General features: G+C 46.4%; 1 protein-coding gene across 1 annotated transcript; it reads left to right on the forward strand.

Annotated features, from left to right (window-relative positions):
- The first annotated feature begins 19021 nt into the window (after window positions 1-19021).
- Window positions 19022-60119, forward strand: LOC146075894 (uncharacterized). Its single transcript, XM_083185572.1, has 2 exons — window positions 19022-22321; window positions 57102-60119. The coding sequence occupies exon 2, from the start codon at window positions 57271-57273 to the stop codon at window positions 58402-58404; it is 1134 nt and encodes a 377-aa protein (XP_083041698.1). The 5' UTR covers window positions 19022-22321; window positions 57102-57270; the 3' UTR covers window positions 58405-60119.
- Window positions 60120-63411: the final 3292 nt, after the last annotated feature.

The raw sequence follows: 63411 nt of genomic DNA on the forward strand, positions 1-63411 counted from the left end.
AGTTTCCCAGACTCTTTTTTGGTTCATAGATAATGTTTGGTCGATGGGCATGAGCGCTGCATGTATTTGTTTGAATGTTATGAGTGTAAGAAGTTGAAGAATAACTGAGATGAAGATTTGTCACGTTATAGTGTACAATTTACTCAATAAATCGTGAAATAAATATGTGTACATAGAAGTACAATCAAGAAATGAAAGTAGGATTAAAAAATAAATTCTGATTCAAACTGATAATTGTTTGGATGGGGGTTGGTTGCAAAACAAATCTATAGGTGGAGGGGGTATGGATATTGTGGGCATAATTGGTGTTTGGTACACCTACAGGGGGTTCCCAGTTGATGAGAAATTTTCACTACAGTGTCACCGTAGGGGGATTTCCAATTGGGGTTCAGGTGGTCTTTTAGGGACCCCTTTACAATCCCGTTGGTCTCTTCTCCTGGAGCCTACGGTCTCCCTCAGTGATTGACTATCATTAAGGGAGACCATAGGCTCAAGGAGAAGAGACCTACGGGATTGTAAGGAGTCCCTTAAAGACCACCTGGACCCCAATTGCGAATCCCACTACGGTGACACTGTAGTGAAAATTCCCATCAATTGAGAACCCCCTGTAGGTGTACCAAACACCAATTATGCCCACAATATCCATACCCCCCACCCATAGATTTGTTTTGCAACCCACCCCCATCCAACCAATCCGTTTGAATCAGAACTTAATTTTGAATCCTACTTTCATTTTTTGATTGTACTTCTATGTACACTTATATTTTTTTTCACGATTTATTGAGTAAATTGTACACTTTAACATGGCAAATCTTTATCTCAGTCTTATTCTTCAACTTCTTACACTCCAAACCTTATCAATGCACCCATTTATGATTACGATGGGTGGATTGGCCCGGCGGGTGTAGGGAAGAATTTGGCCCATTGCACTCGTACCCTAGTGGTGCATTGCAGTGGTGCAGGTAGCGTGCGTCGCATGATGATGTCATGTGGCCAGGCCCACGGACTTGCTCCCACACTCAGGGGCTGCCCCACTATTTGGTAGAGACGCCCGGTGCATGTGCTTTACAGATCTCCAGACCTCAGAGACTGCTGCAGGCAGGATCGGTGAGGGGAGCGGCAGTGGCAGGGAGCGTTGAATTTTTAATTGATTAAGGCGCGATAAGTAACGCCCACCCTGGTCTCCACGCACTCAGCGCCTGTAATTACACACCCTAGAAACTTTACCATTGAAAGTATAGAAATGGAGGTGTGTCCACATGCCTTTCTGATTTTGTACCAATTTCTGACCCTCAGATGTTGGAGGGTATGTCATAGGTGCTAAATCTCAGGATTGGATGTGGAATTCATCAACACATACAAGTGATCAACTCAGGAGCGTTGTGCTTTAAACAACACCACAGCTGATTTCATTGCCGTCATTGAGTATCAATGCAAACACATTATAACATTATGGTAGAATCTTTAACAAGTTACAATCTTAGGTCTTTGGCACAGCATACGGTAAGATGACATTTTTCAGCAATTTTGGAAATAAAAAACCCCAAGGTTATCCCGGGCAATGCCGAGCGGATCAGCTAGTATACAATATAACTGTCATGAATCAGCATACAGCACTGTTATCTCTCTCACACTGGAACACTCCAGTTCACCTGCTTCCTAGTGTCCCGGCTGCTTAGGTGCTGTTCAATCCTGAGCAAGGCCAGACCTCCCCATGTACGCTCCACCAATGTTTTCAAAACCTTTGATACAAAGATCAGCTATTCCAAGCTAACCTTGCCTTGGACTACAAGTCACTACCAGCTACAAGTATCCTGGCTCTGTCTCAGTTCAGTTCCCTAGTTCTAACACAGTTATGTGTTTCTGCTCGTCTCCCAGTGTGATTCCTCCAGTCAGTAATGTCCTGCTGGCTATTCCTCGTCTTCCTTTCCAAGTCCCTGAGTCTCCAATTACCCTCTGAGGAACTACTGCTCCCAGTGACCAGACTCCAGTTTTCAAGTTTCAGTACAAGTTACCACTACTAAGTGCAGCAGAGATTTCCAGCAGGTGCAATCACCAGCAAGCACCTGAGCAACAGCCTGTTAACCCATCTGGTTCTGAGGATTATCAGTGTATGGCCAGTTTCACACACTCCGGCTCCTGCCGGACGGTGAAATCCCGCACGGCCAGGGAGCCGTGCAGCACACATTAGTTGTGAATGGACACTATTGTGTCCATTCACACGGGACGGCCACGGCCCGGCCGCACGGCTGCAGCCGGATCCCGCCACTGGAAGGGACGGCTGCCAGGCTGTGGCCATCCCCTCCATGATAAAGTACTCTGTGCGGCACGTCTCCCTGGCCGTGCGGGATTTCACCGTCCGGCAGGAGCCGGAGTGTGTGAAACCGGCCTAAGTCTCCCGTCAAGCAAACCTGATAGCTTTTATATTTCTGCAGCACTACTAACATTCCCTGTATTATTTACTGGACTTTTACTACTCCCTTTACTGCTCGGACTTGCCACGCTGATTATTTCCATTTGCTCGTACTATGTTCATTGCATTTGTTTCAATTGCCTATTTGCACCTTTAATAGTAAATACCAGCACACATGCACAGAAGCTTTATCTCGCCTCTGCGACTAATCCTTCTACCACTGACCCACAAGCACCAACATTGGGAACATCACTAAACTCAGACCTGACAGTTGGTTCAAGGCCCATGGATCCGGATGGCAGTCAGAATGTGGGTACAGGGGCCTTCCAGAGCCTGTCTTCGTGGTTGGACAGTCAGGAGGCTGCTCAATGACAAATTATCGAGTTTCTGCAAGGAATGTCCTCTCGTCTGGAACTTCTTCAACAATCACTTCCTACTGCTTCTGCTCCTCCAGTTTCTCCTTCAGTGCCAGCTTCCAGTTCCTCCGAGTCTGTTCCTCCAGTAGTTCCAACTCCATTTTCTCATCTGCACCTTCCAGTACCCGCCAAGTATGATGGCAATCCCAAGTTGTTTTGAGGGTTCATTAACCAGTGCAAAATACAATTTGAATTGCTACCACACAACTTTCGACGCAACGGAATAAGATCGCCTATATAATTTCCCTGCTAACTGGTCCTGCTCTGGCTTGGGTTTCTCCTTTGTGGGAGTGTGCAGACACTTTGCTTAGTAATTACCCAGAGTTCCTATCAATTTTCAAGCGAATCTTTGAGCCTGAGTGCTCAACTTTGGCCTCTTCAGATTTTATTCAACTCAGACAAGGCACCCAGAGTATTTGTCAATACATTATCCAATTCCAGACTTTGGCATCAGAGGTTGAGTTAAATAACCAGGCACTGGTGACTGCCTTCTGGCATGGTCTCTCATATCGCATTAAGGATGAGCTTGCCACTCAAGATATTCTTCCGCAGTTAAATGATTTGATTTCCTTGTGTACTAAAATTGATTCCCCCAGACCCATGTCTAGTATTAGAATGATCTCCGCAGATCGATGCGGCCTAGGCCTCTGGCACAGTCCCAGTCTTCACCTTCGGATGAGCCCATGCAGATAAATAGGTCTCATCTCACTCCTGAAGAGCGGTCGAGAAGACTACGAGAAAAACTGTGTCAATATTGTGCAGCTGCTGGTCATCAGTTGAATTCGTGCCCTGTACGTTCAGGAAACGCCCGGTCCTAACTGGTAATGGGGGAGTCAAGTTAGGGTCAATCTCCTCTAGATCTTGTTTTACCAGATATTATTGAGACCCATTCTGTACTTTACTCTGTGTCGGCCTTAGTCAACTGTGGTGTTGCCGGCATCTTCATCACAGTCTACAGTAGACCGTCTCCGTCTTCTGGTTTCTAAGCTTTCCCAACCAGTTTATTTACTGTGGTAGATGGGAGTAGCATCCAAGAGGGCTCAATTACTCAGCAAACACAATCTGTCATACTGGGTACACAGTACATATGTCCCCCCTCAGCACAGGGCCCCATAGCAGCTACACCCATTGCACCTATCTTAAGGCCCCCATACACTATGCGATTTTGGGACGATTTCATCCGATTTCGGCACTTTGTGATGATAATCGGGTGAAATCGGCCCAAAATCGCAGGTGTGTGATATCTGATCCGATCCGATGCGCGGTCCTGTGCGCATCGGACCGGATCAGGGAGGTCGGACGGTCAGTACATACGATCACGTCCGACCTCCCTGTATGCATATGCCTGCCCACCTGACAGGCATATGCATGCAGACACCGGGGGAGCAGTGGGGCGGGCAGCGGGTCCCTGAGTGCTAAGCTGGCGGCGCCGGGGAGTGCTGACCTGGCCGGGCGGTGATGATCATAGATATCAGCGCTGCGGGACGGGACGCGCAGTGGCGGGTATTAGATTTTAAAATTCCTTTCAAATGACTGTCCGTTTTCTGATTGGCTGAGCTCTCATATATAGATATATAGCGCAGCAGTTTCCTTTGCGCTTTACAATAGTAGACAGTGATAAAACAAACTGGGTAACAACAGACAGACTTGGAGGTAAGAGGGCCCTGCTACAAGCTTACAATCTATAGGGATATAGGAGGGAAACACAAGGACACGTTCCTCAAAGGCAGTTATAAGAGATAGCCAGAGTCCAAACAGGGTGTATTTCCAAGGAGCCTCCTCTCATTGGCCCTTATTCTGATCTGTGCGGCCAGATCAGAATATGCGGCCAGGACCGTGCAGGCGAATCCCCGCCTTCCATACGGATCGCCACCTCCGTCCGTACGCGGATATGTGGCGGTCCGCATGAAAGTGGACGGGGATACGCCTCCTCCATCTTGGGAGCAGCCCCTGCATTCGATGGTCGCCGAACATCGAATGCAGGGCCGCACGCTCCACCAGCGCCCGCCACCCTAGACCACAAGGACACTTGTCCGTATGAAATCATGTATGGGGGCGGGCAGCTGACATCCGGCGATGTCAGATGCCCGCCCCCTACACATGCGTCACGGCTTCATTACCATGCATACGCCCTGCGTTTGCATGGGAACGCCCATGAAACGCGGGGCGTATGCATAGGGTAATGAGGCTAAGTAGCCCTTCACGCCCCTCTCCGCCCCCTGTGCGGCGTCTAAAGAATAGGTACGGCGAAACCGCCTGCACATGCGCAGAGTGACCTCTGCACATGCGCAGTCGGAAACCATCGGCGGTCCGACCGCATGCGGAAAAATCTGCACCGATCAGAATAAGGGCCATTGTGTAGTCCTGGATCTGAAAAAGATCCAACAGATGCGAAACACGTTGGACGAAGGAGAGGGACCCGTGGAGGAGATACTACTGTCCACCAAAGCACCGAAGCAGAAGCTGGAGTTTGCGGTGACGTCACCCAAAGCCGCCGTTACAAGCCAGAGCTGCTGACCTGCACACACGCCGCAGTGAGCTGCCTGTTGTTTACAGTCATATGAACTCAGGTAGATTCTTGGGCTAGCTAGTCAGTCCCCACCTGGAACCTCTCAATATCTCTAAAAAGAGCTGAAACATATTTGCTGCACATTTTATTTGCACTTTATTTATTTATTGGTACTTGTGTAGTTTCACGGTGCCCGATATATCTGATATGATATCATCCGATATATCGGATGTGATATCAGCCGATATATATCGATGCGATCCAAAGCGATTTTTGACCTGTTCATAACCCCACTATCCACTACGCATGGAGATGATTTTATATAGTGTGGCGAGCCTAGCGAGCCACCGAGCCCGAAGCGTGGCGAGCGGACGTGGATTACTGCGCTCGCCACACTATATACAATCAACTCCATGCGTAGTGGATAGTGGGGTTATGAACAGGTCAAAATCGCTTCGGATTGCTTCGATATATCGGCCGATATCACATCCGATATATTGGCCAATATCGCATCAATATATCGTGCGCCGTGAAACTACACAAGTACCTATTTATTTTTATTGTTATTTTTAAATTGTTTTCTTTATAATTATTTTTGTTTTCATTTTTTTTTATTTTATTTTATTTTTCATTATTATTTTTATTATTATTATTTTGACTTCCTATTCTGTCTCCTTAACCCTATACTATTACTCCAAGGTTTTCTCAAACCTTCATCTTCATTCCCTACCCCCAAATCTCGCATTATCTTTTTCATATAAACAAGTGCCGAGTATCCATCTTTTGTTTATAGCAAATATCCTCCTTAGTCCTGGATCTGCGGTCAGTCACAAGCACCCTGTCCTCAATCTTAGGTCCAATAGAAGCTCCAATCAGTCTGCAGTGACCCTGTATTTAAACTAGAATTCCGGGCAGTGGTCAAGGGATCATATCCACTTATACATTCATTTGGAGACCTTGATTAATGAGTGCATATTGGCAAACCCATTGTTGCATAGAATTCTAATGTAGGTCAAATATTCCTTCATGGCAGTATGGACGGTGTAATGGTTAGCATTACTGCCTCACAGCACTGAGGTCCTGGGTTCGATTCCCACCATGGCCCTAACTGTGCGGAGTTTTTATATTCTGCATCGTACTTGTGTGGGTTTCCTCCGGGTACTCCGGTTTCCTCCCACAATCCAAAAATATACTGGTAGGTCACTTGTCTTCTAACAAAATTAACCCTAGTATGACTGTGTCTGTGTGCATGTACATGTGGTAGGGAATATAGATTGTAAGCTCCACTGGGGCAGGGACTTATGTGAATGGTCAAATATTCTCTGTAAAGCGCTGCGGAATATGTGTGCGCTATATAAGAAACTGTTAATAATAAATGTTAATAAACGTCTGTGTCAGTGGCGTAACTATGCCTCCGCAGCCCCCGCCGTGGCAGGGAGGCTGTGGTGCTATAGTTACCCGTTGCGCTGCTGCCCGGCCGCATCTGCGGTCACTGTCCCGTCACTCGCTCCCGGCGCCGGCTCCTGCTGATAATGAAAACTGACACTTAGAAAATGGCTGCCCCCGTATTGCAGACAGTTTTGGCAGCCATTTTCTAAGAGTCACTTTTCATTATCAGCAGGACCCGGCGCCTGGAGACTGGACGGGACAGTGACCACAGATGCGGCTCTGTCAGGTATGGGCATGGGGAGGGGCGCCGAGGGGAGGGAGAGAGAGAGGGGGAGGGGGGTGCCGAAAAAGTTTGGCGGGGGGGGGCGCAAAATATATAGTTACGCCACTGGTCTGTGGTGAATCTTGTCAAATGCTTTAGTATATTTGGATTTTACACTATTTTTTCCTCTACAACCATGTTTGGATAACTTACATTATATTCTCATACTTACCAGCATGTTTCAATGAAATCACAAAGCAGGTAGTGCAGAACTTGCTGGGGGTGGCTGGACAATGTAGCAAAAACAGTGCTTTTTTTATTACTGTACACAATGTCATGGTCATATGCCTTTGCCTTAACCCCAAATTCCCTGTGAAATGCTGCCGTATGATCTCTCCCCGAATCACATTCCCCCTCCGCGTACTCCTAACTACCTCATGTTGTGTAGCTTCAGCTTCCTGCACGACTGCTGCATTGCCATCATCAACATAATTTGGTTGGTCCAGAGTAATGTTATGTAGGATGCAGCAAGCCTGGACAATCAATACTGCTTTGGCAGGGTGGTAAAGGAGTGCACCTACTGATCTGTCCAAACACCTGAATCAGGTTTTCAGCACCACAAAGGTGCGTTTCAGAACACTGCGGGTGGCAATGTGTTCAGCGTTGTAGCGGTGCTGTGCAGGGCCTTGTGGGTTACACAGAGGTGTCGTGAGCCAAGGATGACACCCATATCCTGAGTCACCTACAAATTAGTAAGAAACGTATTTTGAAGGTCAGATATCATGTGGGTATTTTGCAAGTACTAACAGCACTGCACACACCTCAATTTATATTTTGGTGCGGATCAGTTGGTCACCAGCAAGTTGTTAGACAGTCATTAAGTCAACATTAGGTCAACATGCATTTTGGTCGACGTGGGGTTTTGGCATTTTATTTGTTCCAAATCTCGACACATACTGGCACAAAAAAAATTGCACCACCCCATGTTGACCTTTAGACGGTCAACCTAACCCACGTACACCTAATGACCCTGTACACATAACCCATGTCAACCGAAATGCATGTGTAGGTAATGGTGTGGAGCTAATGACTGCCTAACAAGTTGCTGGTGGCCCTATGACCGTATCCCTATTGGTTTGGTCAAATTCAGCCCGTACCCAGAAATACCATTAGGAGTATGTTTTACATTACCATTTCAAATTTTGAAACACACACTAACTGGGTACAGTCAATATTAATCACAATGGTGAGTTCAGACATGCAACACATGCCAATTAATGTGGCAGATGGAGGTTGCACATTATGCCATTCACATTCTTTGGTGTAATGTGTATTCAGTAACCTAACAAGTTACCATTTAACAATATGGTGCACCAACAATACCATGGTTCTTATCACTGCATGAACATGTTTGTTTGGCTTGTAAAGGGCAACACATAATGGCAAACAAAAAAATAAAAAGGATAAGTGACTTACCAAGTAGCCAGCCCTCCGGCATGGTGTGGCCCTGGAAGTGGTCCCAGAGAGTACGAGTAATGCAGGATATAGGCATCATGGCAGTTCCCGGGGTAGCCTGCAACCACACTGAGAATTTTCAGGTTGGCACACATACCACCTGAACATTGAGGGAGTGGCACCCACGCCGATTGATGTAGACATGCTCCCTCACGTGCAGGCCCCCGAATCCCAATATGGGTGCAGTCTATGACTCCCAGGACATTTGGAAATGATGAGATCCAATAGAATGCCACCTTCAGGTCCTGCCACTTGGACTCACAACGTGGGGATCTGATGTATGTGCACCACAACTTCTTGAAAGCAAGTAACACTTGATTGAAATGCTTTGAGAAAGTGGCTTGTGAGACCCCCAATGACCATGAGGTCACAGACTGGGATGAGCCTGTGGCCAAGATGTAGAGGGCACACATTAATTTTTGCAGCCCAGACACTGCATAGTTGGCAGCCCAAATGGGTCCAAATCATCTCTCACCTGGTCATATAAGTTCAACATGTTATTGTGGTTCAGTCGAAACATCCCCACAACCTGTTGATCAGAGAGGGAGTCCAGGTACACCCTAGCACAGTACCTACGAGAAGCACGAAGTGGCCGAAGTACCTGGATCTTGTGGGCAGCAGCCTCCCTCCTCCTGCGCAGCTCCTCCAAACGTCCCAGCTCACAAACTACCAGCTCTGCTTGGCGAGATGTAAGACGAGCCTTTCTTGCAAGCTTCTGACTTTAACCCCTTCACGACATTTGACGTATATATACGTCATGGTCGGGAAGTACTTCCCGACCGTTGACGTATATATACGTCATGACTTCTAACTGTCACTGCGTCTAGAGACGCAGTGACAGTTAGGTGATGTCTGCTGTCCCTGACAGCAGACATCCCCCCTCGTCGCCCAGGGGGGGCAGGGGTGCCCCCCCCGGTCGGCGATCGATGTGATTGGCTGTTCAAATCTGAACAGTCAATCACAGCGTTTCCTGTGTTACCGGCGGCTAAGCCGCTCGGTAACACAGAAAACGGTGGTGATCGGTGCAGCACCGATCACCACCGATGTGCAGCCCCCCCCTCCCACCCGCCGGGCACTCACCCGGCAGCAGCAGCAGCAGCTCCCCCGGCTCCCCCGGTGCGCACGCAGCGCTGCCCTCCTCCCCCCTCCCTCCCGCAGCAGCAGCAGCAGCAGCATCATGCTGCTAGAAAAGTTAAAATAAAATAAAAAATAAGTATTGCAAATGTATATGTATATATATATATATATATATATATATATGTGTGTGTATATATATATGTATATATACAGATGGGGCCGGGCTCATCTTTGCAGGGGATGGCGATGGCGTCGCCATCGCCATTCCCTGCTCCCGCGCCATCTGTGTGTCGGAAGGGGACGCGCGTGCACGAGGTGCGCGCGCGTCCCCTTCCGACGGTGCTGCCCTCGGTCGCCCGGTGCCCACACCGGGCGCCCGCACCCCCCCACAGCCTCCTCGGGTCCCCCCAGCCCCCCTCGAGCGGGAGGCGGACAGTATTGTGTCCGCCTCGCCGCCCGGCCGCCCGGATACTGAGACGCGCGTGCGTGGGGGACGCACGCGCGTCTCAGTCAGATGGCGCGCCGTGTTGCTGGCGGATCGCCAGCAGCATGCTGCTGGCGATTCGCCAGCAAGCATAAGGCCTGCGCTATCTGTATATATATATATATATATATACACACATATATATATATATATATATATATATATATATATGTGTGTGTGTGTGTGTGTGTGTGTGTGTATACCGCACCGATCACCAACGATCGCCAGCCCCCCCCCCCTCCCACCCGGCAGCCCCCCTCCCTCCCACCCACCCGGCTGCCGCAGCGCCAGCACCCCTCCCACCCCCCCGCCAGCCGCAGCGCCAGCCCCCCTCCCAAAGCTGGTGACCAAAATGGGGTCACTTGTGGGGGGGTTCCACTGTATTGGTGCTTCGGGGGTCTTGCTAATGCGACATAGCACCCACCATTCATTCCACCACCAAAAATCACTCCTTCCCTTCTGAGTCCTGCCATGCACCCAACTGGTAATTTTTGGTCACATGTGAGGCATTGCCGTACTCGGGAGTAATTGGGGCACAGATTTTGGGGTGCTTTGTCTCCTTCATTCCTTGTGAAAATTAAAAATTTTGAGCCAGAACTGCATTTTTGTGTAAAAAATTAAATTTTTTTACACAAAAATGCAGATCTGGCTCAAAATTTTTCATTTTCACAAGGAATGAAGGAGACAAAGCACCCCAAAATCTGTGCCCCAATTTCTCCCGGGTACGGCAATGCCTCACATGTGACCAAAAAATACCAGTTGGGTGCATGGCAGGACTCAGAAGGGAAGGAGTGATTTTTGGATTTTGCAGCACAGATTCTGGTTGAATGACCCCCGAAACACCCATACAGTGGAACCCCCCCACAAGTGACCCCATTTTGCAAACTACACCCCTCAGGGAATTCATCTAGGGGTATAGAGTACATTTCAAACCCCCCGAGGTTTCACCAATTTTGATACAACTGAGCTGTGAAAATGAAAAATTAATTTTTTTCATTTTCACTGCCTAGTTGTACCACAATTGGTGAAACCCCTGGGGGTTTGAAATGTACTTTATACCCCTAGATGAATTCCCTGAGGGGTGTAGTTTGCAAAATGGGGTCACTTGTGGGGGGGTTCCTAACTTTTAGCATCTTATGGTGCCTAGAAACCTACATGGTGCCTAAAAAATAATCTCATAAAAAGGAGGCTCCAAAATCAAGTAGGTGCTCCTTCTATTATGAAGCCTGTGGTTTGGTCACCGTGCACACTAGGGCCACATATAGGATATTTATGAAAACCAAAGAATTGGGGGAATCAATTTTTAGTCACATTTCTCTAGTAAAATGTACTGTGTTCCTTAGAAAAATGTATTAAAATTGCAAATCTGCAAAAAAAAAGAAATTTTGAAATTTCACCTACACTTTGTTTTAATTCCTGTGAAACACCTAAAGGGTTAACAAACTTCCAAAATGCTGTTTTGAATACTGTGAGGGGTGCAGTTTTTGAAATGGCATCATTTATGGGGGTGTCTCACATACAAGTCCCTCAAAGTCACATCAAAACTGACCTGGTCCCTAAAAAAATCAGAGTTTGAAATTTTCTTGAAAATTTGAGAATTTGCTATTCATATTTTAAGCCTCCTAGTGTCCAAAAAAATGAAAAGGAGGTTGAAATAATGATGGCAACATAAAGTATACATATGGTCTATGTTAGTTATTAACTATTTTGAGTGGTTAGATTATTTGTCTCACAAGCAGAAAATTTAACATTTTGAAAATTGCTAAATTTTCCATTTTTTTACGATATTTTGGTATTTTTCAAAAAAAAACACAGACTGTATCGACCAAAATTTACCACTAACTTGAAGTACAATGTGTCACGAGAAAACAATCTCAAAATCACTGGGATAAGTAAAAGCAAAAAAAAGTTATCCCCACTTAAGTGAGACATGTCAGATTTGAAAAAAAGGGCTCTGTCATGAAGGCACAAACTGGCTCTGTCATGAAGGGGTTAAACAAAACAATTTGTGTTACAGACGGATGCCTCTGGGACAGGATTGGGAGCAGTCCTTCCCCAAGACGTATATGGAGAGGAGAAGCCCATCACCTACCTTAGCCATAACTTACTGCCCAGAGAGCGCAAGTACTCAACTGTAGAGCAGGAGTGTTTTGTAATTAAGTGGGCAGTCGAATCCTTGTGATATTATTTGTTGGGGCGAGAGTTTTTATTGGTCACAGACCATGCACAGTTGCAATGGATGCATACAAACAGAGGCGAATTCTCATGTGACCCATTGCTTTTGGCCTTACAGCCAATTAACACAAGAAAGCCGGAACATCATTTCCTGTATGAGTGGGTGGAACGCATATTTGGAACGCGTAAGTAGAGCACAAGACAGTTCCGCCAACGCCGTTTGAAGAAAAGCATTGGTCCTACTGAGAGGATCTCAAAGCTGTTTTTGTTTCAACTTCATGTGAGTGCATTTAAAGGAACAAAGAGAATATAATTCTACAATACTTTGCACCATGTTGTTGTATTTCTGAGTTTCAGATAATATTTACAACCATCTATCAAGTATTGCACCAAAACAGGAAAGTACTGTTTTTGAGGTGGTGGGATAACTACTGGCAGCGCAATTGTGACGCACGATTTTTGTGTTTTGGATTGTATTTATTGAGTTGTATGGTATTAAACCCTAGTGTGTCACAGGCAGCAGCGGGAAGGTGTGTGCAAAATTCTATCACACAACACAAAAAAGAACGTTACAGCCAATTAAGTTTGAGGTGAGGCATCGTCCGGGGGAATAGCACCTCAATGCCGATGCCCTTTTCAGGAGGTTTGTAGGTCCTGATCCTCCAAGCAACTCTACGGTGAAGCTAGGGGAGGAGAAAGAAGGTGAGGTGGGAGATGTCTGGAAAGTGGTGGAGGGCTCTGTACATGGTTAGATGACACAAGTAGGTTTGGGTGAGGCAGAGAGCTCACTTGAAAGTTTTGTAGCTTCACCAAGGTGATTGATGTCATCTCTCCACATGAAAGCAATGTGGAGAAACCAGACAAGATTTTGGAGCAGCAAAATGAAAAGAGAACAAGTTATCTTTGAGGAGCACTTGTAGAGTGGTGAGCTGTCTGACCCGAGCAGCAGCAGGTAGTTGGGGGTGTTAGTCCCTTAAGAATACATAAACAGAAAAAAGAAGGGGTATGCTGCACTCATAGATGTACAATATCATTAAATAATAAAATAAAACAAATTTGAATACACATTAATTACGCATAATAAAATAATTGCATGCTATGATATAAATTAAATGTCATGAATAAAAAGGTGCATTTAAAAATGTGCAATATAGTCACCTGTCACTTTTTGGTTAGATAATGCCCAATTCTGAGCCAGTATGTCTGAAAGGATGTAAAGTCCCTCTGAGATGATGAAATGGAGGGATCCAGGTACCCCAGAAATATGCTGATGGCAAGGTGGCCTTCCTCTTGTGAGACAGTATAAGGCTGTATGGTGTCAGCAGGCTGGATGGAATCGGTACATCCGTTAGAAGAGACTTAGGTCTACAGTCATTAGGCTGACCCCGGAAGGTCGACTGGCCCCAAGGTCGACAGGGTTAAAGGTCGACATGGGTCAAGGTCGACATGACTTAAGGTCGACATGGGCCAAGGTCGACATGGTTCTAGGTCAACAGTCATTATGTCGACATGAGTTTTTCACTGGTTTTTACCTGAATGTCGACACAGTCGACATGGACACAGTTGGAGTTGAACCGCATCGCTCGCTTCGCTCGCAATGCTTCGGGCACCACGCCCTAGTGGATGGTAGGGCATGAAATACCGCCTGTCGGCACATGTCGGCTCAAAAAACAGGGAAAAACTCATGTCGACCTAATGACTGTCGACCTAGAACCACGTCGACCTTGGCCCATGTCGACCTTAAGTCATGTCGACCTTGACCCATGTCGACCTTTAACTCTGTCGACCTTGGGGCCAGTCGACCTTCCGGGGTCGACCTAATGACAGTCGACCTAAGTCTCTTCTGACAGATGACCGTTTCCCGGCTGGATATACCTGCCTCGCTGGGACTGGTATGTAATCCCGGCGGTCGGAATCCCGGCGGTCAAAATCCTGATGCTTAAATCCCAACAAGGGGGTGATGTGGATCGCTCACCACGCATCGGGCCCCGTGCCCCGCTACGCTGGGCACACTAATTTATTCTCCCTCTATGGGTGTCATGGACACCCACAGAGGGACAAAGTGCCGGGTTTTCGGCGGTCGGCATTCCGGCATCGGGATTCCGACCGCCGGGATTGTGACTGCATCCCGTCTCCCTTGGTGCCAATGATTTAATAGAGTTAACTCCTGGATGGAATTTTCTGCAGTGGTACCACAATGGCAAAGTATAGCGGGACAGTTGGTGACTGGTTAGAGTGAATGGGTGAAGTTGAGGGATATAAGGTGCGTACACACGGGGGCGATTTTGTCCAAAATCGCGGGAAATATGGTCGCTGAGCGACCATATTGCCCACAATGGGAGTGTGCACCGGCGATATATCGTCGGGTGCGTGCTCCCGTTTTTGCCCCTGTGGTGATCGCTGGTCGCAGGAACATGCTCCTGCGACCAGCTGATTACCACTGCCGGGCTCCCCCCGGCAGTTTCTTTTTCATCAGCGACCATCTCTGGTCGCTGATGAACAGGAGAAACTGAGCAATATATTGCTCAGCCATATATTGCTCAGCCATATATGGCTGAGCAATATATCTCCCCTGTGTGTACACAGCATTAGATAGCACCTCTCAACTGACATGTTTCTCTGTCATATATACAGCTTTTTCCAGGTTTTTCACCTTTTATGAATCATGGCACCCTAGAGTATTGGAACTGTCTTACCTCCTAGTCAAATGTTTCTGTTTGAGAAATTTTGAAAAAAAAACCCATTAAATTAAGTACATTTTGTTGAAAGGTCATTGTTAGGTCAGTTATGTGGTGAGGAACAGGATTCACTTCTGTGTGTCCATATGATTGGCAGCTACCTGCACTGGTTTTGCCTATTACATTGACCATAAATAATATGAATTGGTCCTGGATCCCCAATCTAGGGCACCCCTGCAAGTGTCCCGAGGCACCCCAGGGTCCCATGGCACACAGTTTGGGAACCAATGCTCTAGAGGGCTTACCGAAAAAATAGCTTGGAATATCTCAGGGTTGCCTACTTTTGAAAAATCATTTCAGGGAGAAAAGTAAAAGCCAGGGGGCGGGCCTTGCATCGACAGGGGGCGGGCCTTGCGTCGCCAGGGGGCGGGCCTTGCAATATTTTGATAAGCATGTTATGCCCATTGCATCACATTGTGTCCCATACAGTAATGCCCATTGGAGCACATTACATTCCACACAGTAAGGCCCACTGCACAGTATACCCCATAGAGTAATGCCCACCAGTCCTAGCTGGTGGGGGAATGTGGGTGGGGATGCATACAACTGCCATACAAGAAGTGTGAACAGGGCCTGTCTTCAATTTTTTTTTAAAAAGTCACTAGATGTGGCAGTGATAGTAGGAAGCAGGTTTACTGCAGCCTGACTGGGTACAGGAGAGCGATAGGCCCACAGATATGGTAAAGCCTGTGGGGTAGAGAGATTTTTATCATGCTTTACCATCTCGGTCCCACCGCTGCTCACTGTTAAGATGAGCTGGCCCTACGATTGGAATATATATCCCTACGCATTTTGTTAGTGTCCACTGAGGCACTGACTGAGGTAGGTGTAGGGGGAGGAGGGGGGACTTTGCATTAAAATATCCGGGCAGAGATCAGGTCACAGATACTTACCACTCGACGGCCAGTAAGCTTTCTCCTGCAGCCACCGCTCCTCTGTCCTCTCTCACTGTCGCGTCTCTTCCGGGATGGCTACTGTGCCTGCGCAACATAATGGCGAGGATGCCGCCAACGTGATGATGCTGCATCATCGTGTTATTGCATTTGCGGCGTCATAGTGGTTATCTCGCGCATATGCAGTAGCCATTGTGGCAGGGGGAAGCGCCGCTCCGGGAGAAAGGGGGGCTCTTCCCGGGAGTCCGTGAGATTACCCACAATTCCGGGAGTCTCATGGACATTCCGGGAGAGTCGGCAACGCTGGAATATCTTTTTGTAATGTCTTCTTTATAACGGTATTTTTAAGCTCTGATCCAGAGTTATATTAAAAACAGGATATTTGTAACTATAAAGGTTCAAGATTTACATTGCGGCTCATTATACACTCCAGCCTACCTGACCCTCTCGGGACTATGTAAAAACCGGACCCGGACAAGACTCCGGACCACCGGACAGGACATCAAAATCTGCAGTCCGGAGCTTGTAGGGTTCGGTCCGGGGGGTGTCCTGTTCGGGGGGGGGGGTGTCTTGTCGGGGGGGTCCCTGTGATAGCTATCACCAGGGACATGGGGGAGGGGAGATTACAGCCTCCCCGTGTGGTCCGGACCATACAGGGAGACTTTATTCTACCCGTCCTCCTCTACCTGGTGACAGGTGTGACAGGCAGCCCCCCCGGACAGGACACCCCCGGACAGGACACCCCCCGGACCGGACGCTACAAGCTCCAAAACGCAGAGTTTGATGTCTGGTCCGGCAGTCCGGGGGTTTTGTCCTGGTCCGGGTTTTACCCATACCCGACCCTCTCCATGCGGCAGAAAATGCTCTGTTCCTGGATTTCCCTGGTAATGTATGATTGCCATCACCTGTGGTGAAATATTTTTACCTAGCTCCCCACAGGTGATGGCAATCCTACATTACCAGGGAAGTCCAGGAACAGAGCATTTTCTCCCGCATGGAGGGTCAGGTATGCTAATACATGTTCATAATTTAACAGTAATTAATATTTTATTTATTGAAATCGCCTTGTGTCTGTAAATGTATTATGTGACACATTGCACTAGTAAGAATACTTTAGCTGTCCTGTATGTAATGCTGCTACACTGGTTTGGTTTATGGCTTGCTGTGCTCTGTCATGTTATTACAGGTTTGGAACATCTGGGCACCCGTAGTTGTAGTACAGAGATGACTACAGGATGACGTCAGAGAGGCGGTGTCACGTGACCAGGAAGTCCCCCTGGCGTCTGCAGACAGTGCAGAGGGAGCTGGCCGGACTCCATTCCGAATACACACATCACAGGCTGAGGTATATAATCTGTGTATTACTGTATTTCCTGTGTGACCTCTGCACCCTGCACTCACCAAGCACATTGCACTGTATGGGAACTGCCTTAGGTCCTGAGGGAAATGGCTGCTGCCCTGGTAACGTGACGCTGACCACTCATGGAATATATTACTAACCAATGTATAGGGAAGCAGTGACTGATAACATCTCCTGACAGCAGTGGGTATGGGGATAATGCAGGAACACCCTGGGAATGTGGGTGGTAACACTGCAGTACAGGGCACATAAGTGGCAGCCTGGTGCAAACAAGGTGTGCTGGCCATTGTAGTGCGCTTGGTGCAGAATGTCTGTAGAGTTTGTGCACTTACTGTGATTGGCAGTGGGGCGCACACACACCTAAAGCTGGGTGCACATCAGTCAGTGCGTACCAAGTGTGGGACCTGGCATCAGCAAGGACATATACACTCACCTAGCGGCCAATCAGGAGCCAAGAAAGTCGGCTCCTGATTTTCCAGAATTCATTCTGAGTAGAGGCGCAGAGGAGGAAGGATCTCTGCGCCTCTGACAGTCCGCAGCGGGGAGCTTGCCGGAGTCGCCGTCAACTTGAAGAAGATGCAAGAAAAACTGGACTACATCGGATTAAGCCTGAAGAACTTCCATGGAGGACCTGGGTGAGTTGGATTTCCTTCCACAGGTCCACCATGGATTTCTTCGGACCCCGGACCGGACGCTGACATGGAAATCGACATCCTGAAGAATGGCGACACGGATCCGGAACCAGGACAAGGCACCGGATCAAGACTCTGGGACCTACCTACGGGATCAAGATAGGTAAGTATCAGTATGTGTGTAATGTATGTATTAAACTTTTATTTTTCATGTGTCAGTGTGTGTTTATTGAACTACTTTTTTTACTGTGGAACTACAAGACCCAGCGGGCCCTTTAATGCCCCGCAGGCTGGGACTTGTGGTTCTCCAAGTCCCAGCTTGCAGATGAGGCTTGCTGGGACTCATAGTTCCACAGTTTAAAACAATAGTTTATTCATCTATTTTTTTACACCAGTATCAGCCCAGTGGCCACCACACAGGGCTACTGGGGACAGCACCAGGCTTCAGCCTGGTCAGGTAAGTCCTGGAGGGGGGGGACCCCTTTATTGGGGGGGTCCCAACTCCCCCAGGGCCCCTGGCCAGGCTGACCGGTCAGAGGGTTAATGCTTTGGCCGGGGGGACTTGTATAAAAAGTCTCCACCCGACTGTGGCATTACCCTGCTGGCTGGTTTGGCCTGGGGCTGGTTTTTAAAATACTGGGGACCCCTAGTCATTTTGATCCCCGTATTTTGGGAACCAGCCCCGGACCTGGGTCTGGTTGTTAAAAATCAGGGAACCCCTATTTGTCGGGTTCCCTGATTTTTAATTACCGGCCCCGGCTCTTTCAGCCTGGTGCTGGTTACAGCTGTGGGGGGGACCCCACGCTGATTTTTTTTTAAAAAATTATTTATTTTTCAATTTTTTTTACACTCTACAGCCTGCATGGATCTGACTGATCCATGCAGACTGCCTCTACTAATTCTTATTAGCGGCCGTATATACAGCCAGCTAATACGAATTAGTACGACATCGGAGGGTTACAAAGCAGTCGTATATGACTGCTTTGTAAATCCCCCTCCGGAACACGACTTTGCATACGACTGAAACAGTCGTATGCAGTCGTAGGGAAAATACTAATACGAAAAACTAGGTTTTTCGTATTAGTACATTTCCCCCATAATGTCACAGGCTATGTGTGTCTGGCTTGAAATGTGAACTGTTTAATGTGGCTTAAGAATTATATAATAATAATAATAATAATTTTATTTATATAGCGCTCTTCCTGCAATAGGTCTCAAGGCGCTTAATACAGGCATGTCCAAACTATGGCCCTCCAGCTGTTGTGAATGCCCATTGGAGCACATTACATTCCACACAGTAAGGCCCACTGCACAGTATACCCCATAGAGTAATGCCCACCAGTCCTAGCTGGTGGGGGAATGTGGGTGAGGATGCATACAACTGTGAACAGGGCCTGTCTTCAATTTTTTTCCGGGGATAACAAAGTATCCAATAGTCAGGTTTAGATCATTATCAAATTATATTAATAATGGGAACCGTGTCCCTGAGTTGTGGACCTTAATAATGAGGATTATCACTCTGGGAGACTAGGAGCGGGCAGCGTCCCGACCACTCCTGTCACCCCATTTGCAAGTGTATAAAAAGGGCAGAGGGGTACTTGTGTATTATCACGGCGCCCAATTTCATATAAATCGCATGCGATTTTGCGGCCAATTTGCATGCGATGCGATATCGCATGTGATTTGACGTGATTTGCATGCTATTCCATCCTTGCATACCCCCACTATCCAAGTCAGCCCGAAGTGTGGCAAACGCAGCGGTACGCGTGCTCCCGACCTGTTCATACCCCCACTATCCACATCGACGTGGAGTTGATTTTCTAAAGTGTGGCGAGCCCCGCGGAAAACGATCCCGAAGCGTGGCGAGAGGACACAGATTACTTGACGTGTATTCCATGTCCCCTCGCGGGGCTCGCTGTGCTCGCCACGCTTCAGGATAGTTTTCGGCGGGATTCCCCACGCTTCGGGCTCGGGGGCTCACTGCGCTTGCCACACATTATAAAATCTCAATGGTGTTCGTAAGTATGCCCCCTCAAAGGTTCTTCAAGTCAGGACTCCCAGCAGCGGTGGATTATCGCAGGATCCTCAGGCAAGCGGTGCAGAAATTGGTACTTGCTCAAGTGATTATACCTGTACCAGCACTGGAGCGGAACCAGGGAAAGCTTCTCCAATCTTTTTGTGGTACCGAAGCCGGACGGCTCGGTCAGACCGATTATAAATCTAAAATCTTTAAACTCTTATCTTCGGGTCTTCGAGTTCCATATGGAAACCTTAAGGGCTGTCATTGCAGGATTGGAGGACGGAGAATTCCTGGCGTCCATCGACGTGAAGGATGCCTACCTTCCTGTCCTGGTGTGGGGTCCACAGCAGGCGTATTTAACATTTGCCATTCTGGATGAGCAGTGGCAGTTTCAGGCCCTGCCGTTTGAACTGTCCACTGCCCCGCACGTTTTCACCAAGGTGATGGCAGAAATGATGTTCCTGCTAAGGACCCAGTGGATAAACATTATCCCATACCTGGACGACCTGCTGCTGAAGGCGGAGTCAGACTTGAGCCTGCAGGTGGGGATAGGGACTACCAGACGTGTGTTGTTGGACCACGGGTGGATTCTGAACATTCCCAAGTCCTCTCTAATGCTGGCCCAGCGTCTCCAATTTTTGGGGATGATATTGGACACGGTAGAGAGGAGGGTGTTACTCCCGGCGGAAAAGATCGCCGCACTCCAGCAGTTGTTGTTGGAAGTGCTGACCCCAGAGAAGGTGTCAGTTTACCTGTGTATCAGGTTGATGGGAAAAATGGTGGCTTCATTCGAGGCACTCCAGTTCGGGAGATTCCACTCCAGTGTGTTCCAGTGGGACCTATTGAGCAAGTGGCCCGGTTCACATGTCCACATGCACAGGTTGATTTGCCTGTCAGCAAAGACAAGACAGTCTCTGCAGTGGTGGCTCCATTCTCCAAACCTCCTCACGGGATGGAGATTCGGCATCCAAGACTGGACTCTTTTGACAACAGATGCCAGCCTGCTAGGTTGGAAGGCAGTGACACAAGGGGTGCGGTTTCAAGGAAGATGGATGCACCTGGAAGCACAGCTCCATATCAACAACTTGGAGCTGAGAGTGGTTTATTACGCCTTGTTGCAAGCACATCACCTCCTGGAAGGCAGGCGGTCCATTCAGACAACGCAACGACAGTTGCATATCTGAATCGGCAAGGAGGTACAAAGAGCAGGGACTGCATTAGAAGTCCACCAAGATCCTTGACTGGTCAGAGGTGCATGCAGTCTCAATTTCAGCCATCTTCATTCCCGGGGTAGACAACTGGGAATTGGACTCTCAGCCATCACGACCTACACCCTGGGGAATGGGGACTACATCCCCAGGTATTTCGAGCGTTGTAGATCTGTGGGGGCAGATATTGCTCGAGGACGAGCGATCCACAGGCAGAGGCGATAGATGCTCTGACTACGGTATGGTCGTACACCCCCATTTGTGCCGCCAATTGGTACTTGGTCATTGCCTACCTTCAGTCATCATGGTACGAACCATTGGATGCCACGGAACGGAAATATCTCACCTGGAAGACTGTGACCTTGTTAGCTCTGGCTTCAGCCAGGAGGGTGTCTGAGCTGAGCGCTCTTTCTTGCAAGAGCCCCTACATGATATTTCATCAGGATAGGGTGGAGCTTCAGACAAGACCACAGTTCCTGCTGAAGGTTGTGTCAGCATTTCATTTGAATCAGTCGATTTGTGGTGCCTTCTAGCTTAGGACATCAGGATATCCCAAAATCCTTGGATGTGGTCAGGACCATTCGAGCTTATGTCAAGAGGACTGCACGTCTCCGCAAGACTGAGTGTCTGTTTGTGCTTTATGACGCACAGAAGAAGGGCTGTCCGTCTACCAAACACACAATTGCTAGGTGGATCAGTTCCACCATACAGCAGGCCTATGTGGCAGCGCAATTGAAGGTAACCGGCTTCTGTGACAGCCCATTCTTTGAGAGCAGTGAGCACATCCTGGGCGGCTGCTCGGGTTGTTTCCGCATTGCAGCTATGTAGAGCTGCCACTTGGTCGGGTCAACATACCTTCGTCAAATTCTACAAATTTGACGCTTTGATACCCAGTATGGGCAGGCGGTGTTGCAACAAGCTCTGCACGTTCCCACCCTTTCTGGAAGCTTTGGGACCTCCCCAATGTATTGAGACCTCAGTATTCCATATGGATGTTAGTGAAAATAGGACTTTAATACCTACTGGTAAATCCTTTTCACGCTCGCCTCAGTGCGGTGCATGTTATTACAGGTTTGGAACATCTGGGCACCCGTAGTTGTAGTACAGAGATGACTACAGGATGACGTCAGAGAGGCGGTGTCACGTGACCAGGAAGTCCCCCTGGCGTCTGCAGACAGTGCAGAGGGAGCTGGCCGGACTCCATTCCGAATACACACATCACAGGCTGAGGTATATAATCTGTGTATTACTGTATTTCCTGTGTGACCTCTGCACCCTGCACTCACCAAGCACATTGCACTGTATGGGAACTGCCTTAGGTTCTGAGGGAAATGGCTGCTGCCCTGGTAACGTGACGCTGACCACTCATGGAATATATTACTAACCAATGTATAGGGAAGCAGTGACTGATAACATCTCCTGACAGCAGCGGGTATGGGGATAATGCAGGAACACCCTGGGAATGTGGGTGGTAACACTGCAGTACAGGGCACATAAGTGGCAGCCTGGTGCAAACAAGGTGTGCTGGGCATTGTAGTGCGCTTGGTGCAGAATGTCTGTAGAGTTTGTGCACTTACTGTGATTGGCAGTGGGGCGCACACACACCTAAAGCTGGGTGCACATCAGCCAGTGCCTACTAAGTGTGGGACCTGGCATCAGCAAGGACATATACACTCACCTAGCGGCCAATCAGGAGCCAAGAAAGTCGGCTCCTGATTTTCCAGAATTCATTCTGAGTAGAGGCGCAGAGGAGGAAGGATCTCTGCGCCTCTGACAGTCCGCAGCGGGGAGCTTGCAGGAGTCGCCGTCAACTTGAAGAAGATGCAAGAAAAACTGGACTACATCGGATTAAGCCTGAAGAACTTCCATGGAGGACCTGGGTGAGTTGGATTTCCTTCCACAGGTCCACCATGGATTTCTTCGGACCCCGGACCGGACGCCGACATGGAAATCGACATCCTGAAGAATGGCGACACGGATCCGGAACCAGGACAAGGCACCGGATCAAGACTCTGGGACCTACCTACGGGATCAAGATAGGTAAGTATCAGTATGTGTGTAATGTATGTATTAAACTTTTATTTTTCATGTGTCAGTGTGTGTTTATTGAACTACTTTTTTTACTGTGGAACTACAAGACCCAGCGGGCCCTTTAATGCCCCGCAGGCTGGGACTTGTGGTTCTCCAAGTCCCAGCTTGCAGATGAGGCTTGCTGGGACTCATAGTTCCACAGTTTAAAACAATAGTTTATTCATCTATTTTTTTACACCAGTATCAGCCCAGTGGCCACCACACAGGGCCACTGGGGACAGCACCAGGCTTCAGCCTGGTCAGGTAAGTCCTGGAGGGGGGGGACCCCTTTATTGGGGGGGTCCCAACTCCCCCAGGGCCCCTGGCCAGGCTGACCGGTCAGAGGGTTAATGCTTTGGCCGGGGGGGACTTGTATAAAAAGTCTCCACCCGGCTGTGGCATTACCCTGCTGGCTGGTTTGGCCTGGGGCTGGTTTTTAAAATACTGGGGACCCCTAGTCATTTTGATCCCCGTATTTTGGGAACCAGCCCCGGACCTGGGTCTGGTTGTTAAAAATCGGGGAACCCCTATTTGTCGGGTTCCCTGATTTTTAATTACCGGCCCCGGCTCTTTCAGCCTGGTGCTGGTTACAGCTGTGGGGGGGACCCCACGCTGATTTTTTTTTTAAAAATTATTTATTTTTCAATTTTTTTTACACTCTACAGCCTGCATGGATCTGACTGATCCATGCAGACTGCCTCTACTAATTCTTATTAGCGGCCGTATATACAGCCAGCTAATACGAATTAGTACGACATCGGAGGGTTACAAAGCAGTCGTATATGACTGCTTTGTAAATCCCCCTCCGGAACACGACTTTGCATACGACTGAAACAGTCGTATGCAGTCGTAGGGAAAATACTAATACGAAAAACTAGGTTTTTCGTATTAGTACATTTCCCCCATAATGTCACAGGCTATGTTTGTCTGGCTTGAAATGTGAACTGTTTAATGTGGCTTAAGAATTATATAATAATAATAATAATTTTATTTATATAGCGCTCTTCCTGCAATAGGTCTCAAGGCGCTTAATACAGGCATGTCCAAACTATGGCCCTCCAGCTGTTGTGAATGCCCATTGGAGCACATTACATTCCACACAGTAAGGCCCACTGCACAGTATACCCCATAGAGTAATGACCACCAGTCCTAGCTGGTGGGGGAATGTGGGTGAGGATGCATACAACTGCCTTACAAGAAGTGTGAACAGGGCCTGTCTTCAATTTTTTTCCGGGGATAACAAAGTATCCAATAGTCAGGTTTAGATCATTATCAAATTATATTAATAATGGGAACCGTGTCCCTGAGTTGTGGACCTTAATAATGAGGATTATCACTCTGGGAGACTAGGAGCGGGCAGCGTCCCGACCACTCCTGTCACCCCATTTGCAAGTGTATAAAAAGGGCAGAGGGGTACTTGTGTATTATCACGGTGCCCAATTTCATATAAATCGCATGCGATTTCTCTTTCAATGGTCCTGGTGACACAGCTCAACACTGGGATGTAGGAGGGTCCGAAGGAGCCAGGCACCTATCCTAAAGTTTTAGAGGGTAGGCTCCTCCCCTACTGCATCCCTGGACTCTTTAGTTCGTGTTAGGTGCCCACTGGAGTGGGTGCTATTCTTTTTTTTTTTTTTTTTTTTTTTTATATTTTTATTGAGGCAAGTTATTTTACATTACATTTTATCATAATGTCAAAAGCATACATTGCAATGTTTAACACTTGCTCTATTACAATGAAAATAAAAGTACAATATTACTTTAACAGTTAATCGTTTCTGAGTGATTACTATTACATTCATTTCACAATATTGGTGCAGAAATTATTTTCCAGAGTCTGGGGTGTCTAGTCCCTCCCCATTTCTATCAACTTATGTTTATTGGAGTTTTGTCACACGCAAGTTGCGTCATATACCAGGTTGTGTTCTTAAAGCTGTTGTGCAATTGTTTTCTAGTGGCTATTGGAAGATTATCTATATATGGCTCCCATGAGGACAGAAAGTTCTCCACTTTTTTTTCTTTTAATAGTAGCGTCTCCGTCCATTCCATTCTAAAGATATGACTGACTTTGCTCAAAAATAAGGGGAATTGCGGTGGTGCGCTATCCAACCAACCTTGTAATATCGTCTTACGTCCTGCAGCACTAAGAACTAGTAACATTTTTTTAACGTGTCTAGTTGCCCGCTGTTGTGGGGGGGTGATTCCTAAAATCGCCCATTCTGGCGTAAAAGGGACGTAATTTATCAATCTAGCTTCCGTGTATCTACGTATCATGTGCCAGAAATATTGAACGAATGGGCAAGCCCAGAGGCAATGGAAAATATCTGCTTCTGTTTGGTGACATCTTGGGCATGCCGAACTATCAGTTGTCCCCAGTTGGAGTCGACGCATTGGCGAAAGGTAGGTATAATGAAATGTATTTAAAAACAATTCCACATACATACTGGAGGATAGTGTCTTTCTGGAATATATCAGGGCCTTTTCCAAGTCAGTGGTTGTTAAATTAGGAAAGTGTTTTAACCAGCTAGACATTCCTCCCTTCACTTTTTCATTCTCCAAAATGGGTCTTAAAAAATTATAATGAATAGATAGTGCTTTTCTACTGGGTACTTTATATGTCAGTATCGTGTCAAATGTGTTGTTCCAGTCAGATTTTGAAAAGTGGTTAATCACATGCTTTACATAAAAGCGTGCTTGGATGAACGCTAGAGGGTACGGTGTCACCATTGCAACCTCATTTGAGAGTTCTAAGTATGTGAGTGGGCGTTCGCTCTCTGTCGATACTAAATTGCGTATTGTAGATACTCCTGCTACTCTCCAAAGAGAGAAGGGGTGTGCTGCCATTCCTTCCAGAAAATTTGGGGAGTGGGTGCTATTCTAAAGGGCTGCAGGAGCAGCCGAAGAATTAGAGTAGTTAGGGGATTTTTATTGTTTTATTAACTTTTACCCTAGCTAGGTAGGCACAGTGTGAGGATTCTCATAGTGAATCCTCACACTGCTAGCGCAGCAGGAGCTGACAGAAGCGCGTCCTGTCAGCTCACTGTGCACAGGGGAGACACTGTCTGGTCTCCCTGTGCAGCGCTTATAGCCTTTTCTAAAAGGCTGCCTGGGCTCCGGAGTACCCTGAAACCGGCTCCACATTTAGGTGGGGATCATGGGGGACAGGCGCTCCGTGATGGCGGCGGCCATTTTATGCGGAGCTTACACGCTGAGCTCCTAGATGAGAGGACAGCAGCGTTGTGACAGGCATGTTCCAAGTGATCCCCAGTTGAGGGGGAGACACTGGAACTAGGAAATCCTACCTGAGGAGCGGCTGGCTGGGGGTGGTTGGCGCCAAAAGGTCACGGACCCCGCAGCAGCAGGGACCTGTGGTCTCTTCCTTCACTCTGACTTTGGCGCCTTTCAGAACGCTTGCAGCGGAGCTGAGCTGGCTTACTGATCCTGGCAGAGTGACTTGGATTTCCTGGGCATCGCTTCCCCGCAGTTGAAACCAACAGACAGATAAGTGATTGGGTGCATTGCCTCTGTATAAACGCTTGTACATTGTTTGCACTGTGTATACTGATAGATATACATTTATCACTTGCATCATGTCTGAGCATCAGGCTGTGGTTTTGGGGGAGGGAGCCCTTAGTGCACTGAGCGCGTGCAATGTTTGCACACAAAAGTTTGTCCCTGAGCAGATGGCCAAGGGGGGCTTATGTATTACTTGCGCTGATGTGAGACCCATGGGCAGTGAACCCCATAGGGCAGAGCAGATGGAACCTGCGTGGGCCAGGGCCCTAGGCAGGTCAGTTAACGCTTTGGTGCAGCTTTTGGACAGGCAGAGTGATGGGCTGGTAGAATCACAGAGACCTATGCCATCATCTCAGCAGTCGTCTGGCTCCTTGCCTCTTACCCAGGCAGATCCTGCGCTGATTCAGGTGATGCAGGATACTGCTAAAGGGATCAACAGGTTCAGTGAAATGCTGGACAAAATGGATGATGTGGCAGGGACCCCTAGAAGGTCTTATGCTTTAACTACTGTGGTAGATGAGGAGGAAGGAGAGTATACTGACATCCCCTGGGATCAGGGTGATGATGTGGAAGAGAACTCTGCTGCTGGTATAGAGGATCTCATTGTAGCTGTGAAGCAGGCTTTAAAGCTGTCTGTGGAGGATAAGACTCCTGTTAAAGGTGTTTTTAAGCGACAGCGGAAGGAGGCTGTTACTTTTCCTTCAGATGAGGGGTTACAGGAATTGTTAGAAGGGGCTTGGAAATCTCCTGATAAGAGGCTACAGATGCCTAAGCGATTCCTTAGTCTGTACCCCATGCCAGAGTCTCATGCGGAGCTCTGGGAAAAGGTCCCAGTTGTGGACGCTTCAGTGGCACGTTTGTCCAAGGCTACTGTATTACCAGTACAGGGCGGTGCAGCTTTCAAAGATTCTGTGGATAAAAAGCTGGAGGGTAACCTCAAGGCTATCTTTGAAGGGGTGGGGTTTACCTTACGGCCCCTTATTGCTTCAGCCTGGGTCTCTAAGGCCATGATAGAGTGGGCTGGTGAATTATGCACCATGCTGCAGGCTGACCCTGGTGCGTTACTGCTTGCAGAAAAGATTAAGGCAGCTGCAGAATATGCAGAGGAGGAAGCTATTAAAATGGCAACCAGAGTGTCCACAGTCTCCATTAATGCCAGGAGAGTGCTTTGGCTTAAAGCCTGGGAAGCAGACAATGAGTCCAAGAAGGCTCTGGAAACATTAGCCTTCAAAGGAAAGGTACTTTTTGGTACCGAATTAGAGGAGATTATAAAGCAGGCCACGGGCGGCAAAAGTACATTCCTGCCGGCCTCCTCAGCAAAGCAGACGTCCAGATTTTCTGCTTTTAAGCCGTCCTTTCGGCCCTCCCCTAGAGGTGGTGCGTCCTTTCGAGGACAGTCTTTCAGGGGAAGGTTTCAGTCCTCTAGAGGCAAGACACAAAAGTCAAAATTTGGCTCTTTTCACAAGAAGCCTGCCACAAAGGGAGAGGATAAACCCTCTGCATGACTGTCAGGGGCTTCGCCCGACAGTGACAAAAGTGGGGGGGCGTCTCACACTCTTCAGGGACGCTTGGGCTTCTCTAGGCCAGGATGCCTGGGTGTTAGATATTATAACACAGGGTTACAAAATCCCTTGCAGAGGGCCGCCTCCGAAGAGGTTCATCCCCACATCCTTACCAAAGGAGGCACGGCTTCGTACAGCTCTTGTGAGAGCAGCTCACTCCCTTTTGGAAAAAGGGGTGGTTACACCAGTCCCCAGGGCAGAGTGGAAGAAAGGCTTTTACTCCACGCTGTTCCTGGTGCCCAAACCAGACGGGTCTTTCAGACCAATACTAAATTTGAAGTCCCTAAATGTTCATTTATGGGTAGACCATTTCAAAATGGAGTCCCTACGGTCAGTACTCCTGAGTCTGGACCAGGGAGAATTTTTGGCGTCCATGGATGTCCAGGACGCATATTTGCACGTTCCTATACACCCGGAGCATCAGACCTTGTTGAGGTTTGCCATAGGAGACCTGCATTTACAATTCCGGGCGTTACCCTTTGGGCTAGCAACCGCGCCAAGGGTATTCACAAAGATAATGTCAGTAATGGCGGCGGTGCTGAGGCTCAGGGGAATCACAGTAATACCCTATTTGGACGATCTCCTGTTCAAAGCAGAGTCAGCAGCCATGCTGCAGAGTCACTTGGCAGAGGCCATCAGTTTTTTGCAGGCTCACGGCTGGATTTTAAATTTGCAAAAATCTCAGTTGGTACCGTCACAAAGGCTCCAATTCTTGGGAGTCATACTGGACACCCATCTTCATCGGGTATTCCTCCCGGAGGTAAAGGCCAGGGATCTGGTCACCCTAGTCCAGGAGATTCTCAGGGCTCAGAGCATTTCAGTATGGAGGTGCCTCAAGCTCCTGGGGAAGATGGTGGCGTCATTCGAGACGCTTCAATTTGCCAGGTTCCACTCTCGGAGGTTCCAATGGAACATTTTGTCAGCCTGGTCAGGAAACACTTTGACCATGAAATCCGAGATGATAGTGCTGTCTTCGGACACCCGAGAATCCTTGAAATGGTGGACAGAAGTAGATTACCTTCAGTGGGGTCGGTCATTACAGACCTGGGACTGGTTGATAGTAACTACCGACGCCAGTCTCAGGGGCTGGGGGGCAATAGTCCTGGATCTCAGGCTTCAGGGCCTGTGGACGGCAGAGGAATCAGCGTTACCAATCAACATCTTGGAGCTGAGAGCTGTCTGGAAAGTGATTTCCTTGGCGGGAGACAGGTTACAGAACCTCCCTTTGAGGATTCAGACCGACAATGCCACAGCTGTGGCGTATCTGAATCACCAGGGAGGTACACGCAGCAGATTGGCCATGTGGGAGGTGTCCAGAATCTTCCTATGGGCGGAACAGAATGTTCCAGCTGTATCGGCTATATTCATACCAGGAATAGAGAATATAGAAGCCGACTTCCTGAGCAGGGAGGAGCTCAAGGAAGGGGAATGGAGCTTACACCCTCAGGTGTTTCACCAAATCACTTCGATGTGGGGAACTCCGGATGTGGACCTGATGGCATCCAGGGTCAACCGTCAAGTGCCCAGGTTCTATGCCAGAACAAGGGATCCACTAGCGGAGGCTGTGGATGCCATGACTATTCACTGGCAGGGAGATCTCCTTTATGCATTCCCACCAGTACCAATGTTACCGAGACTTCTGAAGAAAATACAGGGGCAGAAGGTTCCAGTGATCTTAGTGGCCCCAGATTGGCCAAGGAGGTCCTGGTACTCGAGGCTTCAGAGGTTGTCTGTGGACTCATGGCGTCTACCTCTGAGACCAGACCTTCTAAGACAAGGCCCATTCAATCACCTGGATTCAGATCGATTGATTTTGACGGCCTGGCTATTGAAACCACCATTTTGAAAAGAAAAGGGTTTTCTGAGGCAGTAGTACAGACGATGATAAAAGCCAGAAAAGCTGTATCTTCGGCAAATTATTATAGAGTCTGGAAGACTTACATTCGATGGTGTGAGAGAAGAAAGGCTCATACATCTCATTTTAAGCTATCAAGAATGATGGAATTCTTACAAGATGGTTTTTCATCGGGCCTAAGCCTTCAGTCACTGAAGGTGCAGATTTCGGCCTTGTCCATCTATTTCCAGAAAAAGATAGCCATTTTGCCGGAAATTCAAACCTTTTTACAAGGAGTATCCAGGTTGAAACCTCCATACAAGCAACCAGTAGCACCTTGGGATCTATCACTGGTTTTGGAATGCCTTCAAAAGGCACCTTTTGAACCTTTAAGGTCGGCTGACTTTAAGTTTCTCACGTGGAAGCTAGTGTTTTTGTTAGCAGTAGCATCTGCTAAAAGAGTTTCAGAGTTGGGAGCCTTGTCATGTAAATCTCCCTTCTTAATTTTTCATGATGACAGGGCTGTTTTAAGAACAGTGCCTCAGTTTTTACCGAAGGTGGTATCTACCTTCCATTTAAATCAGGAGATAGTTCTACCTGTGTTTCAACCCCCAGAGGGTTCTAAGAAAAGGGACAAGTTGAGAACTTTGGATGTTGTGCGTGCCTTACGCATATATGTGGACAGAGTGAAGAGTGTCAGGAAGACTGACACATTGTTGGTATTGTATGACGTACACAAAATTGGTTGGCCTGCATCTAAGCAGACTATTGCTAGGTGGTTGCGGTCTGTGATAGCCTTTGCATACACCAAAGTGGGTAGACCAGTACCGGCCAAAATAAATGCGCATACCACCAGGCCAGTTGCCACCTCTTGGGCGGTTCGACATGGGGCCACAGCTGAGCAGGTTTGCAGAGCTGCCACTTGGTCATCTGTTCACACATTTGCCAAATTCTATAGATTCCATGAGTTCGCGTCGGAGGACGCATCATTCGGGCGAGCAGTGCTGAGAGCTGCAGACCTGAGCGTACCCTCCCAAAGGACCGGCTCTGGAACGTCCCAGTGTTGAGCTGTGTCACCAGGACCATTGAAAGAGAAAAAGGGATTTTTGTAAGAACTTACCGTTCGAATCCCTTTCTCTGATATGGTCCTGGTGACACAGCGATCCCTCCCTTACGCTCAGTAAGTATGCCAGAAGTTTCATGATGTTCATGTTAAAATGGTTAAAAGTTAACAGTTTTCTGTTATAAAATGTGCATATAATATGTGCAGGCGTTTGTACTGAGTTAATGTATTCCAGTGGCTTTGAAAGATTGAACTGAAGAGTCCAGGGATGCAGTAGGGGAGGAGCCTACCCTCTAAAACTTTAGGATAGGTGCCTGGCTCCTTCGGACCCTCCTACATCCCAGTGTTGAGCTGTGTCACCAGGACCATATCAGAGAAAGGGATTCGAACGGTAAGTTCTTACAAAAATCCCTTTTTTGCGACTGATTTGCATGCGATGCGATATCGCATGTGATTTGACGTGATTTGCATGCTATTCCATCCTTGCATACCCCCACTATCCAAGTCAGCCCGAAGTGTGGCAAACGCAGCGGTACGCGTCCTCCCGACCTGTTCATACCCCCACTATCCACATCAGCGTGGAGTTGATTTTCTAAAGTGTGGCGAGCCCCGCGGAAAACGATCCCGAAGCGTGGCGAGAGGACACAGATTACTTGACGTGTATTCCATGTCCCCTCGCGGGGCTCGCTGTGCTCGCCACGCTTCAGGATAGTTTTCGGCGGGATTCCCCACGCTTCGGGCTCGGGGGCTCACTGCGCTTGCCACACATTATAAAATCAACTCCATGCCGACATGGATAGTGGGTGTATGAACAGGTCGGGAGGACGCGGACCGCGTCCCCTCGCGGGGCTCACTGGGATAGTGGGGGTGTGCAAGGATGGAATAGCATGCAAATCGAATGCAATTTTTTGAATTAGATTACTTATTCTCCAAGGCTACAGCTGGTAAGTCCATCGTCCTTCCGTCTGGATCCACACCGGGAAGATGCCCTTTTTCAGGGAATGCCCAACATACCTTTCGGACATCTAAGTTTCAGCCTAAGTCAAGAGGTGGCTCTAACGCCGCAAGAGGTAAAGCCAGGAAGGCATCAGCCTCCTCCAACTCTGACCGGAGTGCAAGCTCAGCTGCAACCAAGCCCTCCGCATGACGGGCTCTTCCCACCCGAGACGTTCTCGCTGTGGGGGCTTGGCTGAAATATTTCAGCCACGTGTGGGATGCTTTCTCCCTCAACCCGTGGGTTAGGAATATTATTTCACACGGCTACAAGATGGTGTTCGTAAGTATGCCCCCTCAAAGGTTCTTCAAGTCAGGACTCCCAGCAGCGGTGGATTATCGCAGGATCCTCAGGCAAGCGGTGCAGAAATTGGTACTTGCTCAAGTGATTATACCTGTACCAGCACTGGAGCGGAACCAGGGAAAGCTTCTCCAATCTTTTTGTGGTACCGAAGCCGGACGGCTCGGTCAGACCGATTATAAATCTAAAATCTTTAAACTCTTATCTTCGGGTCTTCGAGTTCCATATGGAAACCTTAAGGGCTGTCATTGCAGGATTGGAGGACGGAGAATTCCTGGCGTCCATCATTCTGGATGAGCAGTGGCAGTTTCAGGCCCTGCCGTTTGAACTGTCCACTGCCCCGCACGTTTTCACCAAGGTGATGGCAGAAATGATGTTCCTGCTAAGGACCCAGTGGATAAACATTATCCCATACCTGGACGACCTGCTGCTGAAGGCGGAGTCAGACTTGAGCCTGCAGGTGGGGATAGGGACTACCAGACGTGTGTTGTTGGACCACGGGTGGATTCTGAACATTCCCAAGTCCTCTCTAATGCTGGCCCAGCGTCTCCAATTTTTGGGGATGATATTGGACATGGTGGAGAGGAGGGTGTTACTCCCGGCGGAAAAGATCGCCGCACTCCAGCAGTTGTTGTTGGAAGTGCTGACCCCAGAGAAGGTGTCAGTTTACCTGTGTATCAGGTTGATGGGAAAAATGGTGGCTTCATTCGAGGCACTCCAGTTCGGGAGATTCCACTCCAGAGTGTTCCAGTGGGACCTATTGAGCAAGTGGCCCGGTTCACATGTCCACATGCACAGGTTGATTTGCCTGTCAGCAAAGACAAGACAGTCTCTGCAGTGGTGGCTCCATTCTCCAAACCTCCTCACGGGATGGAGATTCGGCATCCAAGACTGGACTCTTTTGACAACAGATGCCAGCCTGCTAGGTTGGAAGGCAGTGACACAAGGGGTGCGGTTTCAAGGAAGATGGATGCACCTGGAAGCACAGCTCCATATCAACAACTTGGAGCTGAGAGTGGTTTATTACGCCTTGTTGCAAGCACATCACCTCCTGGAAGGCAGGCGGTCCATTCAGACAACGCAACGACAGTTGCATATCTGAATCGGCAAGGAGGTACAAAGAGCAGGGCCTGCATTAGAAGTCCACCAAGATCCTTGACTGGTCAGAGGTGCATGCAGTGGCAATTTCAGCCATCTTCATTCCCGGGGTAGACAACTGGGAATTGGACTCTCAGCCATCACGACCTACACCCTGGGGAATGGGGACTACATCCCCAGGTATTTCGAGCATTGTAGATCTGTGGGGGCAGATATTGCTCGAGGACGAGCGATCCACAGGCAGAGGCGATAGATGCTCTGACTACGGTATGGTCGTACACCCCCATTTGTGCCGCCAATTGGTACTTGGTCATTGCCTACCTTCAGTCATCATGGTACGAACCATTGGATGCCACGGAACGGAAATATCTCACCTGGAAGACTGTGACCTTGTTAGCTCTGGCTTCAGCCAGGAGGGTGTCTGAGCTGAGCGTTTTTTTTTGCAAGAGCCCCTACATGATATTTCATCAGGATAGGGTGGAGCTTCAGACAAGACCACAGTTCCTGCTGAAGGTTGTGTCAGCGTTTCATTTGAATCAGTCGATTGTGGTGCCTTCTAGCTTAGGACATCAGGATATCCCAAAATCCTTGGATGTGGTCAGGACCATTCGAGCTTATGTCAAGAGGACTGCACGTCTCCGCAAGACTGAGTGTCTGTTTGTGCTTTATGACGCACAGAAGAAGGGCTGTCCGTCTACCAAACACACAATTGCTAGGTGGATCAGTTCCACCATACAGCAGGCCTATGTGGCAGCGCAATTGAAGGTAACCGGCTTCTGTGACAGCCCATTCTTTGAGAGCAGTGAGCACATCCTGGGCGGCTGCTCGGGTTGTTTCCGCATTGCAGCTATGTAGAGCTGCCACTTGGTCGGGTCAACATACCTTCGTCAAATTCTACAAATTTGACGCTTTGATACCCAGTATGGGCAGGCGGTGTTGCAACAAGCTCTGCACGTTCCCACCCTTTCTGGAAGCTTTGGGACCTCCCCAATATATTGAGACCTCTGTATTCCATATGGATGTTAGTGAAAATAGGATTTTAATACCTACTGGTAAATCCTTTTCACGCTCGCCTCACGGTGCTCAGATTGAAATTACCGCATTATTGTTATACCTGTCTTGAAGGTTGCAAGGCAGTTACTTCAGTACTCTATGTACCTTTACAGGTCCGTTGGCCTGAATTGGAGATTCTGAGGTTTTGGTGACTTTTGCTCCTTTTCAAATCACATTAGTGATTTTAATATTATAAAGTTTCTTAACTGGCTAGTAAGGGGAAATAGAGGGGAGGAGCCAGCACACCCTTGTTGAAGAAATTTATGTGCCTGTCTCCTGTTGGATGACCTCTATTCTCCAATGTATTGAGACCTCAGTATTCCATATGGACTTCGTGAAAAGGATTTACCGGTAGGTATTAAAATCCTATTTTTTCCTTTTTCTTATGTCAACTAGGAAACGACTATGTCGGCACGGTGACGACATAGTTTCTTAACCATTGATTCATCTATGAAGGAATTTTAAGCAATCTAGCCTTTTCCATACATTTTAGATGAACCTCTTCAGTATAATTTTATGTACCTATACATAAAAAAACAAGTAAATGACCATGTCAACACCTGCACAGTGTCGACACACTGTCCTAACAACTAATTATTTTATAAAAGAACTCTAAGCATCATGGCTTTCTCCTATATATTTTAGATTAATCCCTTCCATAGCATCTTCCTTGCATGCCTATACTAATGAATTCATAGCGTTTAATCTTGGATATGAGCCACGTTTGTTTAATCTTGGATATGAGACAAATGGGAAGGGGGGGGGGGGGGCTGAATTTGGTTTGTCACTAGCAGGTGCACCAGAAGAAATACAATAAAATATAACCTTTATTCATATAGGTTTAAAATTGTGAAATATGACAAACTACATATAACATAAGACATATACAGAGTGAATAAGTGCAAGTTAAAATTGCACGTACGGAGTCTCCATGTGTGTATATTCTTTTATATGGATAAATCAACCACTTTGAAAATGTTGAGTCCTCTTATTTATATCCTCAGGACGTATAACTACGCATATATATTCATAAACTGGGAAAGCGGTAAATGCTCAGACATTAGGTGTGTCCGTGATTGCCTGTGTGTATGTATACATAGACTTATGGGTCATGTATTTCTAGTTAGATCTCCAGATCCTAATTTTATACCAAATCATGGAAATAGTGTCTCAATTTAGCTTAGCCGTAATGCGGTCATTTCGTGTAATTCAGCAGCCGTTAATAGAAGTATTGCACCTATATTACCCTTGAAGGGTCATGTATACGGCTTAATATTATATCTAGTGTTTGAAATACAAGCATGGTGCCACAAATGATCTCAGTGTAACGCAATAGGTACACCAACAGGTACACAGGGCTGTTACTAGGTTTTAGAATAAATTGTATCACTAACAGAGCATACACACTGGCCGCATATCAGTGATAGGGGATCAGTGCCCCGTAAATACCATTGCGGCTGCCCATGGTAGAATGTAAGTATAAGTTAACCTATAACGGATCGCCTGTAATGGGGGATCAGTGTCCCGCAATGTGGTCACAATTGTATTAGATGTACTTCAAGAGTCGCTCACATAGGTGATATATACCAATTACCCTTGGGGGGGGGGGGGTCAGATATACGTATATCTAAATCATGGGTCTTCAAACTGTGGCCCTCCAGATGTTGTAATACTACAAATCCCAGCATGCCTTGCCACAGTTTTAACACTCCCTTATAGCAAAACTGTGGCAAGTCATGCTGGGATTTGTAGTTTCACAACATCTGGAGGGCCGCAGTTTGAAGACCCATGATCTAAATGCTGAGATACAGGCAGAGTTCCAGAAGATAACACTGGGTTACGTCATGGATATACCAATAGTTACACAAGGCTGTTGCTATGTTATAGGGTAAATTGTATCAATATGAGAGCTTGTACACTGGCCGCATATGAATGACGGGGAATCAGTGTCCCGTGAATGTCATTGCGGCTGCCCACACTGAAATGTAAGTACCCAATGGCCGTCTGAACGAAGCACCTACTACCTGATACAGTCGGGGTTATATTTCCATATTTCCCTATCACATCTCCTATGTTTATTTCATTGCCTTATTCTTATGCTGACCATTATGTTATGCTCTGTATAGTTATATATTGCATCCTTGTATTATTGTTGTGTGCATCCCATGCACCCCCCCCATTTCTATCTTTCTGTACCCTATTCTTTTTGTTTGATGAAAAATTCAATAAAACATATTGTTGGTAAGTACCCAATGGCCTGTGATGTATTGTCTGGAGACACAACTTGCTCAGTGGCTAGCTAGATGGGACACATATGAGTAACACATTAGAGTCCTGAAAAGGACTAGTATCACCTTGCGTCTGTCACAGTAGTAGTCCGCTTTGAGTGCACACTGCTTGACGGCCGCCCGCCTCGCAGTGCACTCCGTTCAGCGGTCAATTACATACAACACATAAGTACTTTACATTAGAGTACTGACCAGGACTAATTTATCAACTCTGCTATTAGAGGTTTTACACATGGAGAACATCCGTACGGCTATACCGATGTACGTTTCGCAAATCTTTTTTCAGGGCAACTCGAGGAAAGGGTGTGAGGCAATACCACCTTGGAATTCTGGGTTGTTTAAAATAGGAAGGAATAATTATTTGTGTGCGTTAAGGTTATTTTTATGTCTAAGTATGTGCCATACTCTCCTCGTCAACGTTTTGGAAGGCGAATTCCTAAATAGTCAATCATCCTTGATTCCCACCTTACCCGAGATGTGTCTTCCCCAATGTGGCGCAGACACGTGAGGGTGCAGATATAATCCTGAGGATTTGGATAAGTTAATTGTGTATCCCCATATCTCTCCAAAATCACTAAGTTTGCCCAATATTTGGTTCAGTGCCTGCTCTGGATTTCCTATATACAAAAGTAAATCGTCCGCAAACGCCGACAATTTTAATTCAGACCCACCCACCATTATGACTTTAAAGGGCTGCCATGCCTGTAAGATCCGGGATAGGGGATCGATACATAAATTAAATAACAAGGGGGAAAGAGGGAAACCCTGGCGGGTGCCTCTGAAGATCTGGATTTGTTCCCCTTTCTGCCCATTTATTAGCAACGTTGTTAGAGGTGTGGTGTAAAAATATTTAATATTTAATTAGTTCAATAAAGGCATCATTGAAGTTTCTCTTCTCCAAATAAGTAGGGCCAGGCCACTGAATCGAAAGCCTTGTTCGTATCCAGGCTCAATAACATGCCTCTAGGGTGTGTTTCTTGGGTTTCCACTATTACCGCAGCTATAGCCATCCGTATGGCTTTTTTTTTAAATTCAATAATTTTTATTGACATAAAGAAAATTTTTCGTTTTACATACAAAACAATAAGCAAAACAAAGAAAAAGAAACAAAAAACAAGACAATAAATACAGCGTCAATTACATACATTTGCGAGTCTGCATGGGCTCGCCTGTTATTAAGCAGTCAACATTCTTGCTGTGTTGTTGTTACCATTACTGCCATTACTGTTATACCATTGTTGTTAAATACTTAACATGCATTATGATACAATAAAGTTCAATTGCAATTTCACATTTACTAAGAGTATTGTGGTAGTCATTTTAATCACATTCCATACTGTCCTATTAGTTTGAGTAATCCCCTGGCCTGGTTAGCCCGAGGGATGCAAGTGAACATATCCTTAGATCCTTAACGACTCTATGTATAGTGTGTGATCCACTATGTGTTTGTGTTACTTCGTGTTGCTACAACTCTCAGTCTCTCTCGTGTGATCTATCAGTTGGGAGTTCTTAATGAACCGGTCTGTCTATGGTCTGACATAGCGGGGGGAGGACAGCCATCTTCCCCAAAGTCTCATATATTTGGGCTCAGCGCGCCTAGACATATAGACAAATCTCTTGTGACACGCCGTTTCATTGGTGAGTGCCACCCAAGACTCAAATGTAGGTCCAGTAGACACCAGCCACGCCCGCGCTATGCAGACCTTGGCCAGCGTGCATAAAATATTTATATAGCCCAGGATGTCCTTGTCAAGTACATCATCCCCATTTGTGGCCAGGAGGCATGTCTTGGGCGTGAGTGCATCCAGGGGTACCCCAGTGGATACCATAGCATGAGTGACCCGTTTCCAGAAGGTTCCCACTACCGGGCAGGCCCAAATTAAGTGCCAGTAGTCAGCTTCCAGATGCGCACATTTAGGGCATCTGGCATCCGACCTCCCTCCCATCCTGAGGAGGCGAGTGGGGGTAAGGTATACTCTGTGTAAGATATATAGTTGTATTTGTTGGTAGCGTGCGCAGGAGGTCGCAGCTCGTGGACTGGCCAGGGCTAGCTCCCACATCTCAGTAGTCAAGGGGCCCAGATCCTCCTTCCATCTCGCCCTCAGGTTCGGGAGTTCAGTGTCGTGGTGTGAGGTGAGCAGTGAGGTGTATATTTTGGATATTTGTTTCGAGTCTCCCAGGGTTTGTAGAAGGGATTTGATGGGAGCCTCGCGTATGTTAGGTTGGCCCTGGGGAAACTGCGCACTACATGCATGCCTCAACTGCAGGTATCGGAAAAAGTATGTGTTGGGTATTTCGTGAGCTATCTGGAGCTGCTTGAAGGAGTTGAATACTTCATCTGTATATAATTGCCCTATGGATGATATTTCATACCGCCCCCAGACCTTTCTAAGTTCTTTTCCATTCAGTTCCTTAAAGCCTATTGTATCGTCTATTGGGGTGTCAGGGTCCCAACCCACTGCTCCCATAACATGATTTGCCCTTTTCCAAACCAGAATAGCTTGTTTGATCAGGGGTAACTTAACTAGTGCACTGTTACCTGAGAGAAGGAGCTGTAACGGAGTGAGTCCCGGCACCGTGTTGGATATTATTTGTGTGGGCAAGGAATCTGCAGCCGCCCCCCCCATCCAGGAGTGCAAGTGTGAGAGTTAAGACGCCAAGTAGTAAAAATGGAGGTTTGGCACCGCCATGCCCCCTGTATCCCTCGTACGGGTAAGTGTGTTGAGGCTAATCCTGACCCTCTTTGATGACCATATTATGGAGGATAGGATTCCGTCGATTTTTTTAAATATATGCTGTGGGATATAGATCGGGGAGTGTTGCAGGGCATATAACATTTTGGGCTGTGCGATCATTTTAATGAGCCCAATCCTTCCTGTAACCGTAAGGGGTAGTTTCCCCCACACGGCTATCCTGGATTGAAGGTAGTCCAGTTGGGGCTGGATATTGTGCGGTATGTAGTTGGATGGGTCATTGGATATCCATATCCCCAAGTATTTAAATTTGTCTACCCACTTAAGCGGGAGGGGGATGGTTGTGTTGGTCGGGCATGGGCCAGTATGGGGCATAATGCATGATTTGTCCCAATTTATCAGTAGGCCTGAGTATTTCCCGAATGTGTTCACAATGTCTAATATTATGGGCATGGTAGTTGTGTAATCCGAGACGAATAAGAGTATGTCATCTGCGTACAGCGCTATTTTATCCGTCCGGGAGCCCGTCTCAAATCCCCTTACATCTTGACTATGCCTCAGGAGACATGCCAGTGGCTCCACTGCCAGGGCGAATAGGGCAGGGGAGAGGGGACAGCCCTGTCTGGTACCTCTATGTAGCGGGAATGAGGAGGATATATACCCGTTTGCCGACACCCTAGCGCTTGGCGAGGAGTATAGTAGTTTCACCCACCTGATGAACCCCGGACCAATACCAAGTCTGGACATAGTTCCCCACAGGAACGCCCACTCCACCGAGTCAAATGCTTTTGCAGCATCAAGAGATACCACAATGGATGTCGGGGCGTCCCTGCGGGGAAGCTGCAGGAGAGTGAACAGTCTACGCAAGTTTATGAGCGTAGACTTACCCGGCATGAAACCGGTCTGGTCACCATGCACGAGCTGTTCTATGATTGCATTGAGCCTCATGGCCAGGACTTTGGCCAGTATCTTAATGTCTGTGGTAAGGAGGGATATGGGTCTGTATGAATCAACTTTTTGTGGGTTTTTATCAGGCTTTAAAAGTACTATAATAAGGGCCTCTGACATAGAACGCGGGAGGGAGCCCGATTCAAATATTCCGTTAAAGGTGTCAAGTAGTTTGGGCGTGTAGAAGGTGATATACTTTTTATATAGCTCTAAGGGGATGCCATCTAAGCCCGGGGCTTTATTGCTCGGGAATGATTTTATTGCCGCCTCTATCTCTTCAGCCCGGAGAGGGGATTCAAGAGCTTCCCTCGCCTCAGGCGACAATGTGGGCATGGGTATGTTGGCCAAATACTCCTCAATCTCTTTATCCGTGTGCTGTAGTTTGGTGTCATATAGTTGCTTATAATATATCTGGAATTGTTGTGTTATATCTGGTGTGTTGTCATATTTGTTCCCATTGTTATCTATCAGCTCAGAGATGGTGTTATTAAGATTATCGGCCCTGGCCAATCTCGCCATGAAGCTTCCAGGTCTGTCCCCTGTGAGATATTGATTGTTTTTGTTAAACAACATCTTAGTACATGTTTTATCTTTTAGCCTCCAGGGCCAACTCCTGTTGTTTATATGATTTCTTAAGGGTGGATATGGATTTTATCATGGTTCCCCTCAAAAAAGATTTGAACGCATCCCACACCACAGAGGGCGGCGCCGACCCTATATTATTGTCAAAGAATTCTTTCCATATGAGTTCTAAGTCCTGTCCTGCCCCCAGTCTAGTAAGCCAAAAGGGGTTGAGTTTCCAATGAACCTGTCCCCTCAATCCTCCCACGTCCAGCGTGAGAGACAGTGGGGAGTGGTCTGATATACCTCTGGTCTCGTATTGTATCTGCTGAGTTCTAGGCAGGATCTCAGGCGTAACCAGGGCCAGGTCTATCCTAGAAAAGGCAGTATGAGTCATCGAGAAACACGAGAATTGGACCACGCCTGGGTGTTTACGCCTCCAGATGTCATCCAACCCCATACCCTCCACCATAGCACGGAATTGTCCATTACCCCTTCTGTGTGTGTCCCCAGAGGACGTGCGTCTGTCCAGTGCGCAATCCATTACATTATTAAAATCACCCATGATAATGGCTGGGGTATCTGGGTAGACAGCCATTAGTTCTGCGGCTTTTTTGAGCACGTCGTGTGAGTATGGGGGTGGAATATAAACTGCCATCAGCAGCACCGAGAGAGAGTGGATTCTACATTTCAGGAAGACTGATCTACCCCATGGATCAATTTGCACCTGTTCTAGCTGGAATGGGATAGTTTTCCGTATAAGTATGGACACTCCCCTCGATGCGGAGGTGTGTGTGGAGTGATAGGACCATGCCACCCAAGGCTTTTTAAGGGCCAGTATTTTGGCACCTTCCAAATGGGTTTCTTGTAGACAGACTATGTCAGGGTCGTATGTTTTAAGTTGTCTTAAGACCAGGTTCCTCTTTATTTTATCGTTTAAGCCCCTAACGTTCCACGAGAGAAGCTTGATCTTGTTTGAGGCCATCAACTATTGTGTATTGGTATGAAGGTGTGGGACCACAAGGGTGCAAGCGAGATATCAGGACAGTATTGGTAAAACACGGAATATGCATGTACAACATTTTCGGCAATTTTGAAACATGTGGCTGTTAGTAGCCATATAACTAACTGTAAACATTTCAAAAATCCCATACCCCCCTCCCTGTATACTTTCCCAACTAAGTACACCTCTTCCCTAGAACCAAAACTAAATTAGAACAAGTTAAAACGAAAACAGCTAAAAGGAAAAAATTAACCCTAGTGGTTAATAGCTATTTGAGGCAAAAGATTAAATGGCTTCTGTGCATGGGCATCAAACTAAGCCATCCGTCCCTTCTTTGCACATGCTTATAGTTTAATGTGAGTTTTGTCTAGTGTTGTGTTGTGGACCCCTGCTTCACCCGATAAAACGGCCGATCTCCAAGTGGGGTTGCAGCTAATATGTGATTTAAGACGTGCGATAATGTTCCGTGGGGGGACGAGCCAGCGGGTCCCATCACACCAACTCCGCCTGGGCCAGGAGGTGGCGGAGTTCCGCCATTCGCGCCAGAGTAGTATCTAGGGGATACATGGCCATGTTTTGGACACCCCTGATTACCTAGGAGCATAGTCGTGACCCCCCCCTACATTATGGCAGGCATGTTAGTACCTATGTGCCCCCAGGTATATGCAGTAATATAACTTTAGAGCAATACGGGGAAAGATACAGGCAAATTAGATACGGCAAAAGATAGTGCAGTTTTGTTTAGTGCATGTCATCCCTTCCCACCCCGACCCCCACGCACACAATGGAAAAGTTGGCACATCCTAAATATATAAACAAAAGAAAGAGAAAAGCATGGTAATATAAATGTGGGCATTCTCAGCAGGTATCACTGTATACATTACGGGTCTGCATCCAGTGGTCTTCGTGCAGGCCTAGTGGAGTCCAGCCAGCGAGCTGCTTCTTTAGGAGTAGAGAAGAACTTAGTGTCCCCATCCACAATAACCTTCAGGCGAGATGGAAATAACATGGCGTAGGTGATGTTTAACTCCCGTAGTCTCCTCTTCACCGGAAGGAATTCTGCCCCGTGTTTTTGGACCTCCACGGCAAAATCAGGAAATAGTGACAGTCTGCTGCCGTTCCATGTCAGCGGGCCCTGAGTACGGTTCAGACGGAGGATAGTGTCTCTGTCTCTATAGTTGAGGATTTTTGCTATGAAGGTGCGTGGCGGAGCGCCAGGGGGCAGGGGTCTGGTTGGTACACGATGGGCACGCTCCACAGCAAAGAATGGGGAGAAGGAGTTGGCTCCATAAGTGTCTAGCAGTAGTTTTTCCAAAAATTTCTGGGTTTTGCCCCTCCTCCTTTTCAGGCAGGCCCACAAGGCGTATGTTACATCTCCTCAGGCGCCCCTCCATGTCGAGTATCTTGTCTTGAACAGCGGATAGCTGAGTGGCCATGGTCTGTACTTTGGTGCTGAGGGGTTCCAGTTTGTCCTCCAGAGTGGAGGTACGAGTCTCCACCTCGCCAACCCTTTCTCTAACTTTTTGTAGGTCCTGGTGGATAATGGACAGGTCAGACTGAACGTGTCCAATCCTCTCTGTTAGTCTGGTCTCGCATGCGACAACTGCCTTCAGCACCTTCTGCAAGGCGTCGTCTGTATGGGTGTCAGAGGAGGGGGGTTCCAGTGATGAGGAGGCATTAGAGTCTGAGTCCCGCTCAGGCGACCGGCCCCTGGGGGTAGATGACCTGGCATATCGCTCCAGTTTGGCCGCTGCATTTGCGTTCTGTGTTTTACCCATAGTGGGTGGCTGTATCGGCAGTATAGCAGATGTATAACCACAGGTTGCGTGCAGTGGGGAGCCGAGTTGGGGTGGTGTGTGTCAGCAGGTAGTTGTCTGCCCACAGGGGAATTTGCAGCCACCCTAAACACTGTAGATGGGGAAGTCAGCAGCTCAGAGGTGACAGCAACAGTGTCCCACTTTATATCCTCAGTGACAGGTTATTTTGTGAGGTCCAGATGGGGGGCTATTGGCCAGCCTCCTGTACAGGTCCCCTGAGGGTGGAAGGCAGTAGGGGGAGAAGGAGTTTTACTGCCTATGTGCCAGCTGGATGTTGCAGGGGTGCTCACCGAGTGTGTCCAGGGCCCAGTATTTGAACCCCAGAGTTGCTCTGCAGTGTGTCTGTTGGTTATAACTGATCCAGCAGCCTGAGCATCCCAGTCAAATGAGCATACAGGAGGGCAGTTCTTATGAGCCCACTTATCCTCTGCTCTGGGCCGGGGCTGTATGAGGGGAGTTGGAGGGGTTAAGGAGGAGCACCTCCTGGGGGTCAGGGTGTTTTGGGAGAGATTCGCTGGGTCAGCGTTACCGCTGGATGGTACAGGGATGCCCGTGCCCCGCGCTGTATTGCGGTGTCCTCCGGCTGGGGGTGGAGGGGTAGGGGGCGGCAGGCCGCGGGAGTAACGTTGGTCGCACTAACTCACCGCTTACCTGCTCGCTCGTCCTTGCTTCCTCTGTGCCTCTCGCGCTGGTCCGTCTATGGCGCCGGGCAGGCGGGGGGAAGATGGCGCCCGCAGCCCGCGTCACAGGCCTCAGCGCAGTTCCGATCCGGACAGGCAGTCTGCCGGGGCAGCGGGGGTGCTTGGCGCTCGTTCCCTCTTCACCAGCCTCCTTCTTGTTGTTCAGTGCGGCTTCCCCTCTCCTCTGCTTGGAAGCCGGCGTCCTCCTCGTGCGTCCCAAAATGGCGCCGGCGGTCTCCCGTTCAGGTTCTCCCGGCTTTACAGGATAGATGTGCCGTGCAGGCGTTCAGGTCCCCGCCACTCTAGTCTCCCGCAGGTCAGCGATTATTCCCACTGGTGCTAGTGATTCTTGTTTTTGCGTCTGTGCAGTCAGGATATGTTTACAGGAGTTTTGGGACGGAGAGCTCAGCTATCTGCTCCTACTCCATGCCGCGTGAAGCCACGCCCCCCCCCCATCCGTATGGCTTTTACTGAGTGACGACCCCTGACAAATCCAGTTTGATGGGGAGTGAGCAGAACTGGGAAAAGTAATTGCAATCTATTGGCTATTATTTTGGTGAGGATTTTAAAATCCACATTTAGCAGGGAGATCTGCCTATATGACTCGGCCAACTGGGGGTCCTTTCCCGGCTTAGGGATCAGGGATGTATATGCCTCCATGAATGACGGGAATTGGGGCCTCTACTTCAATATTGTGTTATATATTTCCAATAGTATTGGTGTGATTTCTGTCTCTAGCATCTTAAAATATACTCCTGAGAACCCGTCTGGGCCTGGAGCTTTATGGGAGCATAAATCTTTTATTACCGAGTGAAGCTCTTCAGCAGTTATTTCCTTCATAAGACTATCCCTTTGTTCCTGATTAAGAGGAGGTAGGTTGGCGGATGTTAGGAGAGATTCTTGCCTATCTCCCTGTACCGGTGTTTCCTTATACAGGGATATATAATATTCCTCAAAATGTACTAGTATCTCTTTAGTAGTAAAATAAGTTTTATGGTTTTTGTGATCTTTAACAGAGGTAATGAATGAACGCTTTCTGTAAGGTTTAGACATCAGTGCTAATAGTTTACCCGATTTGTTACCCCATTTATAGTACATTTGTTTAGTGAAATCTAGTTTGAGACGGGCCTGCGACGTTAGGAATGATTCTAAAATCCTTTTATTATTCAGGTAAGCTTCTAGATTAATTTGTGTTGGAGTGGATTGATATAGTCTAAAAGACTGTGACACCATGGAATGTAATTCCTTATAGTGTGTAGCCTGTTCCCTTTTCTGTCTGGAGATATACTGGATTATGTGTCCTCGCAGTACCGCCTTGTACGCTCTCCAGAACAACCCAATATCCTCCCAGTGTTCCAGATTATCAACGTAATAATTGTTCCAGGAGTTAGTAAAAAATTGTTTAAAATCATACGATTTACCTAGATAGTCCAGAAGGCACCAAAGGCGGTCCACTCCATTGCTGGAGTCGAGCCATAAGCTCAAGGAAATGGGGGCGTAGTCTGATATCAATATGTTTTTTTTTTTTGTATATTCTGTTTTTATTGAAATTGTAGCATGCAGTAAAGTGACAACAAGTTTGTTAACATGGTACAGAAACAGTATGAATAAACAACATTTCCAAGTATACAATAAACGTTGTATTTTTTCTGATTAAACGTATTCTGTTGTCATTTGAAACAGGGGGGAGGAAGAAAAGCAGGGAGAGGGAGGGAGTTGGGTGATGGAGGGAGGCCACAGAGTACTTTGCGTAAGGTGAATTAGAAGGAGGGAGTCCTAGGCTTTACGTTGTTTGTTGGGCTAAGGTTGGGATCCTTTGGATATGTAGAGTTTATATTGGTCTGATTCCTTGTAGGTAAGCCAGGAGAGCCAAGTCTTGGAGAATTCGGACGTCTTATCTTTTGCCGCTAGCAGGATATCTTCCATAGATAAATAGTGGTCAATTCTAGAAAACCATGTTTTGATCGTGGGGGGGAGCAGTGATTTCCAGAGCTTAGGTATAGAAGCTCGAGCTGCGTTACCCAGGTGGCCAATCAGAGATTTTTTAAATTGGGAGATTGGAATGGTAGAGTGGTTTAATAGCCAAAATGCTGGGTCTGAGGGAACATGGCAGGACAATATGGTCTGGGAGATGGAAACGACCTCCTTCCAGAACGGACGGATAGCTGGGCATTCCCACCAAATGTGTAGCGGCGTGCCCCTGGAGTTAAGGCATCGCCAGCATCTGTCTGAAATGGAGGGGTACATAGCATGGAGTGTGTTGGGGCATCTGTACCAGCGCATTCAAATTTTGTATTGGGTTTCTCTTATTGGCACACAGACAGAGCTCTTCCCAGTCTTTAAAAATATGTTTTCCCACTCTTTCTTTGTTAACGTCAGGCCTAATTCCCTTTCCCATGTTTGTGTGTAAGAGGGGAGGGATTGGAAGCTGTTATTTAAGAGTAGTTTATAGAGAGTGGATATTATATGAGTGGGGTTCCCTGTTGTGATGCATAGTTTTTCAAATGATGTGAGTTCTCGGGAGGCCAGTGAAAGCATGGTCCCCGAGCCTATGAAATGGCGCACCTGAAGATATTTACAAAAGTCAGATGATGGGATGTTCCACTTATCCCTAAGTTCGGAAAATTGTTTGGTTTTAGAGGCGTTTACCATTTGGCCGGCTCTAAAGAGACCTTCGGAGGCCCAGTTGTGAAAGTTTCTCAAATGGAAGCCTGGTGTGAAGTCAGGGTTTGCCAAGAAAGAGGTTAAGGGACCAGTTTCAGAGGAGCTGATATCAATATGTTAAAAATATCGGCATGCCTCACCCTTGACATTAAGCTATTTGAGACTAGAAAGAAGTCAATCCTGGATATGGTTTGATGTGCCCTAGATAGGTGTGTATAAGATCTTTCCTGGTCATGAAGGAGGTGTCACTCAGTTGCAAGTTTGCTTTAAAGGCTTGGATATGATACCAGGAAGTGGGTAGAGTTCTAAGTAATGGTGGGGATTTCCATCTTAGGGTCGTCAACAGAGTTAAAGTCCCTTCCCATAATCAGTCTATGGACAGTGCGGGTCACAAGAAACTGAGACATTTTGGACACAAACCTATTTGGATATTTTGGGCGTACACGTTCAGGAGAGTATATAAAATTCCCTCAATCTCTACATCCAAAAGAAGGAATCACCCCTCCACGTCCTCCACCCTGTCAAGGACCTTATGTCACATTTTGTGAGCTTGATAAAGCACCAGCCGGAGTGTAACGGAGGCTGGGTGCTTTAATGTAGGGCTGTTGTATGTACAACAGACTGGAGTGAAGCAATTGAATAAAAGTAAACCTTTTTAATGAAGATACTGTGGTACAAAGATATGAATGATGGCACAATGAAATACTGTAGATATTGGTTAGAATGAAAGAAGACAATAATAAATAATACTTATTGAAGATGATTGGGAGATTGGATGATTGGAAGATTGGATGATAATAAAGAAGGAATGGAAATAGGATGTAGTCCAGTTGGAATCTTGTGCTGAATGAGGTCGTAGCTGCCAGAACCAGGGATGCTGGCCACAGATATTAACCGTCAGGAAGCTAGGAGGAAGATGACACCCTTTGGGGAGTTAACCTTCTCCTTGTCCTAATTGGCGGCAGAGGATGTCCGTGGACGGATATTGTGAAGCAGTGGACGACCAGAAGAAAGATCAGGATAGACTTTCACCCAGGAAGACGAGGAGTCAGACTGCAGCAGATACTGCAGGGATAGCCAGGATGCACAATGCTGCTAACGAGTGGACAACATGCAGGTCTGGCCCGGCTAGTCAGTATTTAAGGGTTGAGCTGAGAGGTGATTGGAAACGCGCAGCATAGGCTGTGGAAACCAGGAAGATGGCCGCCGCCTGTTGTGGTGACAAAAACCAGCCGGCGGAGGATACTACAGGGAGGCGCTACAGCCGGCGCTTCCCAGCCTGAGGCCTAGAATGACGCGAACACCATCATGGCGGATCGTGCCTCACGCTACCCCGAGCCAGCACACCAGGACACCGCACACCACAGCTGACACCCGGCAGATGGACATGGAGCCTGGGTGACCGAATGTACGCAGTCAGCGTTGGCATCAGCAGCGGAGGTGAGTGCCAGGGCAGAGGGTACAGCGTCAGAGGTCTGTGGGACTGGAACAGGGAGCCAGGGTAGCTGAGATGGTGGTCGTGACACCTTACATCTAAGATGACTAGTATAGCTACCCCTCTAGATTTTGTTCGGTATGAGGCTGAGAAACATTCCCTGATCCATCGGGCTCTAAGACCTGAATCATCACCATTCCGCCAGTGAGTTTCCTGCAGCATGACTATATCCGGCCTGAGCTCCTTGAGGTGTGTAAGTACCTTTTTGCGTTTGATAGGGGTGTTCAAACCCACCAGGTTCCTCGAGACCAAGTTCAGCTGAGGGGGAATTGGGGGTAATTCACCTGTATTCAGCTGCGCAGACATGGACCGACACCAGTTGTGGACAATTGCTTTGGCATATGCAAGATAAAAAGTATAAGATTAGACATGAAAACTTTTTTCTGACAATGAAAATTAAAAGTGTACATGAAATACCATGGAAACCCACCATCCCTGCCAGGGGTGGTGTATATAATAATAATACACTTTCAATATAACTGTCTTTCAAAATTCGTGATTGAGTGAGTAATTGGTGCTTTAAACTTCTTTTGTTTATTAACCCCATCAGTGGTAGGTTTTGCTGGGGCAGGACAAACCTACCAGGGCAGGTTTGTCCTGCCCCAGCAAAACCAACCACAGTGGGAAGCCCCCCCCTCCCTCACCTCTGCTCCGGCGTTAGTACGCCGGCGCTTCCCTGCTGCCAGTAGTGTCCCCGCTGCCTCTGTCACATTGAGCAGTGACGTTGGCGGCAGGCTGGGGGATGTTCGCGGCGGCTCGGGAGGATTTCCCCCCCCCCCCCGAGCCGCCCTGAACAACCCCGAGTCTGCCGCCGACGCCACTGTTACTAAAAGTATGGCGGCAGGCGGAAGCGGCGGGGGGAGCGGTGTTAGAAGAGCTCCGGCGTGTGATCGCCAGAGCACAGGTGATGGAGGGTTGGGGAGAGGGGCTCTAGAGGTGCTGTGCCAGTGGTGCACACCTGGACACCACTGGCAGGCACCTATTTCATATTTGTGGTATGCCTGGAAATTTTCCGGGACAGCCCGCTGCGGCAGCGCCACTGAGCCCGGAAAATTTCCGGCCATACCACTCAATGGGGTTAAATATAAAGAGTGGCAACCACTCTATATCTCCAACTGAGGACCCCATCATGTGCCAAATGGGGTGCTCTGGTGAAAATACTTAAACCAGTGTATTAACTTGAAATGAGGAACGGGGGCATAGGGCCTCCTACCCTCTCCCATGTAACTTTAGTTTAAACAGGCAGTGGAGAGGTTAAGACTTGCATCTCCAAATTGGTAACTGATAAAGTTCAACGGGTACCCTTGGAATTCTACACTGTACTTCCAGCGAGAGGCATTAAGTCAATTAAAACAAAACCTTTCAATATGATCTGTTACCTTCTGTAAGTTATGTGGGTGTCCAGATGATATCTGGATCTTTATATACATGACCCCAGATCATGATACCCCGGCCCCACCCATCATTTCTCACCCTTCGCTCTCTAATTTTTGAATCTATCTGAGGCCAGTGTGTCACCCTAGGTATTCATAAATGAGTTTCATCTTATTCATCTTGTCTATCTATGAACTCCTTTGCCTGTTTTGGGTCTGTGAAGAATAGTGTACGGCCATTATCCACAATTCTCAATTTCGCTGGGTACATTAAAGCAAAGCGCTTGTTTTTCTCCACCAACATTTTGCAAATTCCAGAAAATTCTTTCTGCTTTTGGGAGACCAAGGCGGAAAAATCCTGAAATATTAGAATTTTCTGATCCTCCACAATTAGGGGCTGGGCAGTTCTGTATGTTGATAAGAACATTTTTTTTTTTTGATCCTATAGTCTAGGAATTTGGCAATGGTGGGTCTCGGCCTGGAGGCCTGGTCCGGTCTCTCAGGTCCCAGTCTGTGTGCCCTTTCAATTCGGGGGATTGTTGTCTCATCATATATCCCCAGAGCCCTAGCTATTCGAAAACTGATAGCTGGCCCTAACTTTTTCAGGGATACCTATGAAGTGTAAATTACATCGTATATCTCTATTCTCCATCTCGTCTAATTTGGTAGCCAAGGTGCTTATTGTTTGTTCCCTGTTTTCTAACTGCCTCTGCAGATCATGCACAGTGTCCTCATTATCACTGATCCGCTGTAACTATTCTGGCGGTGTTGGCATAAATTTTTGTAAGTGAGGCCTCTAATCTTCAATTTTTTTTATCAAGCAGGGACATTAACATTTGGATGGTCACCTTGGCATTTTCCTCCGGTGTAGGAATCACCGGTGTTTGAGGGGAGATAGACGGGGTCTCACTAGAGGTATTTTCAGTAGAAAATAATACTGGGGGTGGGGGAGAGGTCATTTGGGTTGATTGTTGATGGTTTTTGCCTATGGTGTGGTTTGAAGGTGGTTGAGATGAATTTACAAGTGCTTTCTTTTCAAGGAATCTGAGTATTTTATAGTGGATAATTGACCTGAAGGGTATATAGTCATAGATGGTCATAAGATGCCCCTTTCCCCCTTCAAGCAGGCGGAATTACATAGCTTCTAAATACTTCCTAGTTACAACGTAAAATTGTGGCAATCTGTGCTCACTAAATTTGTTAGGGCATATGCTACAAAATGGCAGTTGGGTGGTACCGGCTACGATTGCCTGTCTACGGCCAATTGTGATAGATTTGGCTTGTGAGCTTAGAAATCTATAGCCTTAAAATCCCTTTCCAAAAATTTCCACAGAGATAACAGGAGCCTCAGTAAAATGCGGCCGCTCCTGGCGCCCCGCCCACTGGAAGTCTATTCCCCCTTTTTTAATATCAGGCATATCTGGTCAATAATAGATTGAGATCAGCAAATTTCTGTACACATTTACTTATCATCATTAAATCTGACAGAGAAATATATTCACATATGTATTGTCACTGATATGCTTAGGTTTATTAACCCCACGTACCCACCAATATCCATTTACCTCACGCACTTACTCAGGATTCGGTACTTATCCAACAATGTTAAATTTACCTCCTCACACACACCATCAATCTATTAATTTTATTCACTCACTTTTATTGTGGGCTTACCAGTTCCAAAATAACACCTCCATCGTGCACTTTGGACACATACATCGCTTATTTCTTGCCTCAATATATTGAAATAATAAGACACTATTCACTTTTGCTTGACACTCAAGAATGATTTTATTGTTTTCACTTTTTTATATTCACTTTAGTGCATTCACTTTATTTTTTTACACATATCTCACCAATATCATATATGATTTTAAATAAGGGTTACTGCCATTATTTAATTTCTTATCAGAAATAGTCCATGTTGCGTATTCTTCAGAATTTTACTTCTTGTAAAGTCCGTACATCTAACTAAATGTATTGCAAAATGATAAGTGACATCACCATTGGATGCAATTGCAAGATTAGACTCTGAACAATAGAAAGAGGGCATACACCCCCAGCTTCATGAGTATTCATTAATGCAGGTATATCAGCAGCCGCCGGACGCCCGCCTGTTTGGCCTTGAGAAAGCTCACTGCGAAACGCGCATCAGCATTTGATGTGAGCGGGATGGGGGGCTTACTGGGTCAATATTTGATTAATGCAAATTGTATTTTGAATGTGTATCTAGCCTCTGTGGTGCGCCCGTCTACATTTGTCAGCCACAGCGCTCCGCCGCTTCATACACGGCGACAGCACAGGCTGTTAAAGGCTGCACTGGACACGGTGAAGTGCTGTGGTGCTGATAACGTCACACCCGACATTCAACATTGGCAAAAACCGTTACTGAATTATCACACAGGGTGACTATTCTCACCCAGCGTGTACCAACTTAATAGGAACAGTGCCTCTACCCTTTTTATACACTTGCAAACAGGGTGACAGGAGTGGTCGGGATGCCGCCCACTCCTAGTCTCCCAGAGTGATAATCATTATTTAGGTTGACAACTCAGGGACACGGTTCCCATTATTAATATCATTTGATAATGATCTCAACCTGACTATTGGATACTTTGTTATCCACGGATTGTGTTTGTTACAATTATTTGCTACAAGTGTTACATTACCATTCTACTATACTAACACGCACCACACATTCTTTAAGCATATTATTGCCATTTGACCAGACGTAGAAACCATCCACCACGTCAGGAAAATGTATTTCTATTTTAAGAAATTGTATTTTCCAATCTGTTATGTTTTTTTTTATATCTTCGCAGTAATTTAAAATGTGAATATTAAAAGTTTATGTTTTATTTATTCCTTTCTTGTGCACCGCCAAAAAGACATTCTTTTGTTTCCTATTGAATGTACCTATTCAGTGTCTTGTGGTAGCACACCTCAACTTTATATGGACCTGGTCCCTAAAAATCGATAAAGGTAACCTAAATAAATTTGACCTGACCGCCCAGTGCGATTGATTATTCCCCTTTCTTGGTTTCAGCAGATAAACTGGTGCTCTCAGAGTATACCCTAAATTTTAAAGGGGAGGAAAAGACAGAGAGGTTACATGGATGGGAATGACAGTGAGCGTGGAGCAGAGGGTATGATGATGATCTGTGGAGAGTGAGAGAATTCCAGAGATAGGGGGCAGCACGTGCAATATCTAGGGGGCAGGAGTAGGTGGAGGTAATCAGGCAGGAGAGGTGCCGTGCATTGGCATTGCTTCAACATGCGGTTTTATGATATAGTCAACATTGACCTGCATGTACAGACCAAAGTAGAAATCATTACCGACCCATTAACGATATTGGGCATACAAACTGTACAATGTATTGTTAACGATATCATTATCATTCATATCATTAAAAATCGATCATGTGTAGGGGGCTTTAGATAAGGAAGGGTGACATACTTACACTACCGTTCAAAAGTTTGGGGTCACCCAGTCAAGTTTGTGTTTTACATGAAAACTGCCTTTGATATATCAATTGAGTTGCAAAAGGAATAGAACATATAGTCAAGACATTGGCAAGGTTAGAAATAATTTTTTTTTATCTGAAATAATAATTTTATCCTTCAGACTTTGCTTTCATCAAAGAATGCTCCTTTTGCAGCAATTACAGTACTGCAGACCTTTGGCATTCTAGCTGTTAATTTGGTGAGGTAATCTGAAGAAATGTCAGCCCACAATTCCTGAAGCACCTCCCACAAGTTAAATTGGCTTGATGGGCACTTCTTGCGTACCATCCGGCCAGCTGGTATTCTGTCTGTAACAGACAAAATACCAGCTACCTGCTTCTTCCCAAAATAGTTTTTGCATAATTTGGAGGTGTGCTTTGGGTCATTGTCCTGTTTGAAGAGGAAGTTGGTTCCAATCAAGTGATGTTCACAAAGTATGGTATGGCATTGTAAAATTGAGTGATAGCCTTCCATATTCAAAATCCCTTTTACCTTGTACAAATCTCTGACTTTACCAGCACCAAAGCAGCCCCAGACATCACATTACCTCCATCATCCTGGACAGATGGCATCAGACACTCTTCCAGCATCTTTTCACTTGATCTGTGTTTCTCAAACTTCAATTCGTCTGTCCTTAACACTTTTTTCCATTCTTCACCTGTCCAATTTCTGTGTTCTTTTGCCCCTATTAATCTTTTATTTTTATTGGCCAATCTCAGATGTGACATTTTCTTTGCCACCCTGCCTAGAAGACCAGCATACCGGGGTTGCCTCTTCACTTTAGTCGTTGACATTTGCATTTTGTGGGTACCATTTAATGAAGCTGCCAGGTGAGGACCTGTGAGGCATCTATTTCTCAAACTTATCTTCTTGCTTTGTTGTGCATTGGGGCCTATTTCTACCCTGGTTACAGCCTGTTTGTGCTGTTCTCTGAATTGAGTAGTACACACCGTTGTAGGAAATGTTCAATTTCTTTGCAATTTCTCGCATGGAATAACCTTTATTTCGAAGAACAAAAATAGACTGTCGAGTTTCACATGAAAATTCTCTTTTTAAAGACATTTTGAGAATATAAATGAACCCACAAATGTGATGCACCAGATACTGTACTCAACTAGCTCAAAGGAAGGCCAGTTTTATAGCTTCTTTAATGAGCATACCTGTTTTCAGCTATGCTAACATAATTGCACAAGGGTTTTCTAACCATCCATTATTATTCTAATGCGATTAGCAAACACAATGTACCATTAGAACACTGGAGTGATGGTTGCTGGAAATTGGCCTCTTGTCTCTGCACCTTCTCACTCAGCCAGCTATGGATTTACTTCTGCAATGCTGAGGTAACAGGGAGGATATCCAATGTGGGCTGAGCTGCAGAAGGTGTTAATTAATGATTGGTCTCCTGTGTACTCTCATTTGTTGATGATCCTTTTCATACCACTATACCTCAGTAGGGTCAGTATTTGGGTGGGAGACCCCCATAGAATACTAGTACCAGGATTACATCTGTGCACATACAGCAGATGCACGCCAATCACTCTTATCATAGTTTGATTTCTTTACATCCTGTCTACCTGCTATTTACTCAAACTGAGACCAGCACATAATTCATTCCTTCATCGAGTGGCCCCATTACTACGAAGTTCTCCTTGTTGGGGTAGAATAAGACGTGGCTGGATGCTTCCAACTGTAATTTATATTGTGTGAACCAATACGCTGTAAATACACTATTCATAAATTGGGATAATAATCATTTTGCCATTTGTATTAGATAACGTATCTAACTACAGTATAATTGATCCTTTCTTTGCGCCATTATTATTGTTGTAAATAACTCTGGTACTTGTGTAGTTTCACGGTGGCAATTCCCTGCGGATCGCATTGTATGCAAATCGCATGCAATATTTGCATACAATTCGATCCGCGATGCGATTTTAGCACACCCTCACTATCCACATCAGCCCAAAGCGTGGCGAGGGGATGCGGTACGCGTCCTCGCGACCTGTTCATACCCCCACTATCCACGTCGGCATGGAGTTGATTTTATAAACTGTGGCGAGTGAGCCACCGAGACTGAAGCATAGCGAGAGAACACGGATTACTTGACGTGTATTCCACGTCCGTTCGCCACACTTTATAAAATCAACTCCACGCCAACATGGATAGTGGGGATATGAAAAGGTCGATAGGATGCGTACCGTGTCCGCTCTCCACGCTTCTGGCTGACGTGGATAGTAGGGGGTGTGCTAAATCGCATCGGAGATCAAATTGTATGCAAATATTGCATACGATTTGCATGCGATCCACTGGGAAACTACACAAATACCATAACTTTTTTGAATTGGCGTTATTTATATCCATGTGTGAAATTTATATGTTGTTTGTCTATTCTTTTTTTTATTGAGCATATTTATGTTTTATCCATTTATATATATGTAAGACAAGAAGTGGTACCACACAACGCAGTTATTTCTTTTTTGCAACCTTGCAAAATTTTCTAGACAATGTATTTTATTAGTCATGAAAATGTATCTATAGCCTTAAAGTATTAGGTATTGTGACACATGATGTATAAAAGTTTTGGTATTGCTACGCATGAAAGGAGAAACAGCTTAAGCCCTAAAGCCGAGATCTCCAGTAACATCCCCCATCGTCTGTAAATCGTGGAATGTCGTTAGCGAACCCGCCCAGACATTGCTACCGGCTTCATTAAATGAGTATATTCACTTGCCAATGCCAGGTCACATTGCTAAATAGGTCATGCTGGGTAGACATAGTGTAGTATATACCTGAAATAATGCTCATTAAACAATCGGGATTCACTTTAACAATATATTGACTATTGTCAGGGGATATGACAGAACAATTTATTGAACTGTTGTCAGGGGATATGACAGATGATCTCAGATGTGGTCCTCAAGGCACTCCATAGGTCCAGGTATTGGGTATATCCATGGCTCAGATAGTTAAATTAAATTTGGTGTACACTCGGTGGGCAGACGTCCCTCAGCCGCACACACCGTATGTGGAGGATTGCCGGACGGCAGGGGCGTACTCTCTCTGATCCAGGAGAGGTAACATATGCGGATCTCATCTCCATTACAGGAGACTATCAAATCACTTGCACTTTTTTTTGCACTAATTTTTAAAGAATGTAAATGAGATTTCATATATATATTAGAATTTTAATATATGTGTATGACATTATGTTGCTACATTTAGGATGTATTTATTCATTGTTTATTATTGATTTCATTCATATTTATTCAATAGAATATCAGTCTTGTCTTATTACATCATTACAGCGCAGAGACTTTTAAAATATTTTGCAAATAGAGACCCAACAATTTGGCAACAAACTAAAATATAAAAACAATAGTCAGCAACTAATTTTTGTTGTATATAGAAATATGTATTGATCTAACACTATAAATCATTACATAAAAGTTAAACTATGGTAATCATTATGCTGTTACATTTTAACTGTCTTACAGGACGATTGCACAACGTCTTCTAATATTAAGTCCAAAACCTGCTTAGAGGGACGTTGTTCTCTGATCCAGCCAAGTCGTCATTTCTTCTTACACCTGGAGGATAACCAAAGCCACTTTATTTTCTGGATAGAAGAAACATTCAACAACTAATTTGTTTCTTATCTCGAACATGATGAGTCTCATAGGAGAGAGACCACATGTGTGCTCTGAGTGTGACAAAGGCTTTACATATAAATCACAGCTTCTCATACATCAGAGGATTCACACAGGAGTGAAGCCATATACATGTTCAGAATGCAGTAAATGTTTTTCCCAGAGGTCACAGCTTGTCCGACATCAGAGGAGTCACACAGGAGAGAAACCATATAAATGTTCTGAATGCAGCAAATGTTTTTCCCGTAAGTCACATCTTGTTGTACATCAGAGGATTCACACAGGAGAGAAACCATATAAATGTTCTGAATGCAGCAAATGTTTTTCCCAAAAGTCAGATCTTGTCAAACATCAGAGGAGTCACACAGGAGAGAAGCCATATAAATGTTCTGAATGCATCAAATGTTTTTCCCAAAAGTCAGATCTTGTCCTACATCAGAGGAGTCACACAGGAGAGAAGCCATATAAATGTTCTGAATGCAGCAAATGTTTTTCCCAAAAGTCACATCTTGTCAGTCATCAGAGGAGTCACACAGGAGAGAAGCCATATAAATGTTCTGAATGCAGCAAATGTTTTTCCCAGAAGTCAGCTCTTGTCCTACATCAAAGGAGTCACACAGGAGAGAAACCATATAAATGTTCTGACTGCAGCAAATGTTTTTCCCAGAAGTCAGCTCTTGTCCTACATCAGAGAAGTCACACAGGAGAGAAACCATATAAATGTTCTGAATGCATCAAATGTTTTTCCCAAAAGTCAGATCTTGTCCTACATCAGAGGAGTCACACAGGAGAGAAACCATATAAATGTTCTGAATGCCGCAAATGTTTTTCCCAGAAGCCACATCTTGTCCTACATCAGAGGATTCACACAGGAGAGAAGCCATATAAATGCACTGAATGCAGCAAATGTTTTTCCCAGAAGTCAGCTCTTGTCCTACATCAGAGGAGTCACACAGGAGAGAAACCATATAAATGTTCTGAATGCCGCAAATGTTTTTCCCAGAAGTCACAGCTTGTCAGTCATCAGAGGAGTCACACAGGAGAGAAACCATATAAATGTTCTGAATGCCGCAAATGTTTTTCTCAGAAGTCACATCTTGTCAGTCATCAGATGAGTCACACAGGAGAGAAGCCATATAAATGTACTTAATGCAGAAAATGCTTTTTCCATAGGCCTCAGCTTGTTACACATCAAACAAGCTGTTTGATGTGTATTTCTGAAACGCAGAATGTGAACTGTTTGCGTAATGCTGTGGTGAATGTGTATTGTGACTGGACAAATGGGAACATTGTGACTAACTGACTTGGAAACTGATAATCACTACGTGCATTGATCTGAAAGATGAACGTTGGCTAGGAAGATGCGTGAGGGCTGACACACTACAGAGGAGCAGCTCACAATACAATGAACCTGGGGGCTACAAGACTATTACGTGAGCAATGCTGCGTATGGGGCTCCAAACAGATGGTCTATGCACCAATGTGAAAGAAAGTGCATTGGTGTTCAGTTTGCTCAGCAGTATTGGAATTGGACCTCTGCTGATTGGGAATGTTTTCATAGCATCCTCTGGGCCCAGCCATCCACATGGACAGCACTCAACCGATTTGGTTATGTATACATCTTTGAAGATCACATACATCAATATATACAGGGGCGGATGGGATCTTCCAGCAAGATAATGTGATATCACACAGCTAGAAATGTCTGACAGTGGTTGGATGATCATGTCCAAGACTTGGAAGTACTCCCCCAGACCCCTAATGCTCTGGCCTCGAACCCAGTTGAGCATCTGTGGGACGCCCTTGATCAGTGTTCGTCCTATGGTTTCTCCGTCATGGACCCTCCAGCAGCTGTGGGATGTACTGCAGTCAGCATGGCTCCAGATAGCTGTACCCAAGCTACCAGCAACCTTATGGAGTCAATTCCATCCCTAGCTGCTGCCTGTACTGCACTCTGCAGTAACTCTGGCTATTAGCTGGTGGTCATAGTAATGTTATTGTGTAGAAACCTGTTTGTAAAGCAGGAAGAGTTTTCTTCTTACTACAGATACAATAATTATTTATCACGCGAGCAGTCCCTCTCAGAGCCTGAATGCTGCACGTGTTTCATTAGTAAGTTAGCCTGTATCCCGCTCAAATGGGATTTGTTAAACATTGTCACTGTGTACATAACATATGAACGCTTCTTGCTGCCATGATCAAAATGCATCAAAATTGTGAAACTAATAATATAGTCCTTAGTTGTGATGCAGATAAAGCGTCCATAGTTGTGTAATCCCACCTCCATCGACTATTCCAGCTTCAAGGCTTTGGCCCCAAAATCATCCATATTTTTCATGCTCTATATCAAACCCCTCAAGCATATATAACTATCAATTCCTTGTAGTGTTCCCTCCAGCATCCCAGGAGGGCAGGGTGCTGGAGGAAAATGGGCACTTTGAACACGGCGGGGAAGGCCCGCCAACCTCACAAATGTGGGTGGACCCGCCAACAGCACGAATGTGGGTGGGCCAACCCGCCAAAGTGTCTTGCAGAAGTCAGCAACGGGCAGACAGGCTAGGTTGTTTTAGCAGGGCGCCGTGAAACGGGCAGGGCGCGTTTTGCTAAAACAGCCTAGCGTGAACACTACCTTGAATACTTATTCCTTCAATTTATTCAGAGGTATGAGACAAGGTTGCACAGCTTTTAATTTGATTTAGCTTTGATTGACCCCCTTAGATGTTTTTCGAAGGAACATAAATGGCAAGTTATCAAAATAGCTCATTTGGTAATAAAGTTGGGATTTTCAGATTTATTTTCTTTATTTTCATAAGCCTAAAGAAGCGATACTCCGATTACTCTCTGAATTAAATCATTTTGAAATTATATCAAGTTTTAAGATAAATTATTCTAAGACATACATTACATTTCTCAATGGAAACAAAAACTGGGGACATCCTTCCCATTTCGGTGAGTTATGGATAATTGTCTTACTTAATTGGGCATCCGAATCCCTGACCACCTTAAAAAATTGTATATGTAAAATGTAATGATTCTCTATTTTGGGGGAAATGTTTTGACCTCCATAATGGGCTAATTTGCCGCTATCTTATATCGGTCATTGCCATCTCTATCCTGTGGTATGTTTTCCATGCATTTTGAATGTCCTACAGATGTTGCCGATTATTCCACCAAAGAGAGCAACAACTAAACAAACAATTGTCCAAGTTAATTTGGACAGGGAAAAACCCATGGGTATCCCTGCTTAAAATTAAACAGACTAAAGAACTTGGTGGTCTGGGCCTAACATATCTTCACTCATACGCATTAGAGGCTAACTATAGAATTACTTCAGAGTGGATAACAGGGAAAGGGGTATTTACTGTACAAACTTTAGAACAGTGTTTTGTACCAAATCAGACCTTGGTCTCCCTTTTCCAAAGCTGTAGTCATAGAGATTTTACTACATTACACATGTAATACACTTATTTAAGGTGTTTTCTGTCCTTTTATAGTGTGGCCATGATCAGGGGTGTTCAGAGGTCTGCTGCTCCTCCCGCAGCCGCACCTCCACACCCTGCTGCCACACCTCTGCACCTCCACTGCCAGCAGACAAAGAGAGAGGCCAACTGCGGCTGGAGATTTGAAATGAATAGGGTGGCAGCTGATTGGCTGAAAGCTCTTAGCCAATCAGTGGCGTACCATATTCATTTCAAATCTCCTGCCCACTGCTTCCTGCGACAGGGGGCGTGTCGGTGTTAACCTGCTCGCTAGGCTCCGAATGACCGCAGCCTTGCGAGCAAGTCTCAATACCCATAATGAGCCTCACCATGACAGTTACCCACCTCCCAATGGTACACACTTACCCTCTGAGACGCAATTACCCCCTTCCCATAGTACACAGTTACCCACCCTCCCCTGAGACGCAATTACCCCCTTCCCATAGTACACCGTTAAATCCCCTTCCACGTATTCCAGTTTCCTCCCTCCACAGCCATGGTGCAGTTATACATTTTACATGGAGACTCACAAAGCCCTGGTGGTCTGAACCTCTGCTTTACACTGCTCATGGCTCCAGGGGAAGCTTGGGGTTTCAGGGGGCAGTATATCATCTTCCAGCACCTGCTGTCTATGCCAGTGCCGCAGCTCCCCCTGCCTCCTCCAGCCACCCAGTGATCACAGCGCTGGCTATGTGTAACCGGCGGCTGGGAACTTCTGCCCGGTGGCTGGGAAGAGACTTTCCCCGGCCACTGTGTCCCCAGACAGCATCTAGCTCCCACAGCGGACGTCCCTTCTTCCCAGCCGCAATTGCAGAGGAATACACACCTCCGGTACTCCTAGGCAAGCGTTGCTGCGGCCATTCAGTAAGTGCTAAAGGGGGCAGATTAAATCTGCGCCTGGTACCTAGGGGCCTCTCTGACCCTCGAGGTCCGTCACAGGTGTCCCCTTTGACCCCCCATGTCGCCGGACCGGTATGGAACATTGTATGTGGAACATTTATATATAGTGTTAAATCAAATACTTAATTGTTATAATCTATAGTACATGTGATCCACTTAAGACCTTTAAGTTCAGCACCTCGTGATACATATGGCTGATGCATGGTGACAATTTTGTTGCAATATCCTACATCAACTTTCCCTACTTGTATGGGACTTCCTGGTCTTAGAAGTGTGTACTATGCATTCCTAAATTTGCACAAATCTGAGGATCAACCGGTTTCATCTCACTTATGATCTTGTTGAATCAAAATAATGACAGATTATATAAATCACAATCCTTTAAATCAACAAAATTTTCTAACGTAAATATTTCCTTATAAGAAACAAACAGATGGAGCCACTCTAGTTCATGCAGAGCACTCGCTAGATTTCAATGGCTGGCGAACACTGGTGGAGGGCGGGCCGGCAGATGTCTCACTCGCTCGCGCATCCCATTGCCAAGAATGGGGCACGCGAGCTTCTCGTGCACGTCCCCTATTTTGGCATGGGGCGGCGATTGGCGATTATCGCGCTGGGAGCCGCTCTAAGGAGAGCGTCGCCATCTGTACGGTGACATTTGCATATTTTTCTCATCAGTGGTGCAAACCTATCACTCGCATTTAATACCTGTCTCAGTGCATGATATTTTTGAATTGGATTTTCTTTTGAGAAATTGACCACGTTCTCCATACACCAGAGTGTTCACCTTTTCTATGGTGTTTTAGTTCCATAATCACAAATACATATATCAAGGGGTGATCTTATAGACATCATCAAGTGCTCTTATTGACCAGCTTAGGAGGGAGGAAGCAAATGGATTAAAAAAAAAACCCTCTCCAAAATAGCTACATATAACAATAAACACCCCGTAATATTAATATAGGCAGCCAGAGCATTTACAGCAATACCATATATAGCAGGAGCATCAATAGCTACAGCATGCATACATATAGGGACATTTTCTTGTTTCCAGTAATAATACAGACAGTAGTATTGCATTGTATCGGTGGGTGTGCAGGAGGAACAAGCAACATTCAGAGTATTATATAGAGACATGTATATCAAACATACATAGTCCCATACACAAAAAGCAGGATGTTTTTGGGACACATCACTCCAGGAGAAAGAGAAATATATAGCAATCAGATACCCGGAGGCATCATCCGGGTCTGCAGGAGTGGATGAATAAAAAGACATACGTATATAGAGATGTATTGTATAGGATTCAATGCACTCCCCTATCCTGCAACACCGAATAGAGAATCACCACTGTCCAAGTGCAAATAAATATAGATATCCCCAAATAAACCATATTAATGGAACACAAGAAAAACTCAACCAAAACCCAAAACAAACCCCCCAATAAGCCCCCACCCTGTATGTCCCACCCCCAACCTGGGAATAACTGGAGCCCTAAACCTAACAACCTACCCACTAAAACCCACTAAACTACTCTAACTAACCTAGAAAAGCCCTCGAGCCCTCCCTCCCCTGAATCCCAGCATGTAGGGGATATTCGATAACGATGGTTTGAGCAGGATAAATCGAGGGCTATTTAGAATGGAGGGGGCAAATAACTGGATAGACCCTATCTTTTCCACATCAAACAAGTATAGAGAATCTTCTGGCTATATTATCAGACCAATATATAGCATACAGAGAACGGAATATATAGCAGGGTGTGAGCGATATTTCCA

Source organism: Crinia signifera, chromosome 4 (assembly GCF_055691185.1).
Source record: "Crinia signifera chromosome 4, ASM5569118v1, whole genome shotgun sequence".
Classification (NCBI taxonomy): Eukaryota; Metazoa; Chordata; class Amphibia; order Anura; family Myobatrachidae; genus Crinia; species Crinia signifera.

Coding starts and splice junctions, on each gene's coding strand:
- LOC146075894 (XM_083185572.1), top strand. CDS start 57,271: ATGATGAGTCTCATAGGAGAGAGACCACATGTGTGCTCTGAGTGTGAC.